This window comes from Rhinoraja longicauda, chromosome 8 (assembly GCF_053455715.1).
Source record: "Rhinoraja longicauda isolate Sanriku21f chromosome 8, sRhiLon1.1, whole genome shotgun sequence".
Lineage (NCBI taxonomy): Eukaryota > Metazoa > Chordata > Chondrichthyes > Rajiformes > Arhynchobatidae > Rhinoraja > Rhinoraja longicauda.
The window spans coordinates 37,895,329-37,967,417 of NC_135960.1; the positions used below are offsets into that span (position 1 = coordinate 37,895,329).

The 72,089-nt window shown below is 41.5% G+C and overlaps 3 protein-coding genes across 4 annotated transcripts in view; 2 read left to right on the forward strand and 1 right to left on the reverse strand.

The window, feature by feature from the left end:
• Positions 1 to 916: 916 nt before the first annotated feature.
• On the reverse strand, positions 917 to 38,147 carry ndufs1 (NADH:ubiquinone oxidoreductase core subunit S1). Its single transcript, XM_078403672.1, has 19 exons — positions 38,037 to 38,147; positions 32,275 to 32,365; positions 30,315 to 30,406; positions 28,020 to 28,127; positions 27,332 to 27,408; positions 26,865 to 26,946; positions 24,884 to 25,014; positions 23,034 to 23,219; positions 20,763 to 20,897; positions 20,103 to 20,217; positions 19,534 to 19,679; positions 16,860 to 16,988; positions 14,847 to 14,976; positions 12,342 to 12,502; positions 8,257 to 8,411; positions 5,709 to 5,884; positions 3,547 to 3,681; positions 3,194 to 3,266; positions 917 to 1,905 (listed from the first exon to the last, which is right to left on the reverse strand). The coding sequence occupies exons 2-19, from the start codon at positions 32,354 to 32,356 to the stop codon at positions 1,814 to 1,816; spliced, it is 2,205 nt and encodes a 734-aa protein (XP_078259798.1). The 5' UTR covers positions 32,357 to 32,365; positions 38,037 to 38,147; the 3' UTR covers positions 917 to 1,813.
• Positions 38,148 to 38,544: 397 nt separating this feature from the next.
• eef1b2 (eukaryotic translation elongation factor 1 beta 2) lies at positions 38,545 to 48,872 on the forward strand. Its single transcript, XM_078404471.1, has 7 exons — positions 38,545 to 38,687; positions 39,279 to 39,401; positions 40,888 to 41,017; positions 44,453 to 44,519; positions 45,405 to 45,530; positions 47,817 to 47,884; positions 48,743 to 48,872. Exons 1-7 carry the CDS (start codon positions 38,608 to 38,610, stop codon positions 48,827 to 48,829), a joined length of 681 nt encoding a protein of 226 aa, XP_078260597.1. The 5' UTR covers positions 38,545 to 38,607; the 3' UTR covers positions 48,830 to 48,872.
• Positions 48,873 to 63,190: 14,318 nt separating this feature from the next.
• Positions 63,191 to 72,089, forward strand: part of zdbf2 (zinc finger, DBF-type containing 2) — a 23,422-nt gene continuing 14,523 nt past the window's right edge. Inside the window, exons 1-3 of one of the 2 annotated variants that reach the window (XM_078404472.1) lie at positions 63,191 to 63,262; positions 66,786 to 66,867; positions 67,567 to 67,651. The gene's annotated coding sequence lies outside the window, so the exon portion shown is untranslated. The remainder of the gene's footprint in view (positions 63,263 to 66,785; positions 66,868 to 67,566; positions 67,652 to 72,089) is intronic. The other variant, XM_078404473.1, reaches the window with a different exon arrangement.

The following is a 72,089-nucleotide window of genomic DNA, read 5'->3' on the forward strand; positions in this document are numbered from 1 at the left end:
CAGAGAGATAATTGACCCGAGCCGACAGTGATGAGACTGACAATGAGATATTAAGTTCTGAATAGCCAATGCAGTCCTGCAAAAGTGACAATTACTGATGTAATGTAGGAAACAGCAAATTCGCACAGTTGGTCCCATAAAAGGCAACACGATAGCTAGATAATCTGCTGTTAATGATATTGAAGGGAAAACATTCGCAAGACATCAAGGGGAAATTAAAGTTGAAGATACCCATGTTATCACCATGTCAGGTGACCTTTAATATTTTTATTCACTTTGCACTAATTGGGGATTGTGCTTAAGTTTAGCAAAACTAAACTGTGTGGAATAAAAGAACTGTACATGTGATAATGATGAACCATTGATTCTTCCTTGGCCTCTGCTAATGTATGGCTAAAATCCTTATTAATGCCTGGTACCTCTGGATTTGACCAATCCAATCCAATGTGGGTATCCCTTGTCCATGTTCTAAATAACTGATGCCCACTTTTCTATTTACCCCGTGTCCCTGATTTACACCACATTCTGATTGTAACCCTTTTCCAAATCCTTGCTCAGTTTGTGCTTTCCAATGTTTGTTAACTTTTCCAACCATATATCCTTCAAAGATATAACATCCCAGTAACTACATATTCTTTAGCAAGTTTCAAGAATTTTAATCTCTACCCATTGGCATCCATGTAATCAGCTGTTAACTGAGTTCAACCCCCCCCCCACCCACTTATTAACCTTCTCCTTTAAAGGGTTTAAGGGTTTTAACCTTTTAAATCAATTATTGACCAAGTTTTCTGTTATTTGTTCAATGATAACATTATGCAACTCTGTTTCAAATTTCATTTACCATTGCCTAAGCAAAGTGCCTGAGATATTTTACCATGTTGCAGCCGCTATACAAACATAACTGTTTTTCTCTAAATAAGGTTAATGGGATATTTCGCCTTTATTTGGAGGGGTGAAATTGTCGGCAGATATGGCTTCGACCTCACCAGCAAGACAATCACCAGCCATGGATTATTCCCAATCGGTGCACTGGACTAGCACTTGAATTTCCCAACTTACAGTAAAGAGTGTTACCAGCATTCTGTGCACGGCTGTATGGATGAGTTGAGGTTGTGAAGGCTATGGGAGAAATAGATTGTCAAAGCAGGAAAAAACGCATATTAACAACTTCAGTAGCAGAAGAGAATAAGGGCAGCGGCAGTTCAAGAAGTGGTGTTGGTTCTGGGATTTAATATGGAACAGCAATCCGCTTGGGTCAAACAATTTTTAAAGCTTTTGCTAAAAAGGCAGTTGTAATGAATTACACCTCATATCAGGATACATCTGCTTTGGGTGAATGCTATGCCAATTTTGATCTACGTTAGGTGATGTAGAATACTGATTGTAGTCACAGAAAGGACATATTTCACCGATTTATGCCTTTCGAATTGATTTATTTTCTGTAAAACGCTAATAAAATGATACAAGAACCACTTCAACCTTTGAAGATTTATAAACAACAATCTTAAATTGTTTTGAGTACAGAGCCAACAAAATCACAACTTATTCTACAGCCCCACTTCCACTTAAATTTCTAGTGGAATATATTAAATTTTACAAGAGATGTTAACTGTACCATGACTTGGCGTAGGAGATAGAGTGCAAAGTACATTTTATCCAGCATTAACCAGCATTTAGCTTTGCTAATAATGCTGCAAGTGTATGGATGGGTATGAATTCAATGGGTTCATTGGAGACCTGCTATTCACAGACGTGCATCATTCAGACACAACAGCGCAACATGGCAGGTTTGAAGTTGGTTTGCCAGTATACTTTAGCAGATAGAATGGTCCTCTACTGCACTGGCACCTTCCGTTACAGCTTTGATGCACTTTGCCATCGTCTGAGACGCTCTGCTGATGGGATCTACAAGTAAAAGGAAATAAACGGAAATAGTAATGGAAATATTTTTAAAGAGGATCTCAAATGAGACCCGTTTCCTGCCAAAACCTGCAGTAAAACTACAGTGGAGCACTTACAGACAACATATAATAGAGTTCTGTTACTGCTTATTTCCCCTATTGGGCAAAGTTGTAATTCCAGTCCGCACTACAGTATCTGGGTATCTCATCTATGCCTGTGGTATCCAAACCATGAAAGGTATACGAGTCATTTAGCCATCTCCTGACCCATTAAAGCCAGTTTTATTTGCAGTTGGTTAGTTTATTCTGCTTGGAACTTGGATTTTTTTTTAATGGGTTGTACCAAGTGTTAAAAAAGCACAACAAATATGCCAATGATGGAAATTTAAAAGAAAAACCAGAATGCTGAAAATTCTCAGAGGAAAGGCAGCATCCTCAGAGAGATAAACAGGTTAATGCTTCAATTTAATGCTGAGATTTACAACTCAGTATTTCTAGCAATTTAGTTTATACCAAGTGTTCTTTTAAGAGGATAAATACTACTTCCAAATCTTCAAGTGTAAATACAGTTTATTGCCAACAAAAAATAAATGTAAATCACTGGTTCCTAACATTCCTTGGTCATGGATTTTGTGGTCCATAAAGACTTGGTCACTTCTAACCTCAGCTAACACTCCAGGGAAGTGCTGTATTGTTGAGGTGCTGTTCCAATGTACTGACGGCACCATTTAAGCATATTTAAGAATATTTGCCAGATCAGTCACGGTCATTATTCCTCCTTCAATCAACAACAACATTCATCTTCCTGATGCCCAAGAGCTAACTATGCATCACATGTTGCCACATATGCAAAAGTATTTTTTGCATCACTTCAAGTCATTTATTCTCTGCTGTATTTAGGTGCACATCCTGGCCCCATGTCTCTAATCGTTAAGACCCTTCTTAAATCCTCATCTAATGCCCAAGATTGGAACCATCACTTTCTTAGCTTGATGTGCATTTTTCTTTGATTGTTTTTCTCTGGTGTCCTCTTGGGACTTAACTATCAGATTTATGGACAGTTGGGTAATTTATGCACACCTAAATATTTCTAAAAATATTTAGTTCTCAGAAATGCCATAACTACTGCAATAACACATCGGCATATACATCTCATTGCCTCATGAGAATTAAGCACAACTGCATTTAAGCTATTATTAATCAAAGAGTGGACTTTCCACATTTAATCCTTAAAATTACCACAATTACCCGAGTTCACAAATACTATCCCAGTCAATTGACTAGGAACATACCAGTCATGTAAAAATCCTTAATTGTAAGTTGGGGTGGTATGAGTGGTTCAGTTAGGATCTGTTCATTCGCCAGCTGTAAGAAAATGAAAATGAGTGTGACTCTTATCCTTGCTTGAATCTTTTAAGACACTTTGAAACTCACTTCCCTAACCTCACTAAACAAAAAAACCCTTTACTTGTTAATCGATTAGATGTTAGTGGACAACTCAAGATGTTTCTCTTGATTAAAGACGGTGTATGCATCCAATTATTTTCTTTCTGCTATAGCCTCGGGTAATAATAAAAGCTGCAAAAATAAATTGCATTTATTCAGCAACACATAAACATTCCCATTTTAATAAAATCATACTGACCATTGCAAGTTCGTTTGCCTGTTTGAAAAAGTTGGCTTCTTCTACATCATTATAGCAGACCAAGTTAGGAGATACTTCAACCAGCCTCTCTCGGACTTCATCCAAACTATCATATGGAAGTGTCATACCAGCCACCTATGGAGAAATAAAGGATTGAAACTCATGTGACCATACTTCCAAATTCAGCTTAAACCACCGTTTCAGAAATTCCCTGTGGGTAAATACACTCAAGTTTTAATACTTCCCTCTGAAAGAACAAGTGCTTGCATCCAGTTTTCCAATAGTTCAAAAGGATAAAGAAAAAAATAATACCATACGAAGCTGCACTGAATTATATAAATGACAAAAAAATGTTGCTCTTTATTCCTAGTGTCCGTTTAGTTTTATAAAACAGAATTTATTTATAAAACAGAAAAAAAGGGACCACCAGTGGGCATGCAGACAGTATAGAAATTTCATATGATATAATGGCGGAGTGACCCGGGTCTCTGGTGCTGTAAGGCAGCAGCTCTACCATTACCATGCCGCCCGTTGTAGCGCAGAAATTTGTAGCTTACAAGTACATGAAGATAATGATCTAGATAAACTCTTATTCTGGAGGGCTGTACAGTCAACAGTCTTTTGAATGAATTAACAAATGGAACTGGGCCTCGTAAATATGGAGATATAAAGTCTGCTGCTACAAACAGAGAAGAGTTCTCTTAGCCAACCTGGTATCAGAATTACTAAATAAATGATTATCCGGTCCATTTCATTTTGTTGTATGCATAGTGTACGTGTAAATTGGCTGCTGCACTTTCTAACATTGCCAAGTGTTAAAGTGCTCTGTTGTTTAGGTGCTCTAGAAATGCAGTTTCTCTATAACTGAAATGCTCACCACAGCCAACCATGCATGTCATATCTGTATTACATCAACTGAGCTCAATGATTGTCAACAATTATCAAGATTTATTCTTGATTGGACAACTGTCTTGAAAAGCTCAAAACCCACACCAATGCAAGAAAAGTTTGCTTTTACAGAATTGTAGGTAGGTGTCTTCAGAAAGCTCATACTAGGAGGAAAAAAAAATCTATAATAAAATGATGAGATGAGCAATTTTTACTGGATGACTAACTGGTATTGGAAGACCGAATTATTCCTTTAATGCTTACAGTGCTTTTAAATAATAGTCCTGGTCCTTGTAGAATTAGATTCTCTCATTCGAAGAGTGGAATAGTGCAGGTGTGGAAGAGTGGAATGGTGCAGATGCATAAAAAACAGAAATCTTGAGGTTTGAGTTAAAGACTTCTGCACAAAGGTTAAATTTAACAAAGAACTGCATTTCTCTGAGGATACTATTCCTATCCCTTTCTGTGATGCTCCACAGCACGTTCAAACTAATGGTGCTCGAAGTATGATCATTGTTGCAAAAAGATGTGTTATCCCACTCACTAAAGCAAGCTCCTAAAATCAGCAATCAAAATGACCAGCTAATACTTTTTTGATAATATTGCAAGGATAAATATTGACACGAGTTATAGTCATACAACTCAGAAACAGGCCCTTTGGCCATACTCGTCCATGCTGACCAAAATGCCCCTTCTAAGCTAGTCCCATTTGCAGGCATTCATTTGGCTCATATCTCTCCAAACCTTTCCTCTCCATGTACCTGTCCAAATACCTTTTCGATGTTGTTATTGCATCTGCTTCAACTACTTTCTTTGACAGTTCATTCCACATATCCCCAACCCTCTGTGTGAAAACGTTACTCCTTAGGTTCCTAATAAATCTTTCCTCTCTCACCTTAAACCTATGCCCTCGAGTTATTTATCCCCCTACCCTACCTATTGTTTTGGCCCTCAAGCCCTGGAAACATCATCATTCTCTGCACCTTTTCCAGCTTAATGGCCTCCTTCCTATAACAAGGCAACCAAAACTGAACACACTGGCTTGGTAGGGTGTAGGATAGTGCAAGTGTGTGGGAAACACTGGTCGGGGTGGACTCGGTGGGTTGAAGGGCCTGCTTCCATGCTGTATCTCTAAACTAAACTCTATTCCTAGTGCAACCTCACCAACGCCAAGTTGGATGGATCCAACATAAGCAATACAATAGGTTCAAATGTTACTCCCCACCCCACTCTCCCTCATGTTTGTTTTTATTCCACATACACTCTGACAATACCTCAGAAAGTGCACGGATGATTTGCCAATCCTCTCTTGCCATGCCTGGAGCAGTCACTGCCACTCTGGTCTGTTGGGCACGGCCCTCTGTGTTGACGTACGTGGCATTTTTCTCCGTGTAAGCAGCTCCGGGGAGAACAACGTCTGCCATTGGTGCTCCAACATCTCCGTGATGTCCTAAGTGAAGGCCACATTTTAAATAACAAATACAGAACACAGTCAACATCTCAATAATATCTGGAAAGGAGCCAACGTTTCATCAGGACTGGAACCAATAGGTTTTAAGCAGCAACAAAGATAGAGTAAAAGGGAAAGTAAAGTACAAAGAGAAAAGGGTGGAAGGCAAAAATAACTCAACGAGAGGAATGTGGTAGTCAAAGTAGAGAATGTCAAGAAATGAAAAGATGGTGGTCTGCATGATAAATGGAAATTCCCATACTTTTACCAAGATCAGATATATTAACAAATGAAGACAGCAGTTATAATCTAAAATTGCTGGTTTACGTTGAATCCTCAGCAAAAGCAGTTTGTATTGTATAACATTTTCAACAGAGTAAAATCCAATAATGAACTGCACAAGATATTAGCAAATAAAATATGGCATTCAGGCAGCATCACCTGCCCGATGCACTGAGTTACACCAGCCCCTTGTTTCTATTTTAGTAAACCTACATCTGCAGTTCCTTGTGTCTAAAAAATGTAATTGAGCCACTTGGGGAAATATTAATGCAAATCACCTGAAAAATTATCTGAGGTTTTTTGGAACAGTTGGGGAGGGAATTGCAAAGTTGTGTGCCTTCACAGTTGAAGGCACAGTCAGCAACAATGGAATAACTCTCTCAGAAGATTGTAGGGATGGAGAAGATTAAAGAGAGGGAGGGGCACGCCCAAAAATGGATTAGGGAACAATGGAGGAACTTTGCATTACTTAATCAGGAACCAACGTCAATCCTTAAAGACAGGGATAACGGGTGAAGACTTTGTACATTGGGACACAGGAAACGGATTTCCGAGTGATCCAAATTTCACAGGACGAATTGCGAGGGAGACAACTGGAAGTGCATTCGAATAATCAAGTTTAGAATTAATGGGTTTGAGCAGAGGAGTAGAGGCAGTACCAGGCAATATTCCAAAAGAGAGAAATGGCATCACCAGTGCCAGCACAAATGTCATTTTGCTTTCATTGGTGATCAATTTGCCAAGAGTTAGTTTAGCCTTAAACAGATGGCAGAGGAATTCTAAAAGCAAGTCTTTGGTAAGGGTCAAAGCCAAGGCTTTGCTCCTCCCAATATTTAGTTGAGGAAACACTGCTCCTATTAATATAGGAGACAAGAGAGCTCAGAGGGGGATTGGAGGAGATTTAATATGACAATTGGATGCAAAAGGATGATGGTAAATCACCTGGGATATCGCTGGACCTGTAGCAGGTATCACTCTTTACTTTCCGCAGAAGCTGGTGAACATTGTCAGTGTCAGAAAACAATAGAAAATGGCAAAAAATTGTCAAAATGTTTCATTTTTAGTTTAGAGCAGGAAAGGGAAATGATAGGTATCAATGTATTGGGAAAGAAGAGATAGAGAGGACTAGGTAGAAATAAAAATAAAAATAAAACACCTGCAAATGCTAGAAATCTGAAATATAACAGAAAATGTTGGAATCACTCAATAGGCCAGGCAGAGTCTGGGGAAAGTGAGACATTAAAGTTTCAGGTTTGGGACACTTAATTCGAACTGGGGAAGATAGAAACAAGTTAGTATAAGTAGCAAATAAAGTGGGGGAGAAGGATGGATGGAACAAAAGTAATTTCTCAGATAGGTTTAAAAAGTATGACCCAGTATGGCAGTTAAAATCAGATTAAGCTCGTGTCTAATGCGTTATTAACGATAAGGCTGAAAAACAAAAGGTGAGCCAAAATGATGACAAAATATGGACATTTCTCAAACATCTTTTTGCACTAGTATTACAATTATTAATGTATTGAATTCTAAAAAAATGTTTATTATCTGTGTGTATTGTGTTTATGGCCTGTTAAGATGCTACAAGTGAGAATTTATTTGTTCCATTATTGGTATACATGACAATTAAACACTCTTGACTCTCTTCTGCCAGGTAGAGGAACAGAATTTAGTCCACATACAAGAAAGCAGAGAGCTCTCTGGTAGGCCTGATGGCAGGTGGATGTGATGAGCTAGGGTAATTAGTGAAAAAGATAAGCTATTAAAGTGGAAAAGGGCAGGAAGATGTGACCGGCTCCACACCATGCCAACCGGAGTATTGTAAGTACGACTTTGCCCCATGCACCACCCCTGCAAAATGAGAGATGAAAAAAAAGAGCCAATTAAGGAAAAATATACTCTTCTCCAAAATCTGCCCCTCAGATGATCAAAGCCTGTTCAGGAAATTACATAAATCAAATGCAACCCATTATAAATACTTAGATTGTGCATGATGTACTCATCCCCGTTAAGAATTAGAGAAAAGATAGCCCAGTCAACAATGGATCCTACTCTCACCGGTTTTTGCAGCTGTTAATAGCCTCAATACCTACCTTGATAAATGACAAAGCAGTCCTTTGGAAGATCCTGTCTTGTGATGCAGCCATTATCTGCTCCAACGAGGAAAAGTACCTTGGGTGGATTTTTCCGCAAAATATCAACACCAGCTTTGTATCCCAAATCCAGAGCAGCTACTTGATTTGCAACTCTGCAGAAAGACATCCAGATTTTTTCCATTCCCTCATCAAACACTGCCACACAGGCCAGATCATAGCCACTACAGCATCTTAACATCTTTGCTTAATCTTAATTCAAGGGTGCAGGTAGAATTGTTCAATACTAAAGGTGGCTATTTAGTCCATTATTCCTTTTGAAAGGGAAGTCCAATCTTTTTTGTTTTTTAATAATCTTACAACATAATCTTTTCTCATATGTACTTTATTTACATCCTCTTGAGAGCTGTTTTGCTGAATCAGCTTCTAATATTCCATTAGTGCTATACACTAATCAGCCAAAACATTATGACCACCTGCCTAATATACTGTTGGTTCTCCGTGTGCAACCCCATACGCAGCAGGGTGCGATGCACTGTGTACTGTGACACATTCCTCCCGTGACCACCATTAAAATTTTCTGTGACTTGTGCCACAGTAGACCTTCTGTCGGATCGGACCAGACAGGATAGCCTTCGCTGCCCTTGCGCATCGATGAGCCTTGGGCGCCCAACACCCTGTCGCCGGTTTGTGGTTTGTCCCTCCTCGGACCATTATCGGTAGGTACTCACCATTGCTGACCGGGAGATGCCCTGACCCAGTCGTCTGGCCAAAATTGGCCCTTGTCAAAGTCACTCAGGTCTTTACTCCTGCCTATTTCTCCTGCACCCAACACATCAACTTCAAGAACTGACTGTTCACTTGCTGCCTAATAAACATAGCACAAAAAGTAAGGAAATTTGTATTTGGTAGATTATTTCTTTGTTGTAACAATGCTTCTTGGCAATAAATCTTATACCGTTGGAAAGCCTGTTTATTTCCCTTTTAAATGGTGCCACATTTGTAAGGAACATGCCTTGTGGGATGAGAAGATTTGGCAAATTTTTCATGGGCGCAACCCATATACTCAGCTCTGCTGCTCATCCCACAAATGCACGTTCCTTACAAATGTGGCACCATTTAAAAGGGAAATAAACAGGCTTTCCAACGGTATAAGATTTATTGCCAAGAAGCATTGTTACAACAAAGAAATAATCTACCAAACACAAATTTCCTTATTTTTTGTGCTATGTTTATATCCCACCCCTTGACCGGTGCCATTGTAACAAGATAATCAATGTTATTCACTTCGCCTGTCAGTGGTCATGTTTTGGCCGATCAGTGTATATTACAGATCATTGCTCAGGATGAAACAAATTCAGCATATGTTCTTGCACCAGAATTGAAAATCAACAGTTGCAGGAAATCTATTAAAAATGTTAAAAAATGCTGTAAATGCTCACCAAGAAACCAAGATGTCAGGTTGCAATGGTAGGAGGAGAAACAGTGAACATTTCAGCCAAAGACCCATTCTTAGTTTGCACCTAGAATACTTTTGGAAGGCGCTACTGATACCCTTTAACCTAAAATGTTAATTCAATTTATCTTCCCACAGTTGCAACCTGACCCGATGAGTACTTCCAGCATCAATTGCTTTTACTTTCTCTTCTGCTCTGATGAAAGCAGTTGGGTTGTTCAGAATGGTTCAGATGAAAGGTCATCAAAGGGCTGCTCTCTGTTCAGATGTCATTTGAGCATTGGCAGCAAGTTTGGTTTTATTTTTGACTAGACCAAGTTGTCCCGTTGGGCCCAAACCACTCTTGCATTGGTGCAACACCCTCTCCTCCCCCACACCACTCCCACCCTCTTCCCCCCTAGAGTTGCCTCTCCTGCATTGGTGCAGCACCCTCTCCTCCCCCACTCCCCCCTCCACACCCACCTCCCCTCCCCCTCCCTCCTCCACCCTCCCTCCCCTCCTCCTCCTCCACCCCCATCCTCCTTCCCCCTCCCTCTCCCTCCCTTTCCGGGAGCAACCCGCAGTTGCCATAGCAACCCGCCTCCCTGTCCGGGCGGCCGCCATTTGTGGACCGAGGGTGGAGAGTCCTGTTCGGTCCCGGTGCGGGGATGTTCAGTGGTAGACAGCGGCAGCTCTCCCACTGTTGCTGAGCCGCTGGACTCTGGGCGGGGTGGGGAAGGCGCTGAGCTGGCTGGGGAGAGGAGGGGGGACGGGAGAGCCGAGGGCAGGGCCAGTGCCAGGCCTTGGCCTCCACCGATGCCCTGCCTCACCGCCCCTCCTGCCTTTCCCCTTGGCCCACCTCAGGCTCAGTTACCCGGATACGTCCAGGCCCAGGCTCCGGCTGCTTTCCCCGGCACCAGGCCTGGCTCTCCCGCCCCCAACAGGCGGCTGAGCCCTGCTCAACGGGCCCCAACTGTACAGGCGCGGACACGTTTGTTCTGTGCACGTGCGGATGCGGTGGCTATCTTACGCAAGTGGCGGCGCCTAACGGCAGCGGCTCGCTAGCAGTCTGTTCGTCTTTTTTCCTTTTTTTTTTTGTTGTGTGTCGGTGTCGGGATGGTTTTTGGTTTTTTTTGGTTGTGTATGTGTGGGGGGTGGTGGTGTGGGTGGGGGGTGGTGGTGTGGGTGGGGGGATGGGGGGGGTGAGGTCTCTTCCTCACGGCGCGGCTCGGCCGCGGGGCCTAACATCACCCGGTGCGGCTCGGCCGCTGGACTTTACATCGCCCGGTGCGGCTTGGCCGCTGGACTTAACAGTGCCCGGTGCGGCTCGGCCACGGGGGCCTAACATCGCCCGGTGCGGTTCGGCCGCGGGACTTTACATCGCCCGGTGCAGCTCGGCCGCGGGACTTTTCATCGCTGGTGCGGCTCGGCCGCGGGACTTAACATCGCCCGGTGCGGCTCAGCCACGGGACTTTTCATCGCTGGTGCGGCTTGGCCGCGGGACTTTTCATCGCTGGTGCGGCTCGGCCGCGGGACTTAACATCGCCTGGTGCGGCTCGGCCACGGGACTTAGCTGCGCAAGGCTTGGTCGCGGGGCCTTCCATCGCCCGGCTCGGCCGCGAGACGTTTCAGCGCCCGGTGCGACTCGGCCGCGGGGACTTCCACCCCTTTGCGGGGACTGTGCGGGTCGGTCGGGGACGAGCTGTCTGTCCGTGGGCATGGGGAAGAGAGTGGAAGTTTTGTTGCCTCCATCACAGTGAGGGGGTGTTTGGAGTCACTGTGATGGACGTTTGTGTTGGGGTTATGTGTCTTGTGTTCTTTTTTGTGTGACTGCTATGTAGTTTCGTTCGGTACCTTGGTACCGAATGACAAATAAAGCTCTGTTGAACTGTTGAACTGTTGAAGCACCAAATCAACGGAGCCCCAACTGCGCATGCACGGTTTTAAAACTTTAAAATGTGAATAACTTTAAAAATATAACACCGATTTCAATGAAACATCTTCCATAGGACCACAGGATGGCAGTGAGTAAGGTGGGCCTAAAATTGTCATGCTATCGTGTACCGTTTTGGCTGTGGTTCAGGAACAAACAAACAAATGAGAGTTTTAGTATATAGATTTCTGACAGCTGTAATATTTCAGTTTTAAGCTTTACTACCTCTTTGGCCCCTTAACCACAGGTTGATTCGTAATCGACTCTATTGGTACTGGAGACCATTTTTCATCCCCCCTCCCAAAACCTTTCATATTTTGGAACATCTGTTGAAGCTCTCCTCCACACTGCTTGGACAGGAAGAATAATCCAACTTCTTTAGTCTCTCTACATAATCAATGTACCTCATCCTGTTGGTTTTACCCCCAATGCCCTCAGTTAATTAGAACAATTGCCCTCAAGGTTTCAATAGATACACAGGTACACCAACCCTGAACCAAAACCCAATAGATGGTTACTGATTTCTACCCAACCTCCATATATAATAATGCCAACACTTTGCTGTAATGCAGAACAACACTGGATTCTTCAAAGTGATAGCTTCAGTTGCAGAGCAGCTCTAGCATTCACACAGTGAATAAGTCCCACAAATCCCAGCACAATAATTGTTTGATCCTGCTCGTTGCCAGTTCACCTCATCTTCATCTTATCACTGACCTCTGAAGAACATTTAAAACTTTCCAATTGTCCGTTATTCCACTGCCCACTCGGGCATTCTGAGCGATGGTGCTGACTGCGGCATGGATAGCTGCACCATCAATTCGCTGGAGAATCGAGCTGCCAACCACCACCATGGGTTTCTTTGCTTGGTTCAAGACCTATTTTACAGGCAGGGTGGAAGACAAAGAACAAAAGTATATACATTACACGTTTGCTGTGATCTTCATCTGTATTCAGTTTCAGAGCTGTTTTAAATAACTCTTACCCAAACCTGTATGTGACATTTATTTTAGTAATCTCTTTCCTGACTATGGAATTGATTGACAATCTAGATCCATTATCACACAAAAAAAACATTCCTGGGTAAACTAAGCACCACAAAATTTAATCTAGGAATGAGTTGTTGAACACAAATACATTAGCACGTCACTTTCAACAAAGTTATTCCGGTGATGGAAAACCAAATTTTATTAACAAGGACTCCGTCATTTTTCAGACTAGGCTCTAAATGACCCAATAACTACATGCACGGAAACATGGCACACGTATTAACATGCCCTTGCAAGTACATACAGATAAGGTGCTTACAAATGTTAACGCAACCATGAATTTTTATTTTATTGTTTAAAACAAAGTTCAAGCAGTAATTATGTAGGAAGGAACTGAAGATGCTGGTCTACACCAAAGTTAGACACAAAATGCTGGAGTAACTCAGTGGAGAAAAGGAATGCGATGTTTCAGGTAGAGATCCTTCTTCTGAAGAAAGGCAGGCATAGCTGGGGGCTATGCAAGTCCCCATGGCTACACCTTTAACGTGAAATGGGAGGAGTCAAGAGAGAAGTTGTTGAGGGAGAGGACGTTCCACGGCGGAGGAGAATGGTGACAAAGGGAAAATGATTGGGTATGTTCAAGGAAGAACTGGAGGGCCTCGAGATCTTTTTGGTGGGGGATGATGGTGTAAAGGAACTGGACATTAATGGTGAAGATGAGGCAGTGAGGTCCTGGAAATTGAAAGTTATTGAACTATCTCTGATGTTGGTCGGAAGCGACTAGACACTGGTGCATAGGATGGAATTATGGTATTTGGAGATGAGTTCTGTGGGGCAGGAGCAGGAACAAACCTCCTAAGGTGGTTACATCACAAGTTTCTTAAAGCCATGTTGTCGTGGTAGGAAAAGGAAAACTGCCTTGCCAAACAGATTATTCAGTATTCCGAAATCTATTGACTAAGTGGAAAGAATTCAGAAGCCTTTTGCTTTGTTTTAATATTCAAAAGCAGTTTTTTGTGAGGGTAATTAACCCAGAGGACTTTTGTATAAAGCTCTATATCTAGCATATCATAATTCTTCTGCAATTTGTGCTCAAAAACCTATAAGTGCAAATAACTGTGCGCCCGAAAGTTCTTATTTTTAAAATTCCTAATTTAAATACTGTTGAAGAAAACCACCTACAACTCAGTAAATATATTCCTTAAGGGATGGTAACCATTAATTCTCAGGATTACACAATATGCAAGATAAATAACTGAAAATGCAGTTTCCAAACCGAGAAACCAAACACGTCCGGGTGTGTAGGTTAATTGGCTTGGTACAAGTGTAAATTATCTCTAGTGTGTGTAGTGTTAATGTGCGGATCGCTGATCGACAGTGGGCCGAAAGGCCTGTTTCTGCGCTGTATCTCTAAACTAAACTAAATGGATCCACTTGGAGAAACTAATACAAAATCAGAGGGAAACAACCAAACAAAAACCACATTGTTACAGGAGCCCTTGAAAAGCAAATTAAAACAGTAGATGATGGAAGTGGTAATTTAAAACAAAGTGCTGTAAATACTCAATAGATCATTTGAGTAGGCAGCACAGAGTGGCGCCGTGCTACAGTTGCTGCCTTACAGCTCCAGAGACCTGGGTTCGGTTCTGACATTTGTACGTTCTTTCTGTGACCTGCATGAGATTTCTCCGGGTGCTCCGGTTTCCTCCTACACTCCAAATACGTACAGGTTTGTACGTTAATTGGTTTTGGTAAAATTGTAATTTGTCCCTAATGTGAAGGGCCTGTTTCTGCACTGTATCTCTAAAGTCTAATGTAAAATCAGGCAGCATATGTGGTGGGTGAACGTTTTGTTTCTGTTTGATGAATTAATGACCCAAAATGTTAACATTATTTCTCTCTTCACAGATGCTGCCTAACCTGCTTGTATTTACACCACTTCAGTTTTAGTTACAGAAGTGTATTTGTTCACTCCATCGAGGCCTGCCTGAGTGATATGTTGAGGCCCCAAGGGCAAATCACTGCTTCCTAATTTATCCCAATTTCCTTGAAAGAGGTTCAAATAATTTGACATTTTCTCTGCTGAGACTGGAGTACATTTTGTGCCAGTTTGGCCAAGTGTGTAACATTGGCTCTATCAGCAACTTTATTACCTGAAACATAAATAACAGACATATTAAAATATGAGCATGAATTGGACATGGTTAAGATAACATGGTGACATCAACCATACCTGGCTGAAGGGGTGCTTTCCTGATGCAATTTCCTGTAATATCTCTGGAGATTCTCCAAGGTGATTGTAGGAATAACTCAAATCCACATTTGCCCCAACTAAAGCCACTTGAAGATCATTATGCAGCCAGCTGTAAATTGCACAAACATTTAGCGTTTCCCGATTACTGGGTGAACTGTTCAAGTAAACTGCAGCAAAAGATGCTGACAGGTCTAGCATTATTTGATAGAATAATAAAATTAGTGCAAACCAATCAGAATTTTTCAATTGGCATACTTTTCCTTCCAAACCTTCCCAAGCTGCCTTTAATGGTCTCTCTACCTATTCAATTTGGACAAATGGAGTCTTGTGGCAAAATTTGAAAAGCAATGTGGTGTTACATGCAAGGTGGTTAGATTGTATATATGATGAAGGAAAAGAATGAAAGCAACAAATCAAAATTTACACCCAAAGAACATTTCCTACGGCATTTGAAGATTCAAGAGTGAGGAGGTTCTATTAAATGTTAGTTCCCATTATAGTGCGGGAATTACAGTTACCACTTTGTGAACAGCAAGTTCCCACAAAATTGGGAACATTGCAACAGAACCAAATAGGAACTAAATGTGTTTGTATACAAAAAGCGATACAGAGTGCTGTGTAACTCAGCGGGTTTTGGGTCGGGACACCCCCTCAGATTGGGAGGAGAACTTCTTCAAAGTAGACATACCTTGAGGAGATTTCGCAGCAGAGCAGTAAAATGGAGACATGGTTTACAAAAAAAAAAAAAAAAGTGCTGGACTAACTAAGTGGGTCAGGCAGCATCTCTGAAGAATGACATTGCGAGTTGAGGCCCTTCTTGAGACTAATTAGTGCTTTATTTAGAAAGCAAGCTTGGTCGAGGAGAAATTCCTTTGCTCTATTTTCAAAATATAATGGAGATTTTCTTTATATATGTTTACCCACTTGACAGAAGGGCTTCGCTTTAATATCCATCTAAAAGATGGCAACACAAACAATGAAGCTCACTGTACAGGCAGCGTGTAGCTAGATTTGTATTTATCCCCCCCCATCCTCACCAACCACCCCCCTCGATTATCCAAATGGGAACTTGAACTGGCAACGTTTGGAGGGAAACTACAACCTACGGATCCATCAGTGACATACAAAAATTGTGCAGCTAAGTGGATAAAAGATACAAACTACATGCTTTCATGGAACATAGATAACAAAATAAACAGCTGGACAAAGGGTCAATAAATGAAGTTATAATTTCAATGCATTTTTGTTAATTTATTCTTAGCACCCCATAATGTTCCTTCATGAACACACATGCTCTGGGAAGATATATGCATGACTCTTCTCCAGATAACATTTATTCATAGTATGCAGCATGGAACAGGCCCTTTGACCGAAATGCTTTGCACCCACCTACATTAATCATATATTATTCCTATATTTTTCCCTCATATCCGCATCAACAGTCCCTCACCCATGATCATGGAAGCAATTCATGATAGCCAATTTACCACCTTGGCATGTGGGAGGAAACTGGAGCACCTTGAGCAAACTCCAGAGTCAGGATCAAGCCTCGGTTTCTGGAAAAAGCCGAGAGATCGTTGCTAAACTCTGCTGTCTGAAATTTCAATGTCCTCTTGGCCACCCTTCTGTCTTCTGTCCAAAATAAACCCAAGTTCAAGCAAAACCATCATACCACAGCACATCAGCCCATTCACCAATTAATTGCTCAGCCTGCTGACCTAAATTCGTTCAAATCTAAGAAATTTCTCCATTTTTATCATTATCATGCATGTTTTCTGATTAACCAATTACTTTTCCGTCATCAATCTCCTGTTGTTTCACATCTCTGTGCCAGCTTTTACCATTTCACTCTGGAAATTTTCAAAAGGTCCATGGCATGGAATATGGTTGTCTGCTACCTTATTGGATTATGTAAAGGAGCAAAGTGTCAAATGTGAGGAGGTTCCTTTCAGCTTATAGCATTCTCATTTCTCAGACAATTCATGTACTGACCTCTTTCTGATTCGAACGTTGAAAAGTGGTGCCTCGAAGCGTGGGTTGGTGCCAACCAGCAGCAGTACATCAGCTTCCTCCACTCCCGCAATCTTGGTGTTCAACAAATAATTGGAGCGCAAGTCGGTGCTGTTTGAAAAATAAGGTCAACCTTTTCAAAAGATCCCATTGTAACAGTAGGAACTGCCCAAACCCAAGCACATGGAGTCAAAGAAATCAAATGGCAACTTCTGATCTCCTCTAATGTTCATGCCACATGCACAACTGGTCCAGTTCAGTTTTCTGTTAACGGTCAACACCCCAAATGCTATCAAGATGCCAAACTGATTTCAATAAATCTGGCAATTCGTCAAAGGAAACTGACAAAATATCCATGAAAGTTCCAGGATTTTGTTAAATCTCTCATGGACTGGTTGGAATCCTGCACTTTTCATGTTGAACAATTTACACTTAATTCAAAATTACATTATCTCACTCAGGAGAAAATGGCCCAACATCATCTTCATCTTTAGTAACCACGATTTTGGCAAAGCTAGTTGTAACTCGTGAATAAGTCAAAATAGTGTGGTGGTGGTGGGGAAAATGTACGCATGTACATGTGTGTTTCCATAAATACAGCACAGTAGTGAAACTGAAGGTCTCCAAACTTCCAGGTTATTTTCCTTTTTTTAAATGTAATTTTCCCTTCGTTTCATATCCTGTATTTTAAGTAGTATAGATCATGGTGTACAGCCAAAATAATGTGATGCAGCAAAAATAAATAAATTTGTTTTACAAAGAAAAAATATCAGACATGTCCTTGTGTTTCCTTGCCTTTTATCTGTGACATTTTTCAAGCAGGATTTCATCAAATCAGGCTAATTTATACCAGAAAGATTATATTGTTTTGATTAAATAACTATATAAGCCAAATTATGATTATGCTTATGATTTTTATCATTTATCTTCAGATTAGGTGGCTTTCTGATGCCCCAAGTTTTTGTAGCACAACGCGAGTAGCAGTGTCCATTTGGTCACGTGTGAAATAAAAGAGTAACCATTTTTATATTTATTATTTCTTTTTTATTGTTTATATTTTGTGTTTAAGTTTTCCATTAAAATACTTAATAATGAATAGAACTTAACATCATGAAATAAAAATCTAGTATGCTCACCTATTTTATCGATGTCTCATTCTGTCGTCCCTTTCGTTGTCTAACATTGTCAATGCTATAACTGTTTTTTTTTGCACTCATCGCGATTTAAAAAAAAAATTATAATGACCCTGACGTGAACTACGGGCCCCGTGGTGGGTTAGGTGCCAACATTTTGTAAGGGAGCTTAGAAATCAGTATAAGAGGCAGTGTCCCCATATTATAAATTTAAAAAAAATTCTCGTTTGTTTTCTTCAAATTTTGAAATGATTAAATTTTGGTCAAATTTTGGTTGATTTTGATCACCAATTAACTCAAAAGGATCATAGGTAGGCCCATTTTTAATGCGGTGGTATTTCGTTATGATTTAAAGGGTCAAAACCCTTCTTCAGATATCAGATGAGCCTCAGTTTGTCATCCCTATGTCAAATCCCCACAAGTTTTGAATGGAATGTTTTCAGAAGGCCAGTCTATTCTGTGAATATGAAGCCTATATCTGACCTTGAAATCATGATGTATAGGTAAGAACTGCAGATGCTGGTTTAAATCGAAGGTAGATGCTAGAGTAACTCAGCGGCATCTCTGGAGAGAAGGGATGGGTGACGTTTTGGGTCGAGACCCTTCTTCAGACAGTCTTCAGACTCAATCTGAAGGGTCTCGGCCCGAGACGTCACCCATTCCTTCTCTCCAGAGATGCTGCCTGACCCGCTGAGTTACTCCAGCATGTTGTGTCTATCTTGAAATAATGTCTGATTCAGAGCCAATTGAGAACATTTGTAGAAGTGTTTCTTGTGCCCAGTTCGTTGTGCGCTAATGTATGACCAGAATGATTAAAGTAAGCTTGGTGCTGAGAATTCTCCACACATTAAGCTGCTGTTCTCAGCATGGCCCCAAGGGCAGGAAAGAATTAAAGAAAAGTTTCCAACATTAAAAAATACTCAAACGAAATTCAGGGTATTCTTTGAGTCTGTATACACTATTGCACGCCTGCAAAAATATCAGCTCCTCAAAAGGGAGAAGGGTGTGGAAATAACCAAGGGTTGCACTGTCCTAAGCCAGAACAATACTGTCACAAAATACATCTTGTGCACCCAAGGAAGGCCAGCAAGGTAGGTTGAGGGAAATGTGGGAGAACATTAAAAAATATAGGTTAGGGTAAAAATTGATACTTGACTGTCAGCATGGACTTGGCCTGTTTCTGTTAGCAGGGAGAGGCAGCAATTCCTACAAATTCATATGCAATTGCACAATGTAACGATTCAAGTGTTGCACTTCAGAAATTCAGCACTAATCCAAGGTCGACACCACCCAAAATGTTAGGAAACCAAAATGTTGGGAAATAGCTGACAGATCCTTAAGGCAATAAGGATGAACTTAAGAGATTGTAACTTATTCTCACCTCTGAAGAAATGTTTCCTATTAATGTCAAAAGATACGGTGACAAAAATATGATTAGTTGTAACTATTCAAATTGTGTCACTATCATACTTCAATTTGTGACAAATCACAAATTAGTGTTCAACTGAACTCTGCAAACATACCCAGCTCCAGTCATAGGGAAGATTTCCTCCGTGCACAGTGCATCACTGTTTAACCTGTTGATCAAGTCTTTCAGAGCCACAAGTGTTTCCGCATCGACCATTCCTCCAGCAATAGCAGCCACATCTTTATTCTGCATTCTCTGTAACTATAACCACATGAAAAGATTGGGGAAGAGAATGAAAATCCTGCATTTCACCAAATTATATAACACAGTAGGCCATTTAGCCCATTGCGATTGTGAGGAGCATTTGAAAAAGCCTCAAAATTCTTACTTTCTCCCCTTTAAACATTGAACCAATTTATTTTTCAGAAGAAACTATTGGATCTGCTTCCACCATCATTTCACGTACTACGTTCCTAATAATAATGGGCTTTATATATAATTTCTTATATTTTCTCTGGCTCTTCTGCCCACCATCTTAAATCACACATTTCAGCTTTCTATAATCCTTGCATCCCACCCTCACCACTGTCCACCAGTGGAAAGCAGTCAATGCATTTTGCCTCATTTTTCCCTTCCTCCAAAGCACTTTAACTTAGATCATTGTAATTTCTATTAGTTCATTACCACTTCTGCAATCCGACTCATTGCCTCCTCCCAAGATGCAGATACCAGCTGTCCCTTTGGGTTCCTGACCAAGGGAACCGTTAAGCGTTGACGCTTAAGTCCATCGTAGGCAAACCTGCAGAACAAAACAGAGCAAGTTAATCACAACTATTTAAAATTTAATTTTAATTAAAGTAAATTAGAGAATGGAAAGAAGCAAGGCCTGTAGTTCTTTTTTTTTTGAAAGAAAAATTCACAAAGCTAGAGAACGAAAGTGAGGACAAAGAATAGCAGTCTGTGGCACAAAACCACATTGTTACAGAGCAGAGTATGGAGAAACAGGGGCTTTGGCCTTCCTGCAGAAAATGTATTAAAAAAAATCAATGAATTTAGACAATTTCCCTTTACTTCATCTATTTCTGTTATTAAAAAGTCAGTTACGAAAATAAACAGAAACAAGTTGACTGACGAAAGAGTCAATGCATGAGCCAAGGCATATTGTCACATCAACTGAGGTATTGTGCTCCAGAGTAAAGCTGGAACTCCTTATTCACATCTAATGACGACCGTATTGCAACTCATGCGAGGCTCTCAAATCTAATCTTTACCATAAAAAAAGTTGGAGGATCTCATGTCATGTAAAACTTTGCATAAAATATCCATCGGATTAAAATCCATCACCTGGTCTTATCAGAGATCCACTCTTCATTCACATCCTCATTTAACCGTGGCAGGATTCTCATCACCTCCCCAGTGCGTGTGCTCACGACAATGTTGCTGCCAACAGCATCCATCACATCGATGGACTCTGTCTTCCTGAAGAATTAGAGCAAAAAAAATGTAAAGGATAAATGTGTCCAAATTAAACATCCAAAAACATTTAAATCTCAAGTACTGTTGTCAGCTAAGGTTAAGCTCACTTCCAAATATTAGGCAACCCTGCTTATTCAGGTAGCCACAAAATGGCTTTTCTTTGCACAACATTGACTTTCTTTTCTTGAAAGGGAAGCTTGTCATTCATCAGGCTAGAAAGATTAAATTAGAAAGACAAGTTGCCTAACTAACATTCTCCCCAGAACCCAGGAAGTGAATGTGGCCACTTCTGACAAGGTCCACTCGTTGCCCTTTTCTAACTGAACTTGAAATGGTGATGGCGAGGCCACTGCTTACATTTTGCAATCTTTTGACAAAGGTATTCTCACTCTATTATCAGATATGGAATTCCAGTACTTTGAAGGCTCAGCTAAAGAAAAACAGGATGGTGTGCCATTTGATGAGGAAAATGCACAAGTGGCAGTGCCCATACTGTCCTTATCTTCCTGGGAGTGCCAGTCATGGGCTTTAAAGAAGCCGATTAAAAATATTGAAGTGATTTAATTATAAGATTTTAACAACATTTTGGGAGATAACAAAATCAGAGTTAAATCTCTCAATGATGACATCAAAAAGTACTTCTTGCCACAAAAGGAAGTGTGAAAGATCTATCCCTGAGAATTGAGAATTTCATCAACATTCAATTTGAAATCAGAATAGATTTTTTTTGGGTAAGGAAATTGAGAGATATGGGTATGTGAAGTAAAGATCAGCCGTTAACTACAAATACCTGACCGACTAGGAGGAAGCTGAGAGACCTCCTCCTTTTCCTTTAAGGCCCTGTCCCACTTAGGCGATTTTTTAGGTGACTGCCGGTGACTGTCAAAGTCGTAGCAGATCGCCAAAATTTTATTTTACCCGACGACAATGACCACGACAATGCCGAGTCAGGTCGAGATTACACCGTCTTTGGAAACATCGCAAAATTCCCACGCTGTCAATGCTTCTCCGGCGTCCTAATTTGCGCTGAAATCACTGACAAGTCGGCAAGTACTTGAGAGTTTTGAAATATAACATCTTGCCCGGGTTACTTGAAAACCAAGCTTCACGGTACCAAGGCATAAACTGGATTGACTTCCAGTTTACTAATAGCAGTATTAAGAAATTTAATTTTAAAAGTGGTTAAATGGATTTTTGTGATGAGTGTGGGCATTCTTTGAAAATGTACGGGAGATGCACATCTGGTTTCTGGGTTGCATATCTGGGTTGGGAGCCTACTTTAAGTCACAAAAGTAGGCTGTTTCAGTCACAAAAGTAATAGAAAACAGGAGCAGGAGTATACCACCAGTCCTCCTCAAGTCTTCATAACATTAATGCGATCTTTGCCAGCCTCAAAACCTCTTCTGTTTCAGTTCCCTGTGACCTTCAATTCCTCAGTCTCTCAAATATGAATCAGATCACTCATTCTTCTAAACTCCTCAGAATACAACCCAAACTGCCTTGCCTCTCTCAATGGGACAAATTTTTAAATCCCATGAAATAGCCTTGGGAATCCCCTTTGGTCTACCTCCAATGTTATGGATATGCGGAAAAAGCAGGAATGGGGTACTTATTTTGGATCATAAACCGTGATCATACTGCTGGCTCGAAGGGCCGAACGGCCTACTCCTGCACCAATTTTCTATATCCTTTTATAGTTATGGGGTTCAAAACCGTGTGCGATATTCCATGTGTGGTCTTGCAAACACGTTGTACAATTGTAATAAAAACTATTCTTTAACTCGTTCATAATAAAGGTAAAAATGCAGTTTGCCTTTATAACTTGCCTGTTATTTTTTGTGATTACGGTGATAAGGAATATAGGAGTAGAATTAGGCCATTCGGCCCATCAACTCTACTCCGCCATTCAATCATGGCTAATCTATCTCTCCTTCCTAACCCCATTCTCTTCCCCATAACCTCTATGCATTCATGCATAAAAATACCTAGATCTCTCTGACATCACTCATCAGCAATCTCTTGCTCCATTTAGATAATATGCTATCTTTTGATTCCTCTAACTGAAGTGCATGCCCTCACACTTCCCAACATTAAAGTTGCAACAAGTTCTACTGCATAATAGCTGAGCAAATACTGCACCTGGTCTCCCACGGACGGGCAGTGAAGGCATAGGGCTTGGATGTCAAAGCTCCAACTGGACAAAGGTCGATGATGTTCCCTGATACTTCAGACATGAACATCTTTTCAATATATGTTCCAACCTGCATTTCATTTCCTCTTCCTGTGGTGCCCAAGTCATCCACACCTGCCACTTCACTGGCAAACCTGTCAAAGAACAAACCGAGTTACATAACAGTTCTATGGAAATGTTTGCCTTCATCAGCAACATCACAAATTAGACTTTCAATTAAGCTACTTTTTTTCCATTAAAAAGTTGCTTTCGCTGCAATAAATTGGAGTTTATTTGATGTGATTGTGTTGTGCATAATGGATTGTAATATTTTCATGACAACATCAATCCATCCCATCCCTTGATTTTAATTTCTCACTGAAACCCTACCCTTACTTAAATGGGTGTTGTTTTTATTAGTTCTACATTGTGCGGATCATTTTATAAAATTTACATCATTCTTATGGTGAGCTTTGGTGTAGATCAAGTTAATGCTACAAAAAAAGCTCAAGATCACACAGTTTTTGACTCCTTTTATTACTGATGTAATGTATTACTTTACCACCTTTCACGACATTAGATTGTGAAGTACCTTGAGACCTTGCCTGACAACATCTCAGAAATAGCAATACAACACCAACTTCTATTTTTATAGCACCTCTATTGTATCAAAAACAACCAAAGTGTGTTATATCAAAATCTAGTCATGCTGAGCTACATATCAGGATAATGGCGCAAATGACCATAGGTTTAGCAAAATATGTACATTTCAAGGACATGTTTGAAGTAGGGAAAAAATTACGGAGAGATTTCCAGATCCAAGTGTTTTGGCATCTAAAGGCATAGCCATCAATAGCAAAATAATAGTTCAAAGATGAACAAAAGATCCAAATTAGAGTGTAGATCCTTCGGAAGATTATAGGGCTTGAAGTGATTGCAGAGATAAGGAAGAACAAGAATTGGGATAGATTTGATATCAATGAATCTGATTGTAGCATTGCTCACCTGGGAGCCAGTATTCATCAAAACTACCGAGGCAATATAAAAGGGTTTGAAAAATTTCAATCTTGAAAAAGAGATGTAGGCTAGTCTAAAAAAAAAATCAAAGTCAGAAAGCCATGGGTGCGTGCATCAGCAGTTGATATAACTAGGCAGAGGTAATGGGGGTTAATGATGCCGAGATGAAAATAGGCACGGTCAGAATCTCAGTTCCAGGTTAAATATAATTCCCAGGTCATGAACAGAAGAGTCCATTTTCCTGAGACTCATCAGGGAAGGCCTAGATATGGAAAGCAATGGATGTGGCCCTTAGAATATGTGTGTGGGGGGGGGGGGGGGAGGTGGCGGCAAGAGAGCTGGTAGTGGGATAAAGCTAGCTGCCATTGATTTGGGTATAGAAATTGATGCTTTGTTGGCGGATAGTGTCACATCGAGTACGGAACGAAGAAAGGAAAGTTAATAATTTGGGGTGAAAAAAAAAATCCTGTTATTTGTTGAGAGATACAGCAAAGAGCTTCAGTTTACAATCTCACCTGAGCTCATATGCAACAAAGCAATACTTGTTCATTTTGTTCATTGTTCACCTGGATATAACTGTGGATTTTGTGTTCAAGTCTTGAAATCAGGAACTTCAAGAGAAAAAGCACTATCTCGGAGCCATGTCCAATGCCTGTACAATAGTTCAATCCTTTCTCCAGTAGATATAACAGAATCCAGACCTCTTGATTACATGTGGCGCCACGATGTGTTCATTAAGCAGGTCAATAAAACCAATAGCTACTTCTTGAGAACAAGAAAATAAATTTGTTGCAGCACTAACCTGATACAGCGTGTGCAGTGAATACACCTGGTCATGATGGTTTTCACAAGTGGCCCAATGTTCTTGTCCTCCACAGCCCTCTTTCCCTCTGTGAATCTGCTCCGGTCACTGCCAAACATCATTGACTGATCCTATCAATCATGATATTAGATAGCTTTATCAATTTGGAATGGCAGCAGCAATACATAATAAAGTAAGAATAAGAACAGCTGACAATATTTAAATTGTGAGATACAAAACACATTAACTTCTAAAAAATATCCTCTCAACAATTTAAGCTCACTCTGTAACTGAAGCTGGTATCTCCAATTGAGATAGGGGAAGGTGCGCAGGGTTGGCAGTGATGGTTGTAATTATAGTATTTCACATTTGAATCGGTTCCTGTCATATATAGCCACTAAGGAAGTCAAGATGAAAGCACCAACAGTATGTGCATCTGAGCACAGGACTTTGTATATGAATACATCACTCCTGAAAACCGAAAGTGGAGCAACGACAGAAAGATCAGACTGGGAATGGGAGGGGGAGTTGAAGTGCTCAGCCACCGGGAGATCAGATTGGTTAGTGCGGACTGAGCGCAGATGTTGAGCGAAGCGATCGCCAAGCCTGCGTTTGGTTTCGCCGATGTAAATAAGTTGACATCTGGAGCAGCGGACCTGAAAACCCAAATGTCTGACCAAGACATCACTCATTCAAAACTCTGCTAAATAACTGACTCATGCAAGATGCTTACAAAATGCTATTTAGACGAGCTGTGGAATTATTTGCAGAGGCAAATTTCATCATCAGCAGATGATTTTCATTCTACTTCCTCTGCAAAATCTCACCATAACAAAAATTATATAAGTGAACATTGGGCAATGCTCATTCTCCACCAGTTTAATCATGATAACTCATTGAATTCCTGTCCAATAATCATGGAAAATCCAAACAAGCCCACTTAGTTCCAATTCTTTACCACCGTTGCACTTTTCTCTGCAGCATTCTCTCTTTCCTAATTCTATGCATTAGAAAGACGCAACTCCAACTTGTTTTCTGAAAGTGGTTCTTATTTCCTTCCATGAAGAGCATCCAGACTTTCCAAATAAAACTCTCTTTGGACAAATATTTCTATTACTGGATGTGTCCCACCATTCCAGGGTGCAGGACACCTTATTTAAAGCGCAATATGCCGCAGTTTATTGTTTTGCAAAGAAACAGATTCAAGATTTCTAATAAAGAACTAGACCAAGTGGACCCGTTGGGCCCAAACCTCTCCTGCATTGGTGCAGCACCTTCTCCTCCCCCACTCCCCAACACCCCCACCCCTCCCTCCCCCTTATCCCCCCTCCCTCTCCAACCCCCCTTATCCCTCCCTCCACCCCCCCCCTCTCCCTCCTCCCTCCCTGGGAAATAGATTTAAACTTTAAAATGTGAATAACTATAAAAATATAACACCAATTTCAATGAAACTTCTTCCATTAGCACCAAAGGGAGGATGGCGAGTAATGTGGGCCTAAAATTGTCGCGCTATCGTGTACCGTTTTGGCTGTAGTTCAGGAACAAACAAACAAGAGTTTTAGTATATAGATAGAAGATGGTAAATGCAATTGCAAAACCTGGCCTTTCTGCCATTCTCTAACATCAAAATCAGTACCTCAGGTCCTTAGAGATTTTGGTCCACAGCATATTTTTCTATTTATCTTCAAGGGTTAAAATAGAACCTGTCTAAGCTACATCATCCATCATATTCCTCTATGGCTGAGGGGGAGGTTTAACAGACATGTTCTGTTTCAAGGGGTTCAGTTTGATCTCTGGGATTTACATCACTGCCAGACACACTTCCGTTCAAAGGGACCTGGAGCTTATTTACACAAATAGTCCTCAGCAGAGAGCATCAATGCAATATCTGGTATAAGCCACCAAACTAGCATCACCTTTGTCCCACGATACCTTCACTCCTGGTATCAAAACATTTTGCATTTGTTAGTATCAATGGTACCTGGAGATCGCATTCTCCTCCTTGGTCACAGATGGGGCAGTCCAATGGGTGATTGGCCAGCAGAAACTCCATCACACCCTCCCTGTTGCACAAAATAACAGTGAAGTGTAGCACACATAATACACAATATAATGATTACCATCCTCTATTACCCAAGTGAACAGCAAATATCAAACACAAAGTGTATCTGGATGTCTAAGCATCATTTAGCTGAAGAACATGTATTCCACTAACACCTTTCAATGCATTCCTATGAATGAAGTTATGTTCCAATTGATTACGATGGCATTTTTCTATTTCCCTTGCAAATTCCACTGTGCCCATCAATATTTTTGTAAATTTCAGACAGACAGTCTAATCTTTCAAATATAATATTAATAATTACTATAAATTGCAAGTATCATACATGCAACATTTAAATGGCAGATTCACACAACAACTTGCGAAGAGTTTTCACCATACTTTACCTGGCTTTCTTAGTTTTTTCCGAATTCGCAAGGATATTCCACCCCTTCATTACTGGCATAGCACAGGCAGCTACTGGCTAAGGAGGAAGGGTATAACTGGTTTTCAGTGGACATTATCAATAGAATATATTGAACCCAACAGTCACAATTTTCAACATTGTTGCTTAGATGAAGGGCGAATCCAATATTTTATTTAATTGTTTTTAACAAGGAAAGGACGTCTTCACTTGTTTAAAAAATAAATGCATTTCAAAAGTTACAAATTAACCACTTTAATGTACCTAAAATGTTTCATTGATAATCAACCTTTGGTGCGGCTGCGTAATCCCAACGTAATGGTGGCAAATCCACAAATATTTTAAGGATGCGGTTAAAGAGAGGATGGGGAGTGAGGCGGGATTGAGGATAAAGAAATGGAAATGCTTTAGTAGGAAACGGGCACAATGATCAGAATGGCTTCCAACTATGCTGTATGTGCGGTTCCTTTCTAGTCCAAGAATCACTTATCTCTCTGCTAGATAAATCTATTAATTCCACTTTTTTTCCTGTGGTGATCCCACTGTTTCAATGATGGGGTCATTGGCTCATTAAATTACCCCCAATTAATTTTATTGTTTTCAATTGCTCATATCTTCTAACACTTGCAGCCAGCCGTAACCTCATTATAAAATACAAACTCTCCCAGCACCTTGGGTGCCCTTTCGATTTCCACCAAGCACATTCGGCAATTTCCTGCGACGGAGAGCCTGTCGTGGTAACAAAACCGTGGGATCTGTATGCCAACTTTTTCACAGGCCTGTAAACAGAAACAAGTTTGTTTAGAATATAGAAGAGTACAGCACAGGAACAGGTCTTTCTGCCCACAATGTCTGTGACAGCCATGATGCCAATTTAAAATAATCCCTTCTGCCTGTAATTGATCAATATGTCTCCATCTCCTGCTTGTTCATATGCCTGTCCAACTGCCTCTTAAATGTTTTCATCTTTGCTGCTTCCACCATCTCCCCAGCAGTACATTCCTAGCACCTACCAAAATCTATTTAAAAAACCTGCCATGCAAATCTCCTTTCCCCTCACCTTGAATCTGTACTCTCCAGTATTTGACATTTCCACCTTGACAAAAATGCTCTGACTACCAATTGTGCTTCTCGTAATTTTAAATATTTCTAAGTCAGCGCTGAACCTCCAATGTTCCAGAGAAAACAATCCAAGTTTGTCCAACCTCTCATAGCGACTACTCTCCAGAGAACAACTAGGTGAACCTCTTTTGAACACACTCCAAAGCTTCCACATCCTTCCTGTAATGTGGGGGCCAAAATTGCACACAATGCACCAAATGTGGCCTAACCAAAGTTCAATACAACTGTAACATGACTCCTGACTCTTATATTCAATATACTGCCTGATGAAAGCATATATACATATGCCTTCTTTGCCACTCTATCTGCTTGTTGCCACTTTCAGGCAACTATGTCGTTGCACCCCAAGATCTCTCCACACATCAATGCTCCTAAGGTACTATTATTTAGAGTATACTTTCCTCTTACATTTGATCTCCCAAAGTGCAACACCTTACACTTGTCTGAATTAAACTCCGTATGCCATTTGTTCGCCCATATTTCCAACTTTACTTTTTCATGATATTGATCCACTGATATATTGTGATAATTTCTTATTTATATTGGGGAGATGTACAGCTAATGCACTGATGGACAAATGAGTTCCAAGTGGAAGTAAGGTACTTCCATTCTGCTCCCAAAGAAGAATTTCAGAAGCACTATTACTGAATCTTACTTCTGAATCGTTTTGGAGACTATTGAGAGAAGCATTGATCTTCCTTTGTCCCAGAAACCTCTCCATTCCATAATGAAGCACACCATTAATTGAAAGAAAGCTTGTGGATTTATATAGTCTAACAGGTAATTAGGTATCTTTCATGTGCAATGAAAGAAATCAAGGGATCCTCAAATATCTTTGCAATGGTTATGTTGATTACGGGATATATATTAGTGACATCACACGAGAGAACTCTTCTTTACAACAGTGCACTGGGATTTTCTGCAATTACCCAAGAGAGCATAGAAGAGCCTTGTTTAAACCTTGCATCGAAATGATGTCACTTTCAACCGTGCTGCATTCCCTAGGTACTATATTCAAATGGCAGCCTGGACTTTGGCTCCAGTCCTATGATTTGGACATAACTCTGAAGCAGAGTTCTCCAAGCCTAAAGTAGAAGAGCAATCACTTAGGTTGTGGTTTCTGCCTGTGAATCGCAAACCTCAATCATTAATTCAGTGTACTCCCATCTATCTCTGTGTAAAAACAAACTTGCCCCACACATTTCCTTAAATTTTCCCTCTCTGACCTTAAAGGAATGCCCTCTAGTGTTTGACATTTCCACCCTGGGAGAAAGGTTTTGACTGTTCATCCTATTTATGCTTCAGAGAAAACAATCCAAGTTTGTCTAACCTCTCAGTATAGGTTATATCTTCTACACCAGGCAGCATTCTGGTAAAACTCTTCTGCACTCTCTCCACAACTTTCCTGCAATGGGCTGACCAAAATATTGCAAATGTGGCCTAACCAAAGTTTTTACAAAACTGCAACATGATTTCCAATACTCAATGCTCGACTGACGAAAGCAAGTATGCCAAATGCCTTCTTTACTACTCTATCTTACTTGTGATGCCACTTTTAAGGAGCTATGGACTTGGACCCCAAGATCGCTTCGCATATCAATAGTGTAAGGGTCTTGCCATTAATTGTATATTTTCCCCTTTCATTCAACTTCTGAAAATGCAACATCTCAAATTTGCTTAGATTAAACCCCATCTGCTATTTCTCCACCCATTTCTGTAGCTGATCTATATCCCACTGTCTGCTTTGACAGCCTTCGTAACCCCAGATATCTTGGCATCAGCTGCAAACTTACTAACCAACCCGTCTCCATTTATGTCCAAGCCAGTATCGGGAACAAAGGTACCTGTAGAACAGTGGTTCCAGGCTCCACCATCACTGGCTTGCCGTCAACAAACACCTCAACCAGATTGCTGGCAGCTGTTGCAGTGCTGCGAACTGAAAACATAAAAGAGAAGGCAGCAACTAATGTTAGTGGTCCAGGAGCAAATCACTACAAAGTCATGAAATACAGAGTGGGAGAGGAGAGAAAAAAGCCAGATACATTCAATAGCCAGTTAAATGACCCAGCATTGGCTAAGAATCTTAATTCTGTTTTATTATTCTATTATACAGCATAATATGCTCCATCATCTCCGAATTGACCAAAACATTTTCAGCCAAAGATGTACTTTTGAGATGTGGCCCCACAAATATTTTAGGCTGATAAAGAAAAATGTAACCACAGAGAGACAGAGACTTTGCCAAAGACATACATCTTTATACTTCCTACTTTTCTAAAATTGGTGGTATTACATAGCACTTGCCTCACTAGTCTACATCACTGCCCTCGAGTAACATCAGCTGTAGTGCATTTTTTTTGTCAGAGGAGGGAGCTACTGAAGATAAGGAGTGTGAAGATTTGCAAACTATAGATATTTTGCCATCTCAAGGTAGTTTTGCTTTCCTCAGATACCTCTTGTTATAGAAAATCACATTTAAAAAACATGTATCAATGGGGAAAAGGGGATTAGGGGCAAGAGTGTTTTAGACTAATGTTAACATTTTAATTTCCCCCCTGGAAGATTTTCAAAAGTAAAGGTCTTTTTCATTTAGCTGCAGTAACAAAAGACTGTTTGTCCTATTGATTAATAGAGTATCATCACATAAGTATCAATAGAAGTGAAATAGAAGTGAAATTGACACACTATGTTCTTAAGAGACAAAGGTGTCTGATTACTGCTAGGTTACATGGAAAAAGTCTCCCCCCCCACCCCCAAGACTTTCTTCCTCTGCTCCAGACTATTTTTCTACCCATGACAGCTATTTTTTTTCTGTTTGTCAATTTCCAAAGTAACTTTTAAGTGGTTCTCTAGTTCCTGATCAAAATCGCTTTATAATTAATTCAACCCCACTAATAGCGGTCCATGATTCATAGATCACATTAAAGCCAATTTGCGTAATAGAAACAGGCATTATAGCAAAACTACCTGTACTTTTATTTGTGACAGGTCTTCAGATAAGATTAAAAAACTGCAGCTTCCAGCTGCATATACAGTAAAAAGCACAAAAATAACTTCTGAAAGGACATCTAAAATACACGTCTCTGAACATGCACCAGCAATCAAGAAAATGAAACCATTAAATGAAGTTACTTGCAAACTGGCAATTGAACACAATTTTTTTAGGTAATTCTGATACAAGGTAAAAGTTCCCCAATTTGGAGAAAAACAATTTGCAAGATGAAATACTCAAAGACATAAGTATGGGTGGCAGTTTCCATGCCAGTAATGAGTTCCAATTTCCAAGTTTGCCATCTTTCTAACTACTGCAGTCAGCAAATTTCATTCAAAGTTGTATCCTTAATGTTTCTACATTCAGATCAAAATCCAACAAGATTAATTTGCATCTCTTTAGCACCTTTAACACAATTAAATATTCTAAAAAATGTGCCTGGACTGTGCTTGGACAGAAGTTACACCAGAAAACATTAGTTCAGTAGTTAAAAGTTTGGTCAATAGATAAGTTAGAAGGAGTATTAAAGGGATACAGACAATGTATTTTCAGGGATTTCCTGAGTTCAGGGCTTAATAAGTCAAGATAGAACCACAAATGGTGGCAATTAAATTTGATATTGCCTTATCTTGACTTGCACAAATTCCCACAAATAGATGGAAATGATGTTTCCATCAAACAAATCATTGTTTGATGCAAACATCAAATTGTTTGGCAATTACATTGTGCTATACAAAACACAAGTAGATACCTACATATGCAGTTTGAGACAGTGGAGTAAAGTGTTAAACATGTAGTAACTTATTATATACCATTGTTCTTTGCTCCCAGACAGTCTTTGGCAGAGTGGGCAACGTTTCTTAATGTCTTACGGATCACAGGTAATCGTAGCATGATTGCAAACTGCAAGAAAACCAAGACTCAAGTTAGCACCAGGTTACACCAACTCATTAAACCTCTAGGCCTCAGGGTAAACGTAGTATCTGTTTGGCAGATGCAATAGTATTGAGGTCCTTTAAGTTAAGTTCAAATTATACTTTGCATTTAACATATTTTCTTTAGTTTAGTTTAGGGATACAGTGAGGAAACAGACCCTTCGGCCCACCGAGTCCGCACCGACCAATGATCCCCGCACATTAATTCTACTCTACGCACACTAGGGATAATTTTATATTTATACCAAGCCAATTAACCTACAACCTGTACGCCTATGGTGTGTTGGAGGAAACCAAAGATCTCGGACAAAATCCACACGGTCACCGGGAGAACATATAAACTCCGTACAGACAGCACCTGTAGTCAGGATCGAACCCGGGTCTCAGGTGCTGTCAGGCAGCAGCTCTACCTGATTGCCACAAATGTTATCAAATGTTATCACTGAGATTTATTTTAATTGATACTCTGAGCATCATCAACCTTCATTTATTCTTGGGTCAGACTCAGGACAACAGCAGCAGCATCCATTGAAATCTTTATTTTTAAAGGGACTGACAAGGTATAAGCTGATAGGACATTTTGCCTGGTTGGGATATTTAAAACCAGGGATCTTAATCTCAAAATAACAGCTCCTCCATTGTCACCAGCAATATCTGGGAGTGGTGAATCATTGAAATTCACTACTCAGGAGGATTGTGGAGGCAGTCAATAAGGATAATCAAGGTTAAGATCAAAAGACTTACATATTAAGAGATTCAAAGCTTATGCGATGAATGCAAAGAGTGGCAAAAGAACATCCACAATTTCATTAAATCCCAGTGCAGGCACGATGGGCCAAATGGGCTCTGCTTGCTTCTATTTCTTATGTTCATCTCAGGTGGTCGTGCTCTTGAGAGGCTAACGTTCAGGTCCCACTTTAGACTCCCCGGCGTGTAATTTCAGCTGACGCTCCAGTATAAAACTAAAGGAATGTTGGCATGTTGGAGGTGCCATCTTTTGCACAAGATGTTGAATCAAAGTTCTGACTACTCTCTCAATTGGATGCAGAAGATCACATTACGATATGTTATAGACCAGTTCCATTATATTATTACAACGATTTCACATGAAAGTATATCATCTATGTACTAAAACTCTTGTTTGTTTGTTCATGAACTACAGCCAAAACGGTACATGATAGCGCGACAATTTTAGGCCCACCTTACTCACTGCCGTCCCTTTGGTGCTAATGGAAGAGGTTTCATTGAAATCGGTGTTATATTTTTAAAGGTATTCACAGGGGAGAGGGGAGAGGGGAGAAGAGGGTGCTGCACCAATGCAGGAGAGGTTTGGGCCCAACAGGTCCACTTGGTCTAGTTAGCTCTAAAGTACAATTGGAAGTCATGCAGTCAAGGAAGATGTATATTCATTCCAACAAGGCACAAAGGTGAATTGATTTGGAAAAGCCAGAAAACATATATTAAATGGAGACATAAGAAGTGCAGCTGCTGGAATCTGGAGCAAAAATTTGAAATGTCATCTGTCCATTTCCGTCCACTGATGCTGCCTGACCCACTAAGATGCTCCAGCACTTTGTTTTTCCTTCATTACTGATGCATTGCTTCTTCATTCTAGGAGCACAGGCTTCCCTTCATCGAATGCCAGCAAATGCGTATCTAAAGGCCCTGTCCCAGTTAGACGTTTTTAAGGCGACTGCCATAGTCGTAGCAGTTCGCCGAAAAAACAGCGACTGGACCCCTCCTACGACAATGTCTACGACAAGCTACAACAACCTACCACCTGGTCGATATCAAGCTACGACAAGCTATCGAAAACCGGCGACCCAATCGTCGCAAGTAGAACGTCCACCTACGACCGCACCTACGACGACACTTACGACAACCTACCACCACAGAGGCGACAACCGAAGTCAACCCAAGTCCGCCCGTGACAAGCCACGACATACTATGACCCTGAAGACAATTCACGTTTCACCCACTTTCCCTATAAAAGGGGGTGTACAGTAGGGTTTCCAATCATTCTGCATCATGACTATTTGAAAGTGATGCCATGAGAAACTACTCTGAAATACAATTACTTCATACATGAATTTTCCATCAAAATGTCAAGAATTTCCTTTATTGATATTCAAACAACATTTTTTAAAAGGTTGATAAGAACATACAACAGTGCATACAAAAATATTGCAATAAACCTCAAACTTCAAAATTCAAACTTTAAACAGAATACAAGTACAAAAACATACTAAACCTAACATCATTTATGGACACATTACACTGATGGATGATCAGATCAAGTTCACACTTGGAATTCGCCAAAGTCAGCACCAGCGACAACCTACGTCACCTGGCGGCAATCTATGACAGCGCCCACGTCAGGAGACATCAAGCTACGCTCATTGGCATCAAACCAACAGTCGCGGAAAATTTTTAAGCCGTTGCAAAATCCAGCGGCGACCAGAAAAACGCTACGACTCTTTGGAGACTACTCACGACCCTGCACGCAACACCCCGGCGACCGTGTGGCGACAATCTAGTCACCTGTAGTCGCCTAAAAAATCGCCGAACTGGGACTGGTGCTTAAGACTGCAAGTGAAATTAGTCTTTTCTTACCACACCTATCCAAATGCGATCCTGAATGGCAGAAGGTTAATAGCAAAGGAGGTGGCTATTCAGTCCACTGATTCCTTGTCTTTCAATGCAAGAGTAGCATCACTCTCCACCTTCACTCCATTTGGAGTTATTTTTTGAACATTCTGTTTAAACATACTTCCACTGATCCCCAGAACTGCATTTCAGAAGGTAATCAATCATTTGTTGCACTGGTTACTTTTGATATTTCTAATTCCACGTTGCTGAGTCCTTTACCCCACTGTCAAGAAGGAAAGTATTGTCTACTGTCTAGATATTTTGTGATTTCACATATCTCCATCAGATGCCCTCTCAAACATCTATTTTCCAACAGGAACAGTTCCTCCAATCACCCCACACAACTGAATCCTCATTCCTGATTCATTGTGACTTCCTTGCTCTCATAATGCACCTCCACTTAAAACCTAGGATTCTGTGTTTTTTAACCACTTTCTCAACCTGCTGTGCCATTTTCATAGATTTAAATCTTCAACAGCGGAGAACTATTTGTTAGTGTGCCATATTTAGAACTGTTACCTCATTCTTCTAACCAAAATGCATCACTTCATATTAGCAAAAAGGTCACCCTGGTCATGATGGCCCAGAGATCCTATTTCTACACTGTATAACTCAATGCCTTTTCTGCATTAAACTCTACTCCACTCTGCACTTTCCTCCAGTCTGAAAATCAACTGTTCAGTACAGCTTTGCCTGTTTTAATCCAATGATGCTCCTGTCCCTTTCATGACAAGGATCTCAACCTTGACAACAAGTCTATTATGTGTCTCCCTATCAAATGCTTTTTTAAGGTCTATGACTGTCACATCAACTTTTTCTGTAACATCAGAAAACTCTATTTATGATAAACACAATTTGCTTTTAACAAATTCTTGAATGAAAAACAAAGTGCTGGAGGATCTCAGTGTGTCAGGCAGCATCAGTGAAGGGAAATGGACAGATGACATTTCATGTTTTTGCTCAAGATTCCAGCAGCTGCACTTCTTATGTCTCCATTTAATATATGCTTTCTGGCTTTTCTAAATCAATTCACTTTTGTGCACGTGACTGCTAATGTTGTCTTGATTGTTTCAATAGTTTCCCTACCACCATGGTTAAACTAACGTCTGCACACCCTGACATTTTGAAAGGTTAAATGCCAATATAATTTACACCCCAATTCTCTGAGAATTTACCATGCATCCAAAATGAACCTATTGATTTATCCATTTCAATGGCAGCTAGCCTTGCCAGTACCTTCTCTTTAGCACATTCAACTACATCTTTCTTTGCTGAAACTCCAGCAGCATTTTCTTCCCTCGCAAAGTTGCATCTTAGTACATTGGAAGTCTTCCACGCACTATGGCATAGGCACTGTGCCATATCATTCAGCTGCCATTATCTTTTGCTGCCTGCAAGATCCTAATGTTGCAGCACTAACTCCATCAATATGAACTATGAGGAATGAAAATGGATCACTTCTCTGGTTGCAGATACTGTGCATGAAGCTGAGACATCAATCAACATCACACACACCAATCAAAATGTAGAAACAAGGAACTGCAGCTATGTTTTACAAAAATACACACAACGTGCAGGAGTAACTCAGCAGATCAGGCAACATTTCTGGAGAACATGGATAGGTGACATTTCAGATTTGTAAACTTCTTGAGACGCAGAGATGTTGGCTGAACAGCTGAATTGCTTTAGCACTGTGTCTTTTTAAAATCATTCTGCCGTCACCAAACACGTTCAACATTTTGTACTAAACTGAAGCGATATATAAACACCACAGATATTTTCATCTGTTCTACCGGAAATCTGAAATAAAAATGTATAATGGTGGAAACAGACCAAATCTTCAATCTGAAATGTTGCCCATTTCTCTTTCTGCGGGTGCTGCTCAGTGTTAGTGTTTTCAGCAACTTAAGTGTCTTTTTGTTTAGAGATACAACATGGAAACAGGCCCAAACTAACCATTGATCACCCATTCACACTAATTCTACGTTATCCCACTTTCGCATCCACTCCCTTTTCACATGAGGGGGAATTTGCAGAGGCCAATTAATTTACACGCATGTCTTTGTGGTGTAGGGAGAAGCCGGAGCACCCAGAAGAAACTCACACGGTCATAGGGAGAACGTCAAACGCCACACAGACAGCAGTCGAGGTAGGGATCAAACCAGAGTCTCTGGTGCTGTGAGGCAGCAGCTCGACCAACTGTGTCACTGTGAACATGTATTTACAGTTTGCGCTTATTCCGCATTTAAGCGTAATGCAAAACGTATCCCAAAAGGAGCGAACTGGAAAGAGACTGGAATCAGACCAACTGGAACGAACAGCTGGACGAACTCAGCGGTCTGGCCGGTGTGGGCAAGTTGGGCCGAATGGCCTGTTTTCACACTATCACTCCATGACTCTAACATCTGTGGAGGCAAAATGGATGATGGAGACCCTACATCAACTAGCAGTGAAGTGGAAAGAGAGAGTCAGACAGATAGCTAGTCAATTTAAACGTGATGGGGAGAAACTGAGATTCCAGATGTGGGAATCTTGCGTTCAAAAAACATATTACTGGAGGAAATCAGCGGGTCAGGCAGCATCTATGGAGGCAGAAGGGATGATCGAGACCCTGCATCAACAAGAAGTGGAGAGTCAGAGAGAGAGCGAGTAGTCCATTTAAACATGGAGAGGGCGATTAACGACCAGTGATTGTGCAGGAGATTGCCCAGGTACACTTTGCCGGGGAAGGAGATTGCCCAGGTACACTTTGCCGGGGCAGGAGATTACCCAGGTACACCTTGCCGGGGCAGTAATGATACACGGTTCTCCTGCGCCACCGGCCCAGTCACCCGGACACCAGTCAAGGGCAAAGCGCCACAACCCAAACGCACCCTTCCTTCACCGCAGGCGGCCCCTTGCAGTCGAGCCACTAAACTTCACCCGCTGCACACACCGGCCATTAAAACCCGTCGCAGACAACCTCCCGACTCCGCGGTCGTTGTTGTTACCTGCTCGCTATTTGGCCTTCTCAACCAGAACAGCGGCGATGGCAGCGGCGGCCGGGCTCCTCCTCCGGCAACGGCGGCCGGGCTCCTCCTCCGGCAACGGCGGCCGGGCTCCTCCTCCGGCAACGGCTCGGCAATTCCCGCCTCTTTCCGGAACGACACTACTCGACGTCGCGGGCAGGAGTCTCGCATATCACCCGTGGAGATTGATTTATTCGCTTTTAATCAGTGATTTCAAATGGAGCTGTCAACAAAGAGACGAATTGAAATGGGCTGAAATAATAATCGGTCGGTAATTCAAAAATGACGTCAAGCTTCGGCAACTTCCGTCAATTACGTAAAACGTAGTCTTTCTCAAAAAGTTTTAATTTAAAATGTATAATACCAAACGTTTTAGACAAATAACCTAGTAAGAAAACCGATATGAAATTATATAGTTGTTAAGCCTGCCTATTTTCTCGTGCCGGCCGGCCGGGTGGGCGGGGCTCGGCAGTTTCCGGCGGCCGTTATAAGGGGCGCGCGCGCCGGCGGCGGCCTCTTGCTGGCGGTGCGGTGCGCGCGGAGCGGGTAGGGCATGGGGTTCGGAGACTTGAAGGCCGCGTCCGGCCTACAGATGCTCAACGACTACCTGGCAGATCGCAGCTACATCGAGGGGTGAGGGGCCGAGTGGGGGTGGGACCGCTTCTGAGTGTGCGAAAGAAAGGCGCGGTGGTAGGGGGTGGGGGGAGAGCTTGAGGAGGTGGCAGCAACGCGGGGTGGAGATGGTGGGAGTTTGGGGAAGATCATAAGTAATAGGAGCACAATTAGGCCTTTCGGCCCATCGTCGACTCCGTCATTCATGGCTGATCGATCTATCTCCCTCCTACCGCCATTCTCCTGCCTTCTCCCAATACATAACCTCTGACACCCGTACTAATCAAGAGTCTATCTCTGCCTTAAATATATCCACTGGGGAGAGGGGGAAGGGGAAGGGAGGGTCTGAGGAAGGGGGGTTTCTGGGGAGGGGGGCGGTCTAGTGGGTGTCTGGGGAGAGGGGGGTTCTGGAGAGCGGACCTTTTTGAAATCCCTGGGGTTGTCTTCAGAGGTGGGGCTAAAATGCAGTGACAGTGGGCAACACTAATGAAAGTGGAGAGATTTTTCACCTGTTTCCACCTCAATGGTCTAATCTTCCTCCTTTTCGTGCATTAATTAAGACTGTATTTTCTGTATTCTCCTTGAACATATTTTGTGTCTTTTTTTAAAAAGGTATGTCCCTTCACAAGCAGACATTGCTGTGTTTGAAGCTCTTGGTGTGCCGCCTTCGTCTACTTTCTACCATGCACTTCGGTGGTACAATCATATTCGCTCATACGAAAGCATAAAGTCCAGGTAGGTTGTCAAGCGGAAATAGAAGCTTGAGTAGAGAGTGCTATAGATCCACCACATAGATGAAGTGATTTATTTCTTCATACAAGCCCCGAATCGTCGACCCTTTGTTTTGGAGATTGTAACCTCCCGATCTAGACATCTCAGTGAAGGAAAATATGATCTCCGCTTTCATTGCAGCAAATTGTGTATTGCTCTCATTCCCATATCGGCCATCTACCAAGTTGGATATTCATCTCCTAATCCCAGAATCGATCTGATGAATCTTTATTGCACTGCCTCGAATGCAAGTACACTAAAACTGATAATCTGGCACTTGGGTTCCTGACTGGCAAATTTTCTAGATTCTGGGTATTCAAAATTCTCCCACTTTTATTTCCCTTTTTTTAAACCTTAAACTGGGATATTAATTGTGAACCTTGAAATTAATGGAAATATAATCTCCCAGTAGGTTTAAAAAGAGAGTGGTGGGGCAGAGAACTGCAAGTTTCAGCTTGTCAAAACTGAAATCTGGTATTTGGGAAGCTTGTGAAACAAACACATCTGGTATCTCCATATCCATTTCATTCAAAATATTGACACGTTGGTAATCCGGTCCGAATAAATTTTTTTAAACAGTTCCGTTACACATTTTCTGTATGCTTCACTACTTTGTGAGCCTTTTGTGGCTTCCATGTCGTAGTCATACAGTGTGGGGCCTTTAGGCCCAACTCGTCTTTGGCGATCAAGATGCGAGTCCCATTTCCCATGCTTGGCCCATATCCCTCTTAACCTTTCTTTGATGTTCCTGTTCCAGTATTGTTTAAATGCTGCTATAGTACCTGCCTAAACTCCTCCTCTGGCAGCTCGTTCTGTGTACCCACTACCCTCCGAGAGCAAAAGATGAAGGCTTCTTTACACCTATCTACCTGTGATGCCACTAACATAGAACAAAGTAAATACAATATTTGTTAATCTCTCATCCATTTCCTCCAAACTCCCGCCCCCCCCCACCTCGTCCGTCCGTATAATTTTACCTGTAAACCTATTTACTTTGGCTTTTTTCATTTTTTACGCATATATGGAAGCGTTTTCACTATTTGTATTTGTTGGAAGATTACTGTTGTATTCTACCTTCCCTTGTCATTTGAAATGTACCCAATCCTCGGGGTTTTCTATGCTTTGCAGCATACATATGTTTTTAAATTTCAGTCATAGTTGGATTACTTTCCCTGTTGGATTTCTGTTTATTAAAGGGATGCATGGTTGTAATATATATTCATATGGCAATCACTAAATTTCAATGTATTTCAAATGTGAATAAATTGAAAATTGAGACAAGATTACACGAAAACCATATCACTGCTGAAATTTTAGGATAATAGTTACTGAATTCAGTATTTTTCTTATTCTTGGGAGGATAATTCAACAATTCATTGTTATAGACACAAAGCATGCTTTAATTTCTGTTCTAGCAGTTCATGCATTCCTGACCGTTAACTTCTAATAGCCTTCCAGGTGTTAAACAGCCTCTTGGTAAATATGGTCCACAAAATGTAGCAGATACAACCTCCGCGAAAGCAACAGCAGACAATGACGACGAAGATGATATTGATCTCTTTGGCTCTGATGGAGAAGAGGTGAGTTCTTTGCAAATCTTTTACCTGAGGTGACAGCATACTCCTCACCCTGGTCATCAGCTTGGAAATCTGGCACAAGGGCCCTTGGGAATTTTTTTATGCATGACATTATGAACATTCTAGAAGGCCTCTCTTTTTTCCTATTTTTTAAAAATAGTGTTATTTCCAAAGTGTCCAGGGTCAATTCAAGTTAGTTTTATGCGTAATCTAAGCATCAAGCGTTTACTCTATTGTGTAAGTGTGTCAAATTAGTGACTTCAAAACATACACATCTTTAGAATTACATTTGTTAGTTTAATGGAGGCCACATCGAGAGCACCAAATGTAATAGACAAATGCGTTGGGGGGGGGGGGGGGGGTTGTGGGTTAGGTGGGAAGGGATTAGTGAACCATGGAGTTGCAGAGTGGTCTCTGGAGAGAGGTGGGGATGGAAAAACGTGACTAGCGACGAGATCATGTTGAAGGTGGCAAATATCGGAGATTGGTGCTCCTGATGTGGCCTTCTTTGCATCGGCTAGACCAAATGTAGACTAGGTAATAATTTTGCTGAACACGTGCTCTGTCTGCCAAGGTTTGCCGGAGCTCTTGCTTACCATTTTAACTCCCACAGTGCCATACTAACCTTTATGTGCTGGGCCTCCGCCATGCCAGAGTGAGGCCACATATAAACAGATTGTGACCTTTGAACTGAGTCACTTAGAGGCTGAAGCTGGTTGTTATAAAGTCTCTACTCGTCAAGAGCAACACATTCTTTTGGAGACCCTCGCGGTAGAATCTTCCAAACTCAAAATGTACACCTAGTTTTTATACTCTTAAGATCGAAGGTAACAACAGGAGATTCAATACAATTCAATAATTACAATTATTTACTTCAATATTTTGAATCTGACAAAAGGTTTAATTGAATTACCCAATTACAATGTTGCTTTGAATGTTCCAACACCTTTGCTGGTTGAAATTAATTAGTATGGATAGTATAAAAGTTTCTGAGGATGGTGAATACAGCCATGTGAAATTAGCTGACTCTCTTGCGTTACGTAACTACCCCATTGTAAATGGTTAGACAAATATGCCTAAGACCATGTTTGATGTGCCATGTGACAAATGTGGTCTGGAAGCTTTCTTCATCTCAAAATGGTGCAAAATAACTTGGGGAGAAATTTTTTGAATTGATATAGGCCAATTAACATACTCCATATGCAATTGGCTGATGCATATACAAACGTGCAGCTTGTCTGCAATATACATTAGAACAGATATTCAAAAGACTGGTTCTTGGTTTGAAATAACGGCTGCTACCTCTGGTTGATATTATAATCCCATGTATGTCTCCCTCAGGCTGTAAAGGAGTGATATGTAAGGCAGCAAAAATGCCTTTCGCTCAAAATCCCCTCCCAAATACTAGGCCAGGAGATAGACCCATATCAAAACTATTTTAGCATCCCTAATGATTCCAGTTGGTAACTTGCAACCCAACGATATGAAGTGGATTTTCCAATTTAAAATAATAACCCCCACTCCCTCTCTTTCCCCTATCCTCCCACCCCAGTTACCCTGCTCCTTTTACTTCTCATGCTCATTTCCCACCTCTGAGTCCCCTCATTCCTTTTATCATCTGTTTCCTTCCACCTATATCCCTCCATCTGGCTTTACATTTCACTTCTACTCTTCTCTCCTTATCTGATACCCTTTAACTTCTTTTCACCGCCAGTATTTGTCACTTCCTCCACACATCTGTCAATCAACCCCACCACATATTGCTTGCCAGGATAGACACAAAATGCTGGAGTAATTCAGTGGGCCAAGCAGCATATTGGAGAAAAAGAATAGGTGGCTTTTCGGGTCGGAACCTTTCTTCAGACTGAAGAATCTGTCCGCCAGGGTTTGCTGGAACGCTAGTTGCTAACTATTTTAACTCCCATTGTCACACTGACTTTTATGTGCTGTGTCTCTCCCATTGTCAGAGTGAGGCCACGCGTAAACTGATTGTGATCTTGCAGATTCTTCAGTGTGTGAAGAAGGGCTCTGACCCGAAACTGCACCTATTTTTCTCCAGAGATGCTGCCTGATCTGCTAGGTTACCCTAGCATTTTGTGACTCTTTGGTTTAAACCAGCATCTGCAGTCTCTTCCTGTACATTTGATCGCTTGCCAGGCTTTACCATCCATCTTTACCACCTTTTTTTTCCCTCCCACCCCATAGCCTGAAGAAGGTTCCTAACCCGAAACGTCACTTGTCCATTCCCTCCATAGATGCTGACTGACCTGCTGAGTTCCTCCAGTACTTTGGTTTTTGCTCAGGATTTTCAGAATCTGCCATTTCTTGTGTCTCCAACTTCTCCCTCTTTGTCAACAAATTGAGGAGGTGGTCATTGACTTCAGGAGGCAGGGTGGAGTTCATGCCCCACTTTGTGTGAAATGCTGCTGAAATAGTTGAGAGTTTCCAACAATTTATTTGTGATACAACAGCCTCCACCTGCTCAGGCAGCACCAAAGAAAGCATCCTATCAGGATACACACAGATTAGTACGGCAATTGGTCTGTTTAAGACTAAATTATTGTAAGTGAATTGTGAACACAGCCCAGTCCATTACACAAACCAGATTCCCCCAAGCCACCTACTATGAACTCCATATGTACATCACGCTGCCTCTTGAAAGCAACCAACATAATCATAAACCAGTCATTCTCTCCACTCCCCAGTCAGGCAGAAGCTTGAAAGCATATCCCACTAGATTCAAGAACAGCTTAATTCTAGTTATTATTTGACTCTTGAATGGACTTCCCTTACAGAACAGCTGAATTTCTGATCTTTCAATACCTTGTTGTGGCCCTTACACTTCTTATCTGCACTTTCCCTGGAGCGGTAACACTATGTTTAGTTTAGAGATACGGTGTTAAATTGGGCTCTTCGGTCCACCGAGAATGCAAACATACGATTTTCTGTACACTATTTCTATTCCACACAATAAGGACAGTTTACAGAAGCCAATTAACCTACAAAGCTGCACATCTTTGGACTGTGGGATGAAACCAGTGCGCCTGGAGAAAATCTCACATGGTCATAGGGAGAATGTACAAACAGCACCCAGAATCGAACATTGGTTTCTGGTGCTGTAAGGCAGTCGCTCTACCGTTGTGCCTCCTTGCCACCCATTTCTCTTCTGCACACTTTTTTCTCTTTTGTACAACCTGATGTACACGTGTATGGTATGATTTGCCTGGGCAGCATGCAACAATGGCTTTTTTAAATCATAACTTTGTAAACATGACAATATTCCCAATGTTAATGACTGGTTTTCATGATGATTCCATTCACCATCTTTCGGCTGAATTCATGATTACACTGTATACAATCTGATGAAACCAGTCCAATATTTGTATATTGAACTTTCCTTTATGATTGTAAAGAACTGCTCACACCTGTCTCTTACAGGAAAGTGCTGAAGCTCAGAAGGTCAGGGAAGAACGCCTCGCTCAATATGAAGCTAAAAAGACGAAAAGTATGTATTGTCAAGTGGTCATATGATCTGACGTCGGTTCTTTTGTGCGCCAAAAGACGATTAGCTTTTATAGTATCGATGTCCTATGACAGTCCTAGAAAGGTGCATGCTGCAATTATGAAAGTAATGTAGAAGATCTTTGTTTCCTGCACTTGAGAATGAGTTGGGTGTTGGGCCTTTTTCTCAACCTTAGGTTGCACCACCAAGGTTTTACAGCAGTAAAGCTATTTAAACGGTTGATACAGTGTATATTAGAACAATTTTGTTAATTATTATGCAAATTGATATGAAGAACCCTGGATCCCTCTGGGACTATGTGGTGCACCAAAAATGAACTATAACTATGTGAAGCGGATTCAAATCATTAGTGGTATTCTGGAAAAGCCGAGTGTTTGATTTTAATGATGATTTAAATTTACCATCTTTCGTCTGAATTGATGATGTTAATTAAATCTGATGAAATCAGAATAAAAAATTTCTCTTGGTTGGATATGTTAGCATTTTTTAAGAAGCAGAACTGTAAACATTTGTTGATATTGGTAGTATGACCTCATATAAATTAATGTGTTTTTTGCAGTACAAAACTTTCCAATCCAAAGATATTTTAGATTCTGCATGGAAGTCAATTTTAAATGGGGGAGCGGGGACTTATGTAATAGGAGAAATGCACTGCATGGATTCCTGTACAGAGAAGCAAAGTAAGTACATGAAAGAGAATGGGGTAGCAAAATATGCAGTTGGGTGGGAGGATGCTCATGGAAGACAAATATGGACCAGTTAGGCAAATTGCCTGTGCTTTGTTTTGATCCATTTAGTGTTCCTCTGAATGTAATTGAAACTGATTCTTCCAATAAATAACCACATTGAATTTGTGTTTGTCTGCAGAACCAGCACTGATTGCTAAATCAACTATTTTATTGGATGTAAAACCATGGGATGATGAAACTGACATGTCAAAACTGGAAGAATGTGTACGTTCTGTCGTGATCGATGGCTTAGTTTGGGGTTCCTGTGAGTATAATTTAATTCTCACTTGGACCATCTCCGACATCTCCCTACCGTTTCCCTTCCTTGGACCATCTCCGACATCAATTACAAACCCACTGACTCCTATAGCTATCTAAACTACACTTCTTCCCACCCTGGTTCGTGTTAAGACTCTGTCCCCTAGTCCCAATTCCACCATCTACGCCGCATCTGCCCCCAGGGTGAGGTTTTCCATACCAGGTCATCGGAGATGTCCTCATTCTTTAGGAAACGGGGGTTCCCCTCTTCCATTATAGATGTGTCTCTCACTTGGGCCTCCTCAATATTCCACAGCTCTGCTCTTGCACCCCCCCCCATTCGTAACAATGACAGAGTCCCCCCCTTGTCCTCACCTTCCACCCCATCTGTCGTTGCATATAGCATATAATCCTCCAATATTTTCGCCACCTCCAACGGGATCCCACTACTGGCCACATCTTTCCATCTCCACCCCTTTCTACTTTCCGCAGAGACCATTCCCTCTGTAACTCCCTGGTCGACTCGTCCCTTCCCACCCAAACCACCAACTCCCCAGGTACTTTCCCCATCAACCACGGGAGAAGCAACATCTGTCCCTTTACCTCCCTGCTCGACTCCATCCAAGGACCCCGACAGTCTTTCCAGGTGAGTCAGAGGTTCACTTGCACCTCCAACCTCATCTACTGTATCCGCTGTTCCAGGTGTCTACTCCTGTACATCGGCAGACCAAGTGCAGGCTCGGCGATCGTTTCGTTGAACACCTCCGCTAAGTCCGCTTTAACCTACTGATCTCCCGGTTGCTCAGCACTTTAACTCCCCCTCCCATTCCCAATCTGACCTTTTTGTCCTGGCCCTCCATTGTCAGAATGAGACCCAGCGCAAATTGGAGGAACAGCACCTCGTATTTCGCTTGGGTAGCTTACACCCCAGCAGTATGAACATTGACTTCTCTAACTTCAAATAGCCCTTGTTTTCCTTCTCTCCATCCCCTCCCCCTTCCCAGTTCTCCCACCAGTCTTACTGCCCCTGACTACATTCTATCTCTGTCCCGCCCATTCCCCTGACATCAGTCTGAAGAAGGGTCTCGACCCGAAACGTCACCCATTCCTTCTCTCCGGAGATGCTGCCTGTCCTGCTGAGTTACTTCAACATTTTGTGTCTAACTTCGATTTAAACCAGCATCTGCAGTTCTTTCCTGCACAGTATAATTTAATTTGATGGTGATGGCAATGGGTAGAAGTAATTTTGAGTTTTAACTTGGACTGTACTGCTGTTTGCAGATTACTAAAACTTCGGCTTCAGAGAAGATCCATTCATTGTTCTTTTCTATTTTTGTCTTTCACCTGGCTGTTTAATCCACATTAAGAATATTGGGTTATACCAGCATGCCATAAAGGTCTGTCTTTGAAGATTGCATCTGTTTGTATAAGAAGTGTAGGAAAGAACTGCAGATGCTGGTTTGAATTGAAGAAAGACACAAAATGTAACTGGGACAGGCAGCATCTCTGGAGAGAAGGAATGGGTGACATTTAGTGTCAAGACCCTTCTCAGACTGCATAAGAAAATGTTTTTTATACCATCAATGCCAGATCTTCTAAAATATGTTATAGTTTAAGGCAGGGACATTGACCATGTTTGGATACAATTAACGCATCATTGCATTATCATTATTTTGATGTTGTGCATTATTGGCAGTTCCATGTCTTTTGTCTTAACATACAAAGAATGAAATTTCAAGACATGATTGCTGCAATAACTTGGCAGAGGATACTCCATATGGAAGAAGGGTCCTGACTCAAAATGTCACATTCATGTTCTCCAAAGAAGCGACCTGACCCGCTTAGTTACTCCAACACTGTCTTTTCCATTAGCCAGCATTTGTAGTTCCTTTTGTACATAAAACCTCAATAATGTGATCCTGGAAGGTTGGGTGTAAACTGGAACTATGACTACCTTTTCATTGTTTATTTTGAATTGTAAAGTAGAAATTCCTTGTTGCTTCTGACAGGAAATGTTTTGTAGAGGAATTTAGTTAATGAAAAGACAGTTAGCAGTTTTGGGGTGAGGGGAAGCTGGGTGGCAGGCTAGCTTTCAATAGTCCTCAGTTATTCAGGATTTAAATGTCTTGCATTGTTGCCTTATAGTTCACTGCTAAGGATCCTTTACCTTTCTGATAATAAAATAGGCTACAGAAGAATATCCAGGTCTATATGCTTCTTTAGCATCTCTTCTGTAGTTCTGATTTAACTGGAATGTTGAATTTTTATATTGCTTAAATCTATTTCATTACAGCCAAACTAGTTCCAGTGGGTTACGGCATCAGGAAACTGCAGATCCAATGTGTGGTGCAAGATGACAAGGTATGGATGTGGTTTTGGTCACTGGGTAGTGAGCAGTTTTCAGCTGGGCTATAAATATTGTTAACTGGTAAATGTGATACTTGAAAATCTACGCTAAATGATTGCATGTGCCTGTATGCTTATTTGTTAAATTAGCTTTCTTGCCCATTACATACTGAATTGTTAACAAATTAGTAAACATGTTAAACTAATCTTGCTGGAAATATTGAACAGTTGATTGATTTGGATGGGCACTTGGCAAAGACACTTCTAGTTTTTTTGATCAGCTGAATTTAGTCCTCATCAGGTGGATCCTTCCTTCTACTGCACTTTCTCGGTAGCTGATATAACTCAGAGGAACGTGTGCTCAGCACATAAGTCAATAAAAATGAATCTCGATGAAATTACTAGTTTTAGTTCTAGTACTAGTATATACATTTATTCCAGATATGATGAATTGGCATATGTATATGGTAGTGAACAAATGGCAACATTGTAGGAAGAACCTGAGCCTGGTGGTTGTTACCTCTTGTCGTACTCGTGTTGTGTTCAATTTTGGCAATCATACAGAATTGGAAGTACTCTTATTTAAAAAGTGTAAAATGAATCTGCTTGAATCAACATCAAGCCAGTTGGTGAAGGTGGTCAACAAATGTGTTAATTGTATGTTAAATTCAGAATTTGACTGAGATTGTAACGATTGATTTCCCACAATATTTCATGGAATAATGCACTTTTTCCAATTGCATTAACAACTATTCTTTGCTCGTGTTCTGTGTTCCAAAATGCCTTTACAAGGCTTCCTATTTTCATGCACATGAATATTCTTAGTCATTACAGGTTGCATTTTGAGTATTCTAACTGAGTATTTCTTTTCAGGTGGGAACAGATATATTGGAAGAAAGTATCACTGCATTCGAAGATTTTGTTCAATCAGTTGATGTGGCAGCCTTCAATAAAGTGTAAAAAAAAAAGCTGATGAATACAATAAAAATTAGCATCTGCAGAACCTGATCTAGTCCTTTGTTTTATTGACCGTTTCTTGAGGGAATGGGGGTTCCCCAATCCCAACATAGATGAGGCCCTCACTCGTGTCTCCTCGGCACCCCACAGCTCTGCCCTTGCTCCCCCTCCAGAGTCCCCCTAGTCCTTGCCTTTCACCCCATCAGCCGTCGCATACAACACACGATCCTCTGAAATTTCCACCACTAGCCACATTTTCCCATCTCCACCCCTTTCCGCCTTCCGCAGAGACTGTTCCCTCTGAAACTCCCTGGTTAACTCATCCCTTCCCACCCAAACTACCCCCTCCCCAGGTACCTTCTCTTGCAACCGCAGAAGATGCAACACCTGTCCCCATATCTGCTCCTTCAACTCTGTCCAGGCACCCCGACAGTCCCTTCAGGTTAGACAGAGGTTCACTTGCACCTCCTCCAACCTCATCTACTGTATCTGTTGTTCCAGATTTGGATTCTTAATATATCGGTGAGACCAAATGTAGACTGGGCGATTGTTTCACTGAACACCTTTGCTCAGTCTGCCTGAACCTACCTGATCTCCCAGTCGCTAAACACTTTAATTCTCCTTCCCATTCCCACACAGACCTTTCTGTCCTAGGTCTCCTCCATTGTCAGAGTGATGCTAAACACAAGTTGGTGGTACGGCATCTCGTATTTCGCTTGGGCAGCTTACAACCCAGTGGTATGAATGTTGATTTCTCAAACTTCAGGTGGTCCTGGCATTCCCTCCCTCTCTATTCCTCCCCCAACCAAGTCTCACTAGCTTCTTGTTTTCACCTAACAAACATCTAACAGTGGCCTTTTTCCTTTATCATAGTTACTTTTTTGCATATCTTTCATTCATTGTTCTTTATCTCTACATGATCACCTATATCTCTCGTTTCCCTTATCCCTAACCAGTCTGAAGAAGGGTCTTGACCCGAAACGTCACCCATTCCTTCTCTCCAGAGATGCTTCCTGTCTTGCTGAGTTATTCCAGCTTTTTGTGTCTATCTTTGTTTTATTGATGTGGGCGTAGTGGGACTGGCTCACAGGTAACATGGGAGCTTATGGAGAGTCTACGGTGATCTACTGCAGGGTTTTTGCACTTACCTGGGCCTGATTTTTTTTTTCTCCCCCTCTCTGGAAAAAGATGAGGTTGGAGGCCATAACTTGTCGGTCTGGAATTTGTAGGTTGACAAGATTGTAGTTGAGAATTTCAGTTTCCACCATAATTTTAATTGCTGGCTCATCTGGCTTCACATTTGGAGACACAAGTAGCTATCTGACATCCAAATTGAATTAGTTTAATGTCTGTTCTAACCCCTAATGTATAAGATGGTCAAAGTATCATCACTGCAATACATAGAACAGAACAGAACTTTATTGTCATTCGGTATAAATACCGAACAAAATTTCAGCAGTCACAGACATGGTATGAAAGGGGAATAGTAAAATCTAAATCAATGTTGTGGAACTATAGATTTGCTGTTACAAGGATCACCCAAATCTGGAAATGTTTATGCTTCATTATAGTTCTTGCATAATATTAGAAAGTTCCTTTGGCTTTATCAATCCATGTTGCCAATTTTACATTTTGGGATTATCTAATGTTTTAAAATTTGCGTATCTTAAAGGATGTTTTCTTATTCTTCGGACATTGACTAGAATCCTAAAGGTTTTGTGGATGGGTTGTAGATAGGAATGAGGAATGCTATTCCAGCATTTGAATTGAATATAAAACAAAGTGTGTTATCACCATCTATTTTCAGTAGTTTCAATTACCTCTCTTTCAACATTAGATCTGAGATGGGGATGTTACATAAAAACATAGAAGATAGGTGCAGGAGTAGGCCATTTGGCCCTTTGAGCCAGCACAGACTGCCATTCAAAATGATCAACCCCATCTGCTAATTCTCAACAAGTGATAACATCGGGAAATGCGGGGAAATTGTTCCCGATGTTGGGGGAGTCCAGAACCAGGGGTTACAGCTTAAGGATAAGGGGGAAGTCTTTTAGGACCGAGATGAGAAAACATTTCTTCACACAGAGAGTGGTGAGTCTGTGGAATTCTCTGCCACAGAAGGTAGTTGAGGCCAGTTCATTGGCTATATTTAAGAGGGAGTTAGATGTGGCCCTTTTTGCTAAAGGGATCAGGGGGTATGGAGAGAAGGCAGGTACAGGCTACTGAGCTGAATGATCAGCCATGATCATATTGAATGGCGGTGCAGGCTCGAAGGGCCGAATGGCCTACTCCTGCACCTATTTTCTATGTTTCTATCCATGCCTACATGCTATAATGTTCAGGTTTGGGTTTTTATTTGTAGATGACCATCTCAAACAAGAGAAGCTAACTTACCTGGAACAGAGCAGCACAATCACCTTTATTTAAAAAAAATATCTCTGCCATCAATAGATTGCACACAAGAGACTCAAGCAGCTGGAGATTTGAGCACAAAAAGTGCTGGAGGAACTCAGCGGGTCAGGGAGAATCCAGGGAGGGAATGGACAGGTGACATTTTGGGTCGGGGCCCTTCAGACTGTAAATTCAATATCAGAGGTCACCATTTGACAGCCTCAACTGTACCACCCACAAATGCAGCAGCTAGGTATCCTGTGCCAAATAACTTTTCACATCCCAAACCCTTTCTGCCATCTAAAAGGCACAAGTCAGGTATGTGATGGAATACTCCCCACTTGGCTGGATGTTTACAGCTCCCAGCAGTTTAATTACATGTAATGCCATCCAGGCCGAAACTGCTTGTGTGACTGCTTCACCCACTCCCTTAAACATTCATTCCATCTGCCAGTGGCACATTGTGCACCAACGACTACAAATTTCACAGTGCTACTCCAAAAATGCACATCAACTGCCAAGATGGATAAGAATGTCACATAATTTGGAACATCACCAATTGTATCTACCCCACCAATTCATACACTATCCTCACATGAGAATGTATTGTCATTCCTTTAAGTGAGCTCTCGGTCTACATCCTGAAATATCCCCAAAAGTACCAAGAGTACTTTTGCTCAAAAGATTTCATCAGTTCAAAAAGGTGGTTCACCACTTCTCAATGACTTAACGTTGGGCAATAATTGCTGGCTTTGCATATGAATTCTTCGCGGATTTCCACGTTTTTAAAATCGATTTTCCATGCCTTTTGCATGATCTCCGTGTTTTTCACTTTGCCAAATAAATGGAGAAATCGGATAGAAAAAAAGAGATAAATGATGTATAGACTTGTAATGAACACTAGGGTTCCGCGAGAAATCCCCCCCGCGCCCTGGATGTTTCCCCGAAAATGTGGCACCTCGGCTAGGCAAGGCAGCCAATCTCGACCTCATCGGGATTCCATGGCCAATTTGTCAATTCGGTCGCTAGGTGTTTCGCGAGAAATCCCCCGGCGCCCTGGAAGTCTCCCCGAAAATGTGGCACCTAGGCTGGGCAAGACATCCAATCTCGACCTCATCGGGACTTCCATGGCCGATCGGTGGGTTGAATTCGCAACCTGCGGCCGGGGCTCTGGAACTCCAGCCCAGCTGGATAAACCATCAAAGCTCTGGAACCAAGAGTGCCAGAAAATCAGTGATGGAACTGTAATGAGTAACTTTAAATTTAAGTGCAAGATAATATAACTAGATTAATTAAGACAAGGTTAAAATATAAAACACACCAGAAAAGCCAATTACCACCTTTTTGGGCTGATCATCAATTAATGTGCGAATTTACTTAAATGTTAATTTACTTCAATACAGTGACATATTCACATTATTTTGTAATGTCCGTTTTTACTTTGAAATGCACTAAAAGAGGCTTGAAACTGGTAATTTTGTGTGTAAATTTTCAAAATTTTTGACCCCCGATGTATGCCTCGTGCAAGCGCTCGGCTCTTTTCCTCTTTTTTACCTCGCATGCCTGGTCATTACAAAATTTCTAAAATTAACTGAAAATGAAATAAACTGATAAAAAACAGTTTTTCAGCTCTTCAAGATACACACAAAATGATGGAGTAACTCAGCGGGACAGGCAGCATCTCTGGAGAGTAGGAATGGGTGACGGTTCGGTCTGTAGAAGGGTCTCAACCCGAAACGTCACCCATTCCTTCTCTCCAGGGATGCTGCCTGTCCCGCAGTTACTCCAGCATTTTGTGTCTACGATTTAAACCAGCATCTGCAGTTCTTTCCTACACATTTTTTCAGCTCTCCATGCCATCTGCATTTAATTGGTGTTTTTCTAGACATCATTGAGCCAACCTATTGAATTTCATATCTGAATGAATTTGATCTGAAATTTAGCCATTTCAATGTTGGTAGTAACAACTATTTTAAACAAAGTAAAATGTAAGAACTAGTAAGCAGTATAGTATTGCTAAGCCAAACTGAATTTTGCCAGGACATACTACACTAGTAACATTTTTTGTCACCCGTTTGGTCATGACTGACTCCAGCTTAATGGGATGAAAAGAAAGTTTCGGAAACATTTTTATATTAAAGTATGAAGAGTAATTAGAGATTGAATATCACCACATAATTATTGGGTTGTGTTTGAGGTAAAGTGGTCTAGGTCGGCCTCCAGGTATGTCTGAAACAACAGAGATCCCTTCCCTACCTCCCTTGTGGTTAACATTCAATCACTTGAAGAAACTTGAACAGCTTAGAGCAAGGCTGTGGTTTCAAAGGAAGATCAGGGACTACTGTGTTTTTGTTTCATTGAAACATGGCTCTCCCAACACGTGACCCTGCCATACAATCTGAGGGTTTCAACTTGAGGTATGAACTGTACAGAGTTTTTAGGCAGTAGTGTCAGCTTTTTGGTCAATTCTTTGTGGTGCACTGACGTGACGATCTTGGCTCAATTGTGCTTCCCATTCCCGAATACCTGTTCATAAAATGCTGCCACTTTTAGCCACCAAGCGAATTCTCTACCAACTTGTAGGTGATCTACATACCACACCAAGGGGACACAGGACAAATTGTACTCTTGTCATCAATCCTCCCTGTTCAACATCAGTGGCATCAATTAAGCTAACTTCAGGAATGTACTTCCCATCCAAATGCCATCAGCGTGACCCCTGAGCCCCTCACGGGATGTTAACACTCTGGACCACTGCTACACCACCAAGTACGGCCATCGCTCCACCCTCATTCAATCTGTTCATCAGTGGGTGCTGGTTCTGCCAGCTAATACAGATTGAACCCCAAAGCACCAGCAAAAAGACTAATATAACAATGATTTGAGCAGGCTGAGGGTCCACTTCAGGATTGCCTTGGAAAATGTTCAAGACCACTTCATCCAGTCTGAATGAGTATACCTTAACCTCATAGGTTTCATCAAGAAGCATATTAATGACTGTTCTGACAAAGACAATTGGGGTCTATCCTAACCAGAAACCTCGATGAATAGAAAGTTTCAATCTTTGCTAAAGTCAAGAACCGAGGCTTTGCTCCACCCTGCTATATATTGCTCCACCCTGTGACATATGACAAACTAATCTGAAATCATATGACCCATTGCTTTCTTCTTGCAAAAGAATCCCAGTGAATCCAAAGCGAATACATTTGGGTGGAGAAATGAAGGTATCACAAAATGCTGGAGTAACTCAGCGGGTCAGGCAGCATCTCTGGAGAGAAGGAATGGGTGACGTTTCAGGTCGAGACCCTTCTTCAAGAAATGGATCGGTGAACATTATGCACCTTCCAATGTGATTATATTTGTCGGGATGGAAAATATCCACCTAGATTTTGGCATAGGGAAAATTAATCATTAACTCCTAAGGATATTTTTGGTTTGCCTGAGGGTATACATTCTTCTGTTGAGGAGAAAATAAAACAAAGAATGATTTACATTTAGAAGAGAAAGGTCTAGATCACTGATCTCAGATACAAGTAGACTGATAACACTTATCCGTGAATTTAACCAAGAGTCAACTCAAGAATATTTAGTTGTCAGATGCACCAGGAACAGAACCATGAAATTCTTACTTCTGCAGCTTTACAAGAACTTTGACGTTACAACACAAACAATAAATAACCAATAAACGATGATTTTTATCATCAGTTATACTGGGTAACTAGACCATAATAGTGTAAGACGATGCACTTAGTGCAACCTATACAAACTCCATACGGATTACATGTTAATAATTATTTTAGATATTTACAACTTAGAGATTATGTAAAATTACACACGCAAGAATATAAGTTTAGAGATCCAGAAACACTTGATGTATGCCTGAATCGACATTATAATTCAAATAAATTAATATCCTTTATTTATAATACTCTCCTTGACACTGACATTCCGTCATCAGAATCTTATAGACGAGCATGGAAGGACGAATTGAATCAACTCATAATGCAAGATATATGGGATGAAGGTTTACAACATATACACCAATGTTCATTAAATACTAGACATTCCTTAATACAATTTAAAATAATACATAGATTACATTATTCGAAGACGAAATTAAATAGGATTTTTCCTAGTATCTCTCCTATTTGTGATAAATGTCAATTTCAAGAAGCTAATTTAACTCATATTTTCGTAACTTGTATAAAAATGCAAAACTTCTGGTTGGAGATTTTTAAAATAGTTTCTAAAGTTATTAACAAAAAATTGGATATGGATCCAAAATCAATTATATTAGGATTATCAGAACATACTACAAATTTTACAACAAGTCAGGTACAGTCTACAGTGATTACAGTCTAATAACTGCGAAAAAATTAATACTTAAATTTTGGAAAAAACCAATAACCCCCACAATTAAAATGTGGACTACGGAAATGACAGAGACCCTGCATTTGGAAAAAATAAGATTTGCCTTAATTGACAAACCTGAGTTATTTTTTAAAATATGGTCTCCATTTATTGAATTTTTAGAAAAGTAAATGGGTTTGGCACAGGACTAAAATAAAAATTTAAAATTAAAAGTTGAAACTTGAGTTAGGGGTTGGATGTACAACTGTGGTTATTGTCTCCTGGATCTACTCCCTTTAATTTTTATAGTTATATCTTTTTTTTTAAAATCCTCTTATTCTCTCTTCCCAATAGTTTATAGTTTTTTTTATTTTTTACTTTCTCTCTTTAAAAATTTAAAAATTGAAGCTATGTAAGAACTCTAACAAATGTGTTTTTTATTTCTATTTGTACGTATGCTTTTCAAATTATAAAAATAAAATTTAAAAAAAAACTCCATAGTGGTTCCGTGCTGAGGTAGGGTTGTGCAGCATGGTTCCAGTATGATGGAAAAGCTGTTCTTGAATCTGGAGGTTGCGGATCACAGGATCCTGTACCTTCTTCCTGATGCAAGCAACATGATGAGAGCATGGTCGGGGTTATGTGAGTCTTTGATATTATCTTCCTTCGTGATGCATCACTTCATGTGAATCTCTTCAATGATAGGATGGACTGGGCAAAGTCCACCACTTTCTGCAGCCTCCTCCTTTCTTGGGTTGTCAAACCAGGCTGTAATGCAACCAGTCAGTATGTTCTATACAGTACATCTGTAGAAGTTCAAGAGTATTTGGCAACATGCTAAATCTCAAACTTCTGAGGAACCAGAGGCATTGAAAAGCCTTTTGCCCAATGATTCGGTGATAACATTTGATCACATCTCCAATTACACAGGCTTTTTTTTAAACAAATTTGCCAAAGCTTGATGAATTAAAGTTATTCTTTATAACATTCTGCTGCCTGAGAGAAAAAAAGCTGCTTGGTTAGCAGGTACTCCTAGAATCAGAATGAAAATAAGAATTTGCTGATGATACAGTCATACCCATGGGGTAAAAATCCATCCAACAAGAGTATTTGCCTTTATTGGAAATAAACCGGCAAATCAAACTAAATAGGAGCTATCTTTGAGGAGAAAAACACATTCTATGATATTCCTGACCAGGTGTTCCCAAGGGATTTTTTTTCTATTCCCCTCTTCCTGAATAATCCTTTCTTCCAAAACAATATTTAGGAAAACAATTTAAAAGTAATCTTCAGGCATAAGTATCAGATATTACAGTCCCCCACTCCCCCATCCCCTCCCTCCTACCCTCCCTCCCTAGAGATAGATTTAAACTTTAAAATGTGAATAACTTACAAAATATAACACCAATTTCAATGAAACTTCTTCCATTAGCACCAAAGGGACGACGATGAGTAAGGTGGGCCTAAAATTGTCGCGCTATCGTGTACCGTTTTGGATGTAGTTCAGGAACAAACAAACAAAAAACGAGAGTTTTAGTATATAGATTTCCTTCCTTAAAATATTGACTACCGTCCTTGTATCATCCCTCCTTGTGGGGTGTGCTTCCACCCTTCTGGAAAACATATCAACTCTGATCAGAATGTACTAAAAACCCTTGGCTGTAGGCATATGTATAAAATCAATTTGCAAATTATCACAAGGCATTTCAGGTTGTGGTAGGTGATCAAATTTTGCAGGCATCTTCCCTCTATCATATTGTTGACACACCAGACATGTTCTTGCAACTTTATCAATTATGACTGATATATCTGGTGCATACCATTGCGCTGCAGACTTTGTGCTGCAGACTTAATTTTAGCCGCGTGCAATTGCGGGGTTTGCCTGAGGGCAATCTGTTTGGCTACATAATCAGCTGATCTGTTTCCCTTTGATACATCATCATCCGATGATGTATGAGCTTCGCATTTAATTGCAATTTGACGTGGCAATTGAACAGCATCCAAAAAATTTAAGACCAGTTTACCATGCTTAATAGTCTTTCCTGTTGATGTGATGAATCCTCTATATCTCCATAACTGCCCAAAGTCATGAACAACCCCAAATGCATAGCAAAAATAAGTGTAGATATTAGCACTGTGATCTTTTGCCAATATGCAGGCACGAGTCAGGGCATACAGCTCAGTTGCATGAGCAGACGTTCCGGATGGCAAAGCATATGCCTCCAGCATTTAGTGTGGTGTGACCACCGCATATCCTGCTAATAATTTGTCATCACTAGGTCAGTGTGAAGAGCCATCAGTAAATAGGACCAGATCAGGATTATCAATCGGATGACTCTAAGTCCAGCCGGGGAGTGGCAGTGGCTTCTCCAGGCAATGGACAATCATGGTCACATCCTTCTTCTGGCAGTGGTAGAAAGGTAGCTGGGTTTATAGCAGGTGATCGCTGATAAGTATAGTTCGGATGTGATAAAAGGATAACTTCATATCCTGTTCTTCTAGTGGCTGTGAAATGCTATGCAGCTGCAGAGTTCAATAAATCATGGCATGAGGAACAGTCACTACACACGGGAGATCAAGAACGATTTTTCTATCAGCATAGCTGTTGCCGCTACAGCTCGCAAGCAGGCTGGAATGCCATTTACTACAGCTGGTAAAGCCACGGAATAATAGGCTAACGGTCTTTTTCCCCCTCCATGTTCTTGAGCCAGGACACCGGTTGCAAACCCCTTTGATTCATTTACATAAAATTGAAAGGGATTTTTATAATTTGGCAATCCCAGTACCGGAGCAGTAACCATAGCGTTCTTTAGATTTCTAAACGCCTGGTCACTTTCTGCAGTCCATGTTACTCTGGAGGGTTCAGTCTGCAAGGTGGCTGAACCCCCTCAACCCCCCTCATCTCCCCCCCCCCCCCCCCCTCCCTAGGAGATAGATTTAAACTTTAAAATGTGAATAGCTTTAAAAATATAACACCGATTTCAATGAAACTTCTTCCATTAGCACCAAAGGGATGACGGTGAGTAAGGTGGGCCTAAAATTGTTGCGCTATCGTGTACCGTTTTGGCTGTAGTTCAGGAACAAACAAACAAACAAACGAGAGTTTTAGTATATAGATATGGAGAGATGGCAGCAGTAAATTGCCCACCAGTTCTCTGACATCACAGCAGAATTAGCCAACAGTTATACTGTGCAGTAAACAACTTTTGATTTTTGTTAGATACCACTCTATGAGAATATTCTATCAACTACATGGGTACTAATTATTTCATTAGTCATAACATACTTTTTGTTTCTGTTAATCTTATTTAACAGCAAATGGTTAACACAAGTCAAACACAATACAAGGGCATCGAATTTATTCTATCTCACCTTTTATCTCTATCCCCTCTCCGAACCAATCACAAGCCCCACATTTACAGTAACATTTCAACGGCACTAGCGGTGGGGGGGCGCAGGTGGTCTATTGTAACATCTCATAAGGAAAACAAGCTTCGTTATCACTTCTACTATTTCATGTTTACATTTACCATCCACTCTTCAACACATTCCCAGACAAGAGGTAATACGTCTAATCTTACTTTGCCGATTCCCAGGTAGCTCTTCTGCACCTGGTCAATGAGAGATGCCAATTGTCACATCCAAGCACTCTTTCGTTACCTTGTTCAATTCCAATCAAAATGAAATAAGGAAGGATATTAATTTTTCTTCCACAGAGGCGTTGGGGACATGCCAAATTTCCTAAGCCTTTTAAGGAGGTAGAGGCATTGGTGTGCCTCTATATGCGCAACGTTTTGATGCACCAGCGGCAGAGTTTGATCTGTACAAATCAATAATCCTTTTTTTTTTCATTTTCTGTGCGTCACATTTTGAAAACCATTGCATTATTTTGAGATAGGATGGCAAATAAAGTGTTTTACATGATTCAGATTAAAGTTATAATTTTTAATGTATATTCAGTGCACGTTGATTTGGTTGTGAAGAAAGGACTTCACTGATTTATCAAGCTGCTGCTCGGAGTATTTGTGCCATATCAGCAATTCTTCTGCTAGTTGGCCGTTCTCGTCTGAGTAGGATCAGAAAATTATTCAGCACCAGGACAGGACCTACACAGTGAATGGTAAATCCCCTGGGAGTGTTGTAGAGCTGAGGGAGGCAGGAGTACATAGTTCCCCAAATGTGGCATTGCAGGTACAGTGGATAAGATAGTGAAGAAGGTCTTTGGCACTCTGCCCTTCATCAGCTGGCAGGAACGAAGTATAGATGTTTGAATTTTATGTCATAGTTGGAGAAGACAAGGAGGCTGCTATGAGGCCGTAGGGTGACTTGGATAGATTGGGTGAGTGGGCAGATGCAGTATAATGTGTATAATGGGCGGCACGGTAGCGCAGCGGTAGAGTTGCTGCTTTACAGCGAATGCAGCGCCGGAGACTCAGGTTCGATCCTGACTACGGGTGCTGCACTGTAAGGAGTTTGTACGTTCTCCCCGTGACCTGCGTGGGTTTTCTCCGAGATCTTCGGTTTCCTCCCACACTCCAAAGACGTACAGGTATGTAGGTTAATTGGCGGGTAAATGTAAAAATTGTCCCTAGTGGGTGTAGGATAGTGTTAATGTACGGGGATCACTGGGCGGCACGGACTTGGAGGGCCGAAAAGGCCTGTTTCCGGCTGTATATATATGATATGATATGATAATGTGAATAAATGTGAGGTTATCCACTTTGGTGGCAAGAACAGGAAGGCAGATTATTATCTGAATGGTGTCAAATTAGGAAAAGGGGAGGTGCAATAAGACCTGGGTGTGCTTGTACATCAGTCACTGAAAGTAAGCATACAGGTACAGCAAGCAGTGAAGAAAGCTAATGGCATGTTGGCCTTCATTGCAAGAGGATTTGTGTTTAGGTGCAAGGAGGTCCTACTGCAGTTGTACAGGGCCCTGGTGAGACTGCACCTGGAGTATTATGTGCAATTTTGGTAAATTTGAGGAAGTACATTATTGCTTTGAGGGAGTGCAGCGTAGGTTCACCAGGATAATTCCCGTGATGGCAGGACTGACATACGATGTAAGAATGGGTCCACTGGGCTTGTATTCCCTGGAATTTAGAAGGATGAGAGGGGATCTTATAGAAACATAGAAAATTCTTAAAGGATTGGACAGGCTAGATGCAGGAAAAATGTTCCCGATGTTGGGGGAGTCCAGAACCAGGGGTCAAAGTTTAAGAATAAGGGGTAGGCCATTTAGGACTGAGATGAGGAAAAACCTTTTCGCCCAGAGAGTTGTGAATCTGTGGAATTCTCTGCCACAGAAGGCAGTGGAGGCTAATTCACTGGATGTTTTCAAGAGAGAGTTAGATTTAGCTCTTCAGGCTAAAGGAATCAAGGGATATGGGGGAAAAGCAGGAACAGGGTACTGATTTTAGATGATCAGCCATGATCATATTGAATGCCAGTGCTGGCTCGAAGGGGCAAATGGTCCACTCCTGCACCTATTTTTCTATGTTTTTAAGATGATGGTGAGGCCCACTTGGAAGTATCGTGTTCAGTTTTGGTTACCCTGCTACAGGAAAGTTGCCATTAAACTGCAAAGAGTGCAGAGGACATTTACAAGGATTTTGCCCGGGCTCCAGGGCCTGAGCTATAGGAAAATGCAGGTCAGGTTAAGACTTTACTCCTCGGAATGTTGGAGGCTGAGGAATGATCTTATGAAGGTGTATAAAATCATGAAGGGAATCGATAGGTTGAATGTACAGTCTTTTTCTCAGTAGGGGAATCAAGAACTTGAGGTTTAATTTGAGGGAGGAAAGATTTAATAGGAACTAGAAAGGCAATTATTTTCACATAGAGGAGGGTGGGTATCTGGAACAAGTAGCCAGAGGAAAAGGTTGAGGCAGGTACAAATAACAACATTTAGAAGACTCTTGGATAGGTACATGAATGGGGATGGTTTAGAGGGATATAAGCCAAATGCAGACTAATGGGACTAACTTAGTTGGTTGGCATGGGCGAGTTGAGCAAAAGGTTTCTGTATCAAATTACTTTATTTCCTCTATTCCTTCTATTAATGTCATTATGTAATTCGATCAATCAAAGATTTTTAACTGTTCCATAAAATGTTCCACTTGCTGCAGGAGTTTGACGGGCGATCCAGGTGCTTTGGGCAGCATTCTTCAATGTCCATCAACGATCCTTTTAATTTGAGAGTAACTTTTTTTCTTGGATAACGCCAAATCCCCTTTTAAATTGACCAGCTTCGTTTGCTAATCAGTTAAAATTTCAATGCAGTCCAGCGCAGCGAATAATATAAATCCAATCTCGTATTGTTCTGTCGTTCCAATCTATTCTTTTGAATTGATATAAACAAAGCACTAATTTCCTACACACAGGGGAGAAGGCAGGCACGGGTTACTGATTGTGGATGATCAGCCATGATCACCATGAATGGTGGTGCTGGCTCAAAAGGCCAAATGAATGGCCTCCTCCCGCACTTATTTTCTATGTTACCCAACACCAAAAGTCACATTTCAGTGTGCTCGAGCAAAATAATATTTCCGTGTTTTGGAAAGACTAGTCGAAGATGCCCCGGGAAACCACACAGCGATAACCATGGCAGGGGTGCAGAGTAGAAGCATACGAAGTATTGGAAGAAGGGGTGCGTGTAAAGGAACTTCAGTCTCTCCGAGTTCGTCTCTCCGGGTCTATCCCCTCCCCACTGTTTGGACTTCCAAACGACTGAAATTAAAGAGAAAGCACAGTCGCCTTATCCCCACCGCTGATCTAGGTGAAACTTCTTTTCCCCTCTCAGAGGGCAATAAAATAGAGTGCTGGGATGTGGAGTAACAGGAAAGTGCCAGAGGACTCAGCTGGTCAGGCAGCATCTGTGTAGGCAGAGGGGTGTTGACTCCCTGGAGCTTGTTGTTTCTTGTTCTCCACAGTTGCTGAATGGCCGGAGTGCTTGCAGCATTCGCTGTTTGCCTTTTGCCAAGCCTTTGCACAATTGGCATTTATTGTTTTTTGCCTTTGCTTTATCCGAAGCTCTCCCCCTCTTCCCCCCCCTCTTCCCCTCTCCACCTCTCCCCCATTTCTCCCCCTCCCTTCCCCCTCTCTCCCCCTTCCTCCCCCTCCCTTCCTCCCCCTCCCTTCCCCCCTTCCTCCCCCTCCTCTCCCCCCTCCTCCCCTCCCCCCCCTCTCCCCCCTCTCTCCCCTCTCTCCCCCCCTCTTCCCCCCTTCTACTCCCCCCTTCTTCTTCTTCTCCCCCCTTTCCCCCCCTTTCCCCCCTTCCCCTCCTTTCCCCCTTCCCCCTTCCCTTCCCCCCCTTCCCTTCCCCCCCTCCCTTCCCCCCTCTTCCCTTCCCCCTCTTCCCTTCCCCCTCTTCCCTTCCCCCCCTTCCCTTCCCCCCCTTCCCTTCCCTTTCCCCCCCTTCCCTTTCCCCCCCCTTCCCTTTCCCCCCCCCTTCCCTTTCCCCCCCCCCCTTCCCTTCCCCCCCTTCCCTTCCCCCCCCCGCCCGCCCGTTTTGAGACCCGAGGAAACTGCTGCTCGACGTTCCCTTTAAAGGTGGGCGCGGCCACGCTTTGGCGTCGGCAGCCCGCAAATAAACCGATCGCTGCCCCCTTTAAAAGTGGCCAGGAAGTAGTGAGGGAAGGAGCTGAACTCTGACCGTCAGGGTGGAAGCACATTCAGCGCGCTGGGAAATGCACGGTAAGGGGAGGGGGGCAGTGCAAAGCCGGGCTGGGCTGGGCCGGGGGAACCGATCGCCAGTCCGCGGTGAAGGGGAGGGAGGGAGGGTTGGTCCCAGCGCGTTTACTGGCACTGTCCAACGGTGCAGCTTGCACGGTGTCAGTCCTCGTCCTCGTCCTCCCCTCCCCGCGGGAGGGCAGCTTGTCAGAGAGAGTTTGTTATTTTTACTGGTTGCTGGGGGTGCAGGAGCACTGATGGGAAACCAATGCCTTGTGTTGTTTACTAATGCACTCCCGCTGTCGGTGATTGACTGTAGTTTGATGGTCTTGACCTACACACTATAAACTTAATCTTCATTCACTAACGCCCCCGCCCAGCCTGACGGAATTCCAGATCCACGTATAAAATGTACAACTGTCAGTGTGTTTGACGGTGGAAGAGCGTTACTGGCGGTGAACAAGAGTTGCACCACATACTCCTTAAACACGTGTTTTTAAAACAATTCTCAAGGCCGTCAAAACAAGGCAAGTTTCTGAATAAAAGTCAAAATAAAGCGAGTGCCATTGCTGAAGTGCACCATTTGTCAATAATATACACGGAGCAACCGCCGTGAATATGAATATATATATATATATATATATATATATATATATATATGTGTGTGTGTGTGTTAAGACTACCTTATAAAGTCGAAGCAGATAATTCTGCCCTTTCAAACTGAAACTCCACTCTTCCAAATGTGCTGATCAATTGCAACTGGACGATGTTCCACTTGATTTCAGTTGTAGATTTTAGGCCCTCTTCAAATGATAAAATACTGAAACTACTGCTTTTGAATGTAATTTTGTTGATACTTTAAAGTGGCAAATTATCGCACCGCATACAATCTTGCAAAAGTAGCAGGGATCCGCTAGTAGCTCTAGGTGTTTTGTACTGTCGGGACTGTCCATTAGAATTGCTCCCTTACTGTTCCCAAATTATTTGTCAAATGCTTAACGTTCGTTTGTATTTTAATCTCTTGATCTGAACATCATGCAGAAAAACCCGGTAGTGGACCGATGATATGTAATTTGTTGGAACGTCACCTGTTGTTTATTATCTAGAAACGGAGTTATTAGTAACTTGAATCGTGTTCTACCCATAGGTGGCTGAGCAACAGTTTTCATGCTCTGTTAACATACTTCTTTCAAATGGTCACGTCGTGCCCGCACAGATCACCATCTTGGGTCCACCCTAGCTAGTTTATGAAGGCAGTGAATACATAACCAGGCACTGAAGTAGATCGTTCACGTAACTGTTTAAATGCATTACTCGTACTTCATACTTTTTTGAGGGTTAAAATCTAACTTTTCTTTAGCACCTCACGGCTCTAAATGTTTCATAGTCAATGGACTATAGTTAGAGGAAATACAGTAACCAATTTTGTACTGAAGATCCCATAGGTGTGGACTAACAACAGGGGACTCGTTTGTTGTTGTTCAGCACTTTTTTAAAGCACTATTTTTCAGCACCCCCCCCCCCCCCCCCCCCCCCGTGGTGTTGGAATGTGTTTTCCAAGACTGCTGAGAATTCCCCTGGCCACTGAATAGTTGGGACGAGGCTTGTTAGGGCATTGGCGTGTTAACCCTGCAAATAAAATTGGTGCATGTTGGAAATATTTGAGTCAGGCAGCTGCTTTGGAGAGAGTGTCTTTCTTTCCAAGTGCTTCCATCACTGTTTTATTTCTACTTTCCAGCATCTACAGTCTCTTGTTTTCCACTGTCTTTCAGATGCTATGCAATACATCACTAACTCTCTTGAGATTGTAATCTGTAATTGGTATTAAAAGCTAGGTGGCTATATAGAAACTTTTAAATGCTTTGATGCATAAATTGCTCAATGTGTCTTAGGTGCTGATAACGGACATAATATCTACAGATGTTTTATGCCTGTTCCAATACTACCTCTGCCTAGTGCAAGTTTGTATTCTAATTCAAGTTTTGCTATTCAAGTTTAAAAGCCTGCAGAATTATCATAACAGTATTTTTAAAACATATGATGGAGTTTACTTTACCAATATTCAGATTTAAAAACATCATAGCCATGATTTCAGGTTTCTTCTCGCTTGAATCTTGCCCAACTTTATAGATCAATAGTCAGACCCAGTACTGCATATTCTTCTGTGATTCACAAATTAAGTGTTTCGAAGAGATTTGCCAGGAATGAGACTGGAGTCATAGGCTTTAGTTTTGTGGAAAAAGTGGGAATATATTCCTTTTTATATTGAGAATCATTGCAACTATGAGGGAAGCCATTCAACATGTGGAATCCATGGAGAGCAAAATCAGCTAATATCCTTTTTTCTCACCCCCCCCCCACAGCTCAATTTATTTACCGCAACAAAACCTATCCCCCAATTCCCCTTTGAAAGTTTTGATTTACTTTGTTTCTACTAATGGGCAGTGAATTGCAGTTTACTATTCTATAGCCCCCACCTTCCCACCCCTTTCACCCACACCCTCTCCCATATCAATTACCCTTGATTTCATCTGTTTAATGGGAGCATCAATATTGATGGAGTAATTGGGAATTTCTTCCATCGGTGAAGCGGTCAGTAGGCAGGCAGCTCAGATTAAAGGTAATTGGCAAAGGATGATGCTGATGTAGTCCGCAGCAATCAAAAGGAGATAAAATTATAACTTTTGAAAAAGGATTTTATCTAACAATCTATAAAAGAAAAAAATTAAAAGGCTCCAAGGGAAACAGTTATGAAAGTGTGATGAAGTGAATAACTGTAATTTTGTTGAATGTCCCTGTATTTGCTGTGTGGCACATGGTGCCTCATCAGAATGTTTATATTGTGAACATTCCCTTTGTCTATTATGTAATGTGGGTTTTCTTCATCAATTGTTATGCGTGTGGGCTGGAAATGCCTATAATCAAATTTCAAAATCGGGTCTAGCAGCAGGTAAGAAAGTTGATCCTGCTCAAAGCAATCTCAGCCGTGATGTATAAACCTGAGGGAAAGAAGTTCAATATGCTCACTACACATTTGCTCTGTCACTTCCTGACCCTTTCAATTGACTTTTGCTCACGGTTCTTTGAGATTCCAGTCCAGCAGCAGCTCAAACTCATTGGCTATGCCTTTTCCTATATCTGTAGCCTGAGGCCCCAAAACACCACGCAATCTCCACTTTTAGTATCCCGTGATTTTTCTATTTCTTCACTGTGCTGTGGCTTCAGATACTCGGGCTCTCATGTTTTAGAATTCCCTTTGAAATTCCATCTGCTTCTCTGCCTCTCTCCTTTCCATTGTGACATTTTATGATACTAACTTGCAGAAGTATAAAAGCTGTGGGTTATATTTTGGATTTGGTTGAAAGAAAGTAATCTCATCTGCAGGAAATTTCAAATATCCCTAGTTGGGTAAATGAAATTAGTCCAGTTCCTATCCTGAAAGATCTCCTTGCTGTTGGCTTCCATGAGCGTTTCTTGTGAAAACTAGAGGTAGTTTTACTCGGATGGGCATTTATAGTTGAATAATCTTCTGATATTTATTATCCAGGCCAATACTTGAAGAATGTCTCTTTGGGGTGAGGCACCAATGGAGCCAAGTCTATGAATCATTTGCACTTTGGATAGAGGAGGTAAGGCAAAAAAAGGCAAATTGAAGGAGTACCGAAGATATAGGAGATTTGAGTAATTTAATTATTTAGCTATTCCCGCATTTATAGGCAGAAACTATTCCACATCCGTCACGCCTTACATTTCTAATATTTATTTGACAGTTTCCAACCTTTCTTAGAATATGGAAAGCAAATACTAACAGTGCTTTGTTACACTTGTGTGTTCTCTGATGTTTGTCTGAGCAATGGTACGAGGTCACTGTGGTGAGTTTTGTTTGCTTCTTCTGTGTCAGGTCAGTTTGTAGCAATTGTTTTGCCTGAGTTAGAAGGTCCTGGGTCCAAATCCTGTCTCAGAGACTTAAGGCAGAGAGTTTTGATTGATAATTCAAAAGCCATAGTGAAAGACTATCGTGTCATTATAGATACATAAGTAAAATGTTCAAATTGGCTGCTATATTACTGCAAATGAAAATACAGCTAGTTCTGAAATGTGTTTCCATAACACTTGCTGGATATAATGTGAATTGGTGAACATTATCTGTACTACACGTGCTGAATTAGTCACAGTGATTTTGATCAGGAAATGGGGACTCTTTTTAAGTTATTCTGGAAATTGACAAGTGGGGGGAAATAGTTGTTTTAAAAAAGAATAGTTTGGGGGAAATAAATTGTTTCCATGCAAACTTGCAGTAATTGGACACCATTGTCTCTTGACAACAGTTTACAGTTTCACCACAGATGACCATAGAAATTGACAAGCAATCGCTTCCATTGACCCTAGTACAATGATGCACTATTGGACAAGGTAATATACAACCTCTATTATTTTTAGCTAGCAGTAATAAAAACAAACTTATAACTATTTAGAAAAAAACATTTTAAATTCCAACAAGGAGAAAATTAGTTGCTACTGTGAATCTGAAACACTCTAGCCTCTAACTCCCATTTCCTATTGACATGCTGTTTTATAACGTGATTTTTTTGATTACGAGAGGTTGCTTGGGAGCGCAACTATCATGTTATCTCGTAACTATCTGTACTGACTTGGTGAAGAGCATTTTGATGCAGCCAAATATTCTGAAAGACCCTGTGGATACGTGTCCTTTTATATTGGACCAGAAAGCTCTGGCAGCTGTGGCTGGGACAATCCCAGCTCTGGTACGGGCTATCGCCACATTTAAGAAACAGTTGGACAAGTACATGGAGAGGACAGATTTGGCGGAATATGGACCAAACGTGGGCAGGTGGGACTAGTGTAGCTGGGACATGTTGGCCGTTGTGGGCAATTTAGGCCGAAGGGCCTGTTTCCACACTGTATCACTCTATGACTCTGTACTCTAAAGCAGTATTTCTTTATGAGCACAGCTAAGTAGATTGTTTTGCAATGATGGAGAGCAGCCCTTGAATGAGCTCCACTGGGGAGGTCATTAGCTATCTTTTGTCAACACCTAATGATGTCAGTGCCTAGTGTGACAACAATGCAGCATGATCCCTGGCTTTTGAAAACTTGCCGCCGTTCATTCATGTGGTTTCTTTCTTCCCCCCCCCCCCCCCCTCTAAATTATGTGTTCAGGGATAATGTTTCAGGTGTTTAATATTAGGAATGCTGTTTTTCTTTTGAAGTTTATTTAATGAAAAATGCTTGACTCCCTTGAGATATAAAGCATGCGTCAACAGAGATGCTAACATTCTGTATGTAAGAATGTTTCTTAATTATCATTAATTGTGTACACAGAAGGGTAATGTGAATCCCAATCCTTGACATGATCTCAGTGCTGCTGTATCATTGGAACTGGTTTATTCATATGCATTCTGTCCAGGTTGTGCAAAGTAACTGCAGGATCTTCATTTAACCCCACAGATAATTGGAGATCCTCAAATATTAGTTTTAGTAACATTTAAAATATTTACAGATTGATTCATGCATCCTTTAAGTCAGTAGTGTAACCTAATTCAGAAAGTTCCCTCTTGCAATACCAGATATGCAGTTGAGAAGAGTTAAAAATACTCAGCAGATCAGTAAATGTAGTGTTTCAGCTTCCTTCCATACAACTACTTTTAAATATATGCTTGGTGCTCTCTGCGCTGTCTTATGGACTACCTGAAAAGAAATGCTCACAACTGCAGATAAAACTTTGCTTTCCAGTGACTTTCCTGGCTCTTGTATTAAAAATGTTAACTTCCATCTTGTTCCTGTTCTGAGTAATAAATTAATGTGACAGTGGGTTACACGTGAGCCATGGTGGTTTCCTTTGGGTGCTCTGGTTTTCTTCCATGTTGCAAAATCATGTTGGTAGGTTAACTGGCCATTGCAAACTACCTCCCTTGAGAAAGAGGTCTGCAAACAAAAGTGGAACAGGATTGATGGGATTACTCTGCTAGGAACTGGCATTTAGGGAGAGTTAGATAGAGTTCTAGGGGCTAGTGGAATCAAGGGATATGGGGAGAAGGCAGGCACGGGTTATTGATTGGGGACGATCAGCCATGATCACAATGAATGGCGGTGCTAGCTCGAAGGGCCGAAGGGCCTCCTCCTGAACCTATTTTCTATGTTTCTATGGATCCAGTGGGCTTTTGTGCTTGGATAAGTAAGTAAATTGCAGAGACCTGGTACTTTCCCTTCTTCCCTTTTGGAATGATCGGGGGCAATTCGGGACTTTTTTGGACTTAGCATAAAAGTGGAGACCAGCCATGATTGTGTTGAATAATGGGGCAGGCTTCAGTGGTCAAGTGGCCTACTACGTTTTTGTTTAAACCATCATCTTAGAAATGAAAATAAGGAAAACATTCTCACTATTCAAGATAAATGTTATCCTGAATTTCTAGGTGACTGTTGATTGTCTTGTGGCTGCCATGACTGAGACCAGTTTTTCGTGCTGGGCTCCATAATCAGCGTTGAGTTTTGGACTCTCCCCAAGTGAAGTATCTTGTCTCTCTGTCATTTTTCATTGTTAAAGAAATGAAGCAGGGACCCCTGCAGTCAGGTTAAAAATAACCATACCACGCCTATACAACACATGATGTTTGAAGAGGCACAAGCTAAAAGGAACTTGGCACAACATGGAAAGATGGGTCTTCACTCAGACAAACAAATATGTCACCAGCTTGGGACAGAGGAGCTTGGTTTTAATAAATGAAACTGGAGTGTGAGCTGTCATTCTGGCTTAGTTTGATGTGGAATTTATTAAACAAAACAATGTTTTGGGAGTGCCCAAGTGAAAGGATTATCTTTAATACAATAAAAATACTTTTCTACAGATGTGTTCATAACTACAGCTAATGTTGCCTTCACCCAGTCTGCCCCTGCCACACACCTACATCCAGTTATATGTTAAACACTAGTTTAACACAGGGGCGGCACGGATGCGCAGCGGTAGAGTTGCTGTCTTACAGCGAATGCAGCGCCAGAGACACGGGTTCAATCCCGACTACGGGTGCTGTCTGTACGGAGTTTGTACATTCTCCCCGTGACCTGCGTGGGTTTTCTCCGAGATCTTCGGTTTCCTCCCACACTCCAAAGACGTACAGGTATGTAGGTTAATTGGCTTGGTAAATGTAAAAATTGTCCCTAATGGGTGTAGGATAGTGTTAATATATGCAGGGATCGTTGGGCGGCACGGACCCGGTGGGCCGAAAGGGCCTGTTTCCGCGCTGTATCTCTAAACTAAACTAAATACCAATATGCAGATTAAACACATTTTATAGAATTAAGTAAGTTATCTATTACCCTCATGTAGTCATTCAGAATGAAAACAGTCCCTCAGCTGAACTCTTCCATGTAGACCTAGATGCCCATTTTGTTGGTCCCAATTGCTTGTGCTTTTCTATGTCCTTCAACTTTCCAACCCATCTACCTGTTGAAATATCATCATATTCATTACTCCCTCTACCATGGGAAACAGCTCCTCCTTTAATACATTAATTAAATCTCCCTGTCACCTCCTTTGTTGTAACAAAGACAACCCCAGCCTGACTAGTGTCCCCAGCTCAAATGAAATCCTTACCTCCTGCGCCCTCTCATGCTACTGCATCTTTCCGCTTGCATGACTGGATCTGTACACCACAGTGGTCTTAGTAGTGCCGACACACTTGTAGCAATACTTCTGTTTTCATAATCTAACCCTTGGCTGATTAAGCTGAGTATCCACTACATTGAAACTACCTTATCCACCTGTTCACTTTCCTTCAGAGAGTTCTAAAATAAAACAGAAAAGGCTGGGGAAACTCAGCCAGTCGGGTCACACCTGTGGGAAGAGAGAGGGTCATCAACCTGAAAAATAATTTTGGTTTGCTTCCCACAGATTGTGTTAAATTTCCAGAATTTGCAGCTTGTTTTTATTTTTTGCAGCATTCAGACTACTACTGTGTTTAGGAGCTCTCTGTTCCTGTACATTTTCTAGTATTCTGCCACTGATGCTGTATTCCCATGACTTTTATCCTTATTCCCATGAATTCCTGCAACTTACCCTTAAATGCACATCAACTCCCTTAAATATACCTGGACTATCTCTGACATCTCCCTCCCGTTTCTGGACCTCACCATCTCCATCACAGGAGACAGACTAGTGACGGACATTTACTACAAGCCCACCGATTCGCACAGCTATCTGGACTACACTTCTTCCCACCCGGTCCCCTGCAAAAAGTCTATCCCCTACTCCCAATTCCTCCGTCTATGCCGCATCTGCGCCCGGGATGAGGTGTTTCAGACTAGGGCTTCCGAGATGTCCTCGTTCTTCAGAAAACGGGGCTTCCCCTCCTCCATTATAGATGAGGCTCTCACTAGGGTCTCTTCTACATCCCGCAGCTCCGCTCTTGCTCCCCCTCCCCCCACTCGCAACAAGGACAGGATCCCCCTCGTTCTCACCTTCCACCCCACCAGCCAGCGGATCCAACATATCATCCACCAACATTTCCGTCACCTACAACGGGACCCCACCACTGGCCATATCTTCCCATCCCCTCCCCTCTCTGCGTTCCGCAGAGACCGTTCCCTCCGTAACTCCCTGGTCCACTCATCCCTTCCTACCCAAACCACCCCAACCCCGGGCACTTTCCCCTGCAACCGCACGAGATGCAACACCTGTCCCTTTACCTCCCCCCTCAACTCCATCAAAGGACCCAAACAGTCTTTCCAGGTGAGACAGAGGTTCACCTGCACCTCCTCCAACCTCATCTATTGCATCCGCTGCTCTAGATGTCAACTTATTTATATCGGCGAAACCAAGCGCAGGCTCGGCGAT

Coding starts and splice junctions, on each gene's coding strand:
- ndufs1 (XM_078403672.1), bottom strand. CDS start 32,356: ATGCTACGATTACCTGTGATCCGTAAGACATTAAGAAACGTTGCCCAC. Junction 20,218..20,762: donor TGGATCTCTGATAAGACCAG/GTGATGGATTTT, acceptor TTTGTTCTGCAG/GTTTGCCTACGATGGACTTA. Junction 3,682..5,708: donor TCATCCGTGCACTTTCTGAG/GTATTGTCAGAG, acceptor ATTTCTCCATAG/GTGGCTGGTATGACACTTCC.
- eef1b2 (XM_078404471.1), top strand. CDS start 38,608: ATGGGGTTCGGAGACTTGAAGGCCGCGTCCGGCCTACAGATGCTCAAC. Junction 38,688..39,278: donor GATCGCAGCTACATCGAGGG/GTGAGGGGCCGA, acceptor TTTTTTAAAAAG/GTATGTCCCTTCACAAGCAG. Junction 45,531..47,816: donor TGGCTTAGTTTGGGGTTCCT/GTGAGTATAATT, acceptor ATTTCATTACAG/CCAAACTAGTTCCAGTGGGT.